We start from the raw sequence: 72,089 nt of genomic DNA on the forward strand, positions 1-72,089 counted from the left end.
TCGAAGAAATTCAGCTCGAGGAAACTGATCCCTCGAAGAATGTGAAGGTCGGAAAACACCTCCAAGACGAGGCAAAATAGCAATTAATTTGTTTTTTGAAGAAAAACCAGGATGTCTTCGCGTGGTCACACTCAGACATGGTAGGGATAAGCCCGAATGTAGCAAGCCATGCTCTAAACATAGACAAAAGCTTTCCCCCAAAGCAACAAAAGCGAAGACAGCTGGACGAAGACAGAAAGAAGGCGCTAAAGGAGGAGGTTGACAAGTTGAAGGCGAACCGATTCGTTAGGGATGCCTTTTACCCTGACTGGGTAGCCAATCCGGTGTTGGTCCCAAAGCCCAATGGGACGTGGAGAACCTGTATTGACTACTCAGATCTCAACAAAGCTTGCCCAAAAAACTGTTTTCCGTTACCAAGGATTGACCAGCTCGTGGATGCCACGGCGGGGCACGGCCTGATGTCATTCATGGATGCTTATTCTGGATATAACCAGATTCCCATGCATGCCCCCGACCAAGAACATACGAGCTTCATCACGGATAAAGGGCTATACTGCTATAAGTCATGCCATTCTGGCTCAAGAATGCTGGAGCCACATACCAGCGGCTCGTAAACATGATGTTTTCAGAACAAATAGGGAACAACATGGAGGTTTATGTTGATGACATGCTTGTAAAGTCCCAACTCAGCAAGAACCATGTTGATGACCTCGAAGAGTGCTTTGGTGTGCTCAGGAAATACAACATGAAGCTAAATCCTCAGAAGTGCACTTTCGGGGTATCTTCAGGAAAATTTCTGGGCTTTATTGTGAACTCTCGTGGAATCGAGGCTAACCCCAACAAGATCAAGGCCCTGATTGACATGCCCTCACCTCGAAGGCACAAAGATGTCCAAAGTCTGACTGGTAGGATGGCAGCCCTAAGCAGATTCATCTCGAAATCTACGGATCGTGGTCTTCCATTTTTCAACTTACTGAGAGGAGGTAAGAAGTTTGAATGGACGAAGGAATGCGAGTTGGCCTTTCAGGAGCTCAAAAAGCACCTAGCGGAACCACCCATCCTGTCAAAACCTGAAACGGGAGAAGTATTGTACCTATACCTTTCAACCACCGAACACGCAATAAGCGCAGTGCTCGTTCGAGAAGAAGAGAGGGTGCAAAGACCCGTTTACTACATTAGTAAAAGATTACTGGAGGCAGAGTCAAGATATCCATTGATGGAGAAACTCGCGCTCAGTCTAATTCATTCATCCCGTAAGCTCCGCCCCTACTTTCAGGCACATCCCATCTATGTGCTGACTGATCAACCACTTAGGCAAGTCCTGTCTAAACCAGAAGCTTCAGGTCGACTTCTTAAATGGGATGTTGAGCTCGGACAGTTCGAGATCACCTACCACCCGAGAACGACCATTAAGGCAAAGGCATTGGCGGACTTTACAGTGGAATGTACTGGTATAGCCGACGACGAGGTAATAACCACGACCCACGAGCTGTGGAAACTTTACGTCGACGGCTCGTCAAATGAAAATGGAGCAGGGGCAGGGGTCATTTTGGTTACCCCCGCAGGAAGCACATTTCATTCTGCCCTAAGATTTGGCTTTAAAGCGTCGAATAACGAGGCCGAATACGAGGCTTTACTCGCGGGACTTCGTATAGCAAAGGAGCTCAAAGCTAAAGCTATACACTGCTACAGTGACTCCCAGCTCGTGGTTAATCAAATCCTAGGAGAATACCAGGCTCGTGGCACTAGAATGGCAGCTTATCTGGAGAAGGCAAAATCTGCATTGGAGTATTTCGAGTTTTATGCAATCGAACAGGTTCCCCGAGAACGGAACTCAAATGCAGATGCCTTAGCTCGACTCGCCACATCCGCCGAAAATGAAGAGCTGAATGTTGTACCCATAGAACACCTATCATCACCTAGCATTAACGAGCCAGAAGAGGAAGATGTGTGTATGATCGAAACAGAGCCGACCTGGATGACCCCGATAGTTGATTATCTCGAAAATGGAACTCTTCCAAAAGATCGGAATCAGGCTCGAAAGTTGATGTATCAACTTCCCCGTTACACAATTTTAGATGGAAGGCTATACCGAAGGGGGTATTCCATGCCGTTACTTAGATGCGTAACACCTCCCGAAGCTAAGAAAATCATTGAAGAAATTCATGAAGGGTTCTGCGGAGATCATACCGGGGGGCATAGCCTGTCCAAGAAGATCATACGCCACGGATATTTCTGGCCAACCATTAAAACGGATTCTTTCGAGTATGTGAAGAAATGCGACAAATGCCAGAGATTCGCCACGATACCCTGAGCCCCACCATCCGAGCTGACCATGTTGACATCCCCATGGCCTTTCGCGGTATAGGGCATCGACCTCATAGGCTCTCTCCCAACTGGCAAAGGCGGAGTGAAATATGTTGTAGTCGTCGTGGATTACTTCACAAAATGGACAGAGGCTGAACCATTGGAAACCATAACCTCAAAGAAGATCCTTGATTTCGTTGTAAAGAGCATCGTGTGCCAATACGGAGTGCCGAGGAAGATCGTATCCGACAACGGAACCCAGTTCGATTGCGACTTGTTCACCAGCTTTTGTGAACAAGAAGAACGGTATAATAAAGAGTTTTTCATCAGTGGCTCACCCCCAAGCGAATGGCCAGGTCGAAGCTGTGAACAAAACTCTCAAAAGTTCTTTAAAGAAAAAGTTGGAGGAAGCAAAGGGACGGTGGCCTGAAGAATTGCCCCAAGTCCTTTGGGGATACAGGACCACAGCTCGAACCTCAACAGGACATACCCCGTTCTCTCTAGCATACGGCTGCGAGGCAATGTTGCCTATTGAGGTAGAAATCCCAACGATCCGAACTCAGATTTACGATCAAAGTTCAAACCACACTCAGCTCGAAGAAACCCTAGACTTGATTGAAGAAAAAAGAGAAGAGGCTCAGCTGAGAAATGCTGCCTACCAGCAACGAACTACCAGATATTTCAACAAGAGGGTTCGAGATCGAAAGTTCGGAATGGGAGACCTGGTGTTGAGACGCGTATTCTTGGCAACTCGAGATCCAGCAGCTGGAGTGCTCAGGCCGAACTGGGGAGGACCGTACCAGATAGAGTCAATCATCTGTCCTGGTGTGTACAAACTTGCGAGATTGGACGGGAGCCTAGTACCACGAGCATGGAATGGCGAACACTTTAGACCTTACTATCAGTAGTGTAGGAAAAGTGTTGCCTATAACCATGAGTTTCTATTTGTATTAGTTTGTTTGCCTTTTGATTACCATCAAATAAAGATTTATTTCATTCAGTATATTATCTCTTTTTATTTTTTATTTTTGCAATCTCTCTTAATTGAATAACCTATGGTCACACTCATAGGATATTAAGAGGGCATCATTGGTATATATACCATCAGCTTAAAAAATAAAAAATATGTGAAGCATTTGGATATAACCAGATGCGCGAGCTTAGATAGTTCGGACATAACCGAGATATAAAAACACATGAAGCATTTGGATATAACCAGATGCGCGAGCTTAGATAGTTCGGACATAACCGAGTTATCAAAAACATGAAGCATTTGGATATAACCAGATGCGCGAGCTTAGATAGTTCGGACATAACCGAGTTATCAAAAACATGAAGCATTTGGATATAACCAGATGCGCGAGCTTAGATAGTTCGGACATAACCGAATTATCAAAAACAGAAAACGTTTGGAATTAACCAAATGTGCAAACTCAATAGGTTTGGAACAAACCAGCCAAAAAACTAATCGACGATAAGTAGGAACCTAAACCTACTTCGGGATAAGTCGAGATCGAGGCTGGAATGTCTTAAAGAAAAATAGTTTCGAACTCTTAACCTTGGAATGAAAACCGAGGATGAGGAAAAGTGACTAAGCAAAAAAGATATAACCAAATCATTCACATTACATACCATATAAGTACTTTTGGGTTCATGATTAAAGTAATATCCGACTTTGAAAAAAAACGAGGTCGGAAGCGGATAATTTGAACAAACTGTGCATGAATGCATTGAGATTCGAACCTAAATCCACAATATGTTTGTATGAATAAATAAACATAAATGATTCATCCATAAAAAATGTGCAAAATATTTCGAGCCAAGAAATGTAAAGCATATATAAGTAATATTTAAAGAAATTGTATCAGCCCCGTGGGCATAAATTAAAATAATTACAAAAATAAGGGGACGCAGCCCCAATAGATGGTTTCCCCGAGATCAGATTTAAGGAAGAGGAGTCTCCTTGGCCTTCTTAGCATCAGCAGCACCGGATTCCTCAGGACGAATAGCATGGCTGTCCTCCTGGGCTCCCTCCGAAATGGCCTCCCGAGCAGCCTTTTCCTCTTCAAGCTTCTTGTTGGTCTCCAGGAGCTGGGTGATCTCCTTCTTATGCTCTTCGAGCTCAGTTTTCAGCTTCCCTAGCTCGGTGGCCATGTCCTCACGTTCCTTGGCTCCTGCCTCAAGCTTCGCATTCGCTGCCTTCAGATCATCGCTCGCTTTGAGGTGGAGATCCTTCGCCTCTTGAGCATGAGACTTGCTCGAATGAATCTCGTTGTTCAACTTATAATTGAGCTGGGTGGTAAAGGCAAGAGACTGAAAAAGAAAAAGTCATCATTAACACCAAGTCTGTGTGATTATAACCAAGAAGAAGGACTATAGAAGGATACTTACCGCGGCAGCAAGCTCGATACTCTTCTCATAGAGGACAGTGCAGTCTTGGGTATTGTTCAAGCATTGCCATTGGGGAGCTTCGAGACTGCCAAAGCTCTGGCTGATCCGGGACATAACATCCGAGACCAGCATAGATCCATGGGACCCAGCGGCATTGTCAACCACATATGCATCCATGTGGGTGGAAACTGATAGCTTCTGAGCTCGAGAAGTAGAAGGCCTTCTAGAAGGCGGACCTAAGGATGACTGAACCACCACAGGAGGTTGGGACTCAACCATAACGGAGGGACCGACCAGCGAAGTCGACGCCACTGTAGAGGCGACAACCTGCGAGGACGGCGCCGTTGTGGAAGCGCCGGCCTGGGAAGTCGCCGCAGCGATGGAGCTCGAAACCGGCGGAGCAGGAGGAGGGGTTTTCTTGGACCTCTTGAGGCCCTTGCCCAGCCGGTCGGTCTTCAGCGACCCCGCTCTGGGACGCTTGCTCCTCTTGGCACCACCACTTTCGATGATGTTGTCGAGGTCGGAGTCCATCTTGCCTGCACAAGTCACAACACAGAGTGAGTTAATAAAAGAGAAGCATACAAGTTGTTTCAGTATCACAGACATATAAAGTGATGATAGAAGAAACCTAACTGGAACTCTCCCCCGAGCTCGAGCTTGGGGACCATGAAATTCCCCCGTCTTCAGAGGAGGCGGGGGGAGTGCCTTCCCTATATGTGGGTGATAACCTCGAAAGGTCCCTATAATCGTTGGTCCCGTACTGAACAGCTATCCCGTTCCACACCTCATCCGTGGTATACATGGTGTCGTATTTCCCGAGCCCACTATCAAATCTATGGACACAGTCATCTACCCAACTCCATATGTAGAAGTGGTATCTATCCTGTGGGCATGAGACTAACCTATTGGGCTTATGTTTTAGTAAGGTGGGGGACCACATTCTCGAGGTAGGGAGGACTTTACCTTCATCTGAATTTGAGCTCGAGGCTTCATCATTAGCCTCATTCCCCGATAGCGGACTCCTCAGGCGAACTGGAAGTGGTGGCCTCGTTTCTCTCCTCAGAGGAAGGGCGCCTGTGGGCAGGGGCACCTGCTCCCAGTGTTCATATTTTTTATTGGACCAGTCAAAGGTGGACTGGCCCTCCCCCAAAAGTCCGCACTTTCGGAGCCTATCCTCATGTAAAAGGTATAAGAGAGACCTCCTGCCATGGGGGAGTTGGAGCAGGGTCTCTCTATGCTCCTTCATTGTCTCGTCAGGAGTGGGACGCTGAAAATTGGCTGAAAGACAAGACATATTTCTACTAAGTACGGATCTAAGAGCTAAAATCTCGAGCACAGAAATAAAGATAACGAGAATACTTACGAATCCGCCTGAACGAGTAGTGTCGAGACGGGGACAGACCGTCTGTCCAGAAGAAGGCCCTTTTGAAATCAAGGGGATGATTGGGAAGATCTTCAAAGACCTTCTTCTCCTTGGGATAGCTCGAGAGATAATAAAAGCCATCCCCTCCCCGAGCTCGGGAGGGGTTACTTTTCAGACAAAAGAGATACAAAATCTCTTGAGGCGAAGGTCCTTTCCACCCCATCTCGTGGTATAAGGACCTCAGGGCAGACAACACCCTGTAAGAATTGGTGTTGAGTTGGAACGGGGCCAGCCCAACGAAATCCGTGAAGTCCTTGAAAAAAGACTTCAAGGGAAACAGTGCTCCCGCCCTCATGTGTTCCTGGCTCCACGCCGCGTACTTTAACCTGGCATCATGGCCCCTAGGGGCGAAACAGCTTCGTTCATGGTCAGCCGGAGCTCGACACTTCAAGGAGCCTGACAGGCTGAGGCCGTGGAAAGCCAGAATTTCAGTTATCTGACTAGTTATGGTAACCGAGCTCCAATAGTGCTCGGCCTCAAACATTTCTCTCCTCGGCTGCGAGGAAGAAGGTTCCCCCATTAGTGAAAATTGGAGCTCTCCTGGATGGTATGCGACAGTGACCTTTAGTGCAGGGTCGAGGGGAATCGGCCTAGGTCCTGAATTGGATTCCAGATAAAGGGCCTCCTGAAGAACTCTCCTCTTCCCCTCTATGACCTCGTCTATCTGGCGGCGGTAATGAGCTCGAATATCCTCCTGCTCGCGCGCAAGCTCGTACTCCCTTATCCGACGTTGATTCCGGGCGAACAACGATTCTGGGCTCGGGGTTTTTGGCTCATAAGGGATTGCCAGCAACGACCCCCACCGTCTTTCTAGATTCTGTGACATCTAGCGAGAAAGAAAAAATGGTGAGGGCCATGCATGCAAGAGTTGCGAGCTCGAAGTTACGAGCTCGGGGTTTAGGAACAAAACAAGCTATATATTAAGGCCCTTATTAAAGAGTCAGGACGTGCGTTCCACGAGAAAGGAAGGAGAGTGGATATTTTTTTTTTTGAAAATCCCGAAAATCAAGGGAAAAAAAGAGTGGCGGTTAACCAGAAAAGGCAGCCTTGGGTTTCGTGCATTTGTCAAGGCCAATATTTTTTACCCGAAATCTTGGTGTACAAGAAACGTCTCTTAAAATTTTAAAACCCAGAAAACAGGAATCTTGCTCAAACATCAAAACTGGATATGAACCAGTGATGTAAATTCTGTGTTGGGAGTCTAAAAAAAGCCAAGAGCCTATCGGATAGAAACCTCCTATCGTATTATGCTAAGGATGTAAACTAGTACATACACATACACAGCAAGAACAGCATGAACAAAAACTAACAAAATGGAAAACAAAGATTGCATACTTACACAACAATGGCGATTGCAGAGAGATCGTTGACTGAAGGAGAGGTTGCAAATAAGAACTCACGGACTCGAACAAACCAGGGTTTCTTTGTTTCTTTGGCCGAGAAAACATGCACGGGATAGAAGCTTTATAGGAAGGTCTCTGGTTTCGTTTTATCTCTTTTCTTGCTCCTGGTGAACGAAAATAAAGAAGAAGATGATGAATGGGGTCTCACATATATAGGTGGAAAAAGGGGATTAATCCGCGGCGTTGAACGAAATCCTTGCTAGATCCAACGGATGGGGATCAATGACAAGATGGCACCAAAAAGGTGGCAGATGGATGATCGTGGGCATGTTTCCAAGGTACTCAAGTACCAAAAATGAGCAATATCTGGCTGATGCGTGTCCATTTTCAAAAAGCGTATGACGGTATGGTTCCCGAGGAAAGTATTTCAAAAGTTTCCTTCTCTTAGGATTCGAACAAATACTTTTGAGGGGGCAAGATGTTGTACCCAGTTTTCGAGCCATGTTAAATGTGACCTCGAAAGTTGGATTCACAAACAATTGGACTCGTGAGGTTTAGAGTATGCTCCAGGACTAAATATCGAGCCTGCAAGACATAGATGACCTCGAATATGGTGACCTCGAAGTGTCATGATCTCGAAAGGTAGCTCCAGAGACGCATCCATCCTCAGGGATGACCTCGGATCAGGGATCCCGAGCTCGACGCACAAACGATCTCGAAAGCCATGTGACCTCGGGAGATGTCTCTAGCTCGAAAGCTGACAAGAAACCTGGGAAGCTAAGGCCTTGGAGATATATGATAAAAACCTTGAATATCTATAAGTGTTGTCCATACGAGATGTAATCCTCATTTATTACTGTAAATCCCCTAGAATCGTGGGATATTATTTGGTCAGTTATACGTCCCCTGGTCTTCAGGGGACGTTTCCTTTTATATCTGATTATAGGCATTTAAAGCCATTTATTTTATTTACACAAAAAGAGTAACTACCCAAAATATGTGGGATAGTATTCTGCAGCCTTCTCTATAAATAGAGAGGTCATGCGCCATTGTAATGGACCGAAATTCTAAACCTTGAGAGAAAACTTTGAAGAATTCATGCTTAAGAATTTTCAGAGATAATCTTGAGTTTAATAACAGAGACTCGTGGACTAGGCAGATTTAACTGCTGAACCATGTAAAAATCGTGTGTTTGTGTTGTTATATTTTAATTGGTCATTATCAGTTATTGTTTACGTGCTCTCCTTTCACTATTGACGAAAAACGGCGTCAACAGTAGGTAATAATATTTTTTTCAAATATATGCTATTGACAAATATTCACCTACCAATAAATAATTGTGGGTAAAATATATATTTACCTATCAATAAATATATGTAGGTAAATATCAAACTTCTTGTAGTATTAGTTACATAAAATCACAAGTCTATGATTTTATGTGAATCACAAAATGGAACAAGGCTTGACATAAATGAAGATTTGTTGTCCAAAAATATCTATTCTTAGCCTCCTCCTTGAGACTGTTTGAAGCTACTACAATGGAATAAGATTGGGATTCTCAAGCCTTGAATCTTCATACAAGTCAAGCTTTCTTGATGAAAATCTTGGAGAAAACTAGTAATCTTAATAAAGTTCCTCCCAGAGGCGACACAACGTAGGCCTCTATAACTTGGTGACCCAAAACTTGTCTCAAAACATCCCCAAAGGCCTCCAAACTTTTTGGGTACTCTTATATACTCTGAATAAACACTTTGGACCTAAACTGATGATTTTTAGATGACTATACCACAAGTCAACTCTCACATGTTGACTTCAACGAAACTGTTATGGTTTTAGCATCTCTTCGTGCCTAATCAATTTCACTATTATTTAACCAATCATAAGAGGTAGTGCCACCACTCGACTGACAATGTGCATGGAAAAGTGGCAAGTCATTATGTTAGAGGTAGGTGGGCGCGCAAATTTGTCAAACATACTGCTCCTGGGTCCCACTTTCTGGGAAATGAACTAATGTGTCTCCTTGGGTGACTTCTCTAGCTTCTGAGAAGTTTGTATATGAGTAGGCTACCAATGAGGTGCTCGGGAGCCTCTTTGACATACATTGCGAATAGCTCCCAAAGACATGTTCTCGAGTCACAAGTAATTAAGGACTGACATCCTTTGTGACCTCCTTCTCAAGGGATAAGATTTTCGAAGTAGACCTTAGCCACGTGTAAGAGTTCGCTAACGTGGCATTACTCTCCGATAAAAACCTAAAATAATTTTTTTTTTTTTAGTTAAACCTAAAATAAAGTTAAAATACAATAATACATCACCATGTGATTGACATGGGAGGGCCATTAAAATTTTATTTCAATTTTTTGGCCAAAGTATTTATATACATATATATTTCCAAAACTATAGATCCGTATATTTGACTCATCGACTTTAAAATATTTTTTCGTCAAAGGACTTTATTGGGAATTGTCATTTATTGAACTAATTTTTGGATAGAAAAAGAGTGATTGTGTACGTTATTGTTAAAAATAAAAAGTTGCCGTTGGTGTCAAAAAAAAAGTTGTGGTTTAAAAAAAAAACTAAAACCACCCCTAAATCAGGGGATGGTCAAAAGAAAAAAAAGTTGGCGGAGGGGACCGGGTCCTTTATATTAATTTGATTTGATTTTCAAACTTTGACAAAGAAATAATAATATATAAATAAAGTAAAAATTTGAGTAGATTGTCCAGTAGGTGTACCTGTACATAACTTTAGTAATTTTTTTAGGGGAACTTTAGTAATTTTTTCAATTGTTTGAAAAAAAAATAGAAAAATAAGTTCTATTCAACTTGTCTGTGTTATTTCATTTCATATAATATAACATTATATTAAATAATGTGATAAAATATGATTTGTCACACAAATATAGTTTGTCATACTTTGTAACATATTATTAAGAGTCACAAAATTGGACACATGTGTGTGCCAAAATATGATATATTTTGGAGTTACAAATTTGTAACTCCCAAATATTACCTAATAATGTGTAGATTATATGTTACACATTTGAGATAGAATTTCACAAAGTCATTATGAAATATGGTTGTTGGAGACATGTTTTTAACTCTCATTAGGTATCTGGAGGTTACAAAATCATGTGGGAAAAGATTTGGGACGTTTTGGAAAAATGACAATTTCGAGCTGAAAATGACCTGTGGCCACAGCCAAGAGCATTGGTGGGCGCGGCCTGGGGGACAGCGAGCCACAACCGCGGCCAGGCATGCTAGTGGGTGCGGCCAGAGATGTGTTCAGCCAATTTTCAACCTTTTTTTTCCCTTTTAAACGGTTCTAACACCCCAAGTAACTCCACAAACTCTTTTTTAATTCTATAAACATCCAATTAATCATTGGAAACAACCATGGAGGTTAGTGTAATTTAAAATTCAAATGATGTCTCAAAACTTTATAAATATAAGTATAATGCTCACTTGTAAGAAAACTCTATTTTCTATCAACTAGAGCACTTTGTTAGAAATACACCAAATAACTATTTCTAATATTGAGAGAATCCCTAGTGCTTGAGATATGGGGAAATAAGCTTTTGGGCAAATGTTGTAAATCTTGTTCAAGTTGGTGATTCTCAATGCTCTTCACTTTGGTTGTGTGAGTGAGAGTGTTTTACTTTTTGTTCTTGTTATTTCTTCTACTATTGCTTTTATTTTCTATTCTTCTATTTTATCTTTACATATTTATTTGTATCTTTTATTTTAGAGTTGTAGTCCTTATCATTCTCTTCATCTATTTATTTTCTATATCTATTTGTATTTTGAGTAGTCTTATTTAATCAATCATTATGTCTTTGTATTATTTTGCATAAAATTGTAATAGTATTTCTTATTTTTCATTGAGACTATATAATATATTCTCTAACCGTTCGAGCTGTCATATAAAGCTTGTAAGAAACCAATCATTTAAAAAAAAAAATAATAATAAACCTATCATTCAATAAATAAATAATCTATGTTATATAGCTAGCCATCTCCAAATTAAATCCCGTTATTGTCTTGGTTTTGTATTATAATCATCATATTCATGTACAAAGCTAGTTAACATTAATATACATAACATGGATTTTTGACAACAAATTCAAATGCTACTATAACCAAATAAACACACCAAACCAAAAAAAATATAAGAAAATTATGCTACAGGCTTCACTTTAAGCCCTATCAGTGGGGCTCTCAGTGTTCTCGATCTGTGAAAATTTTTTGGCGCAATTTTTTTTATAACCGTGTATATTGTAGCTATTTAGAGTATCCTGTAAATTTTCAAAAAAATTCGAATAGTTTACAATACCGAAAACTAAGTTCAAACATGTCGCGTGACTAATTTTTTTTATGTGCGTGGAAAGTAACATATTTGAAATTTTCTGAAAATTTGCAGGATACTCTAAACAACTACAATATACACGGTCATAAAAAAATCGCACCAAAAAATGTTCACAGGTCTAGAACACTGAAAAGCCCCACCAGTAGGGCTTAAAGTGAAGCCCGTATATGAGAATTGTCCAAAAATATATATATAAACTACTAAGTATATAAAAAATGAGACAAAGAAATAATAAAAAAGAAAAGAAACATAAATATATATGAGTTGTGTTTGGTAAAAATTTTGTTTTTGAATTTTTTAAACACAAAAATGAAAATATTATTTTTATTTTTGTTTCTTTATTCTCAAAAAATAAAAATATGTTTGGTAATTATTTATTTATTTATTTTAAAATAAAAAAATAATAAATGTATTTGATAGCTTTTATTTTTATTTTTTGTTTAACAATATAAAATGAGATATTGATTTGAAAAATAAACGAAAAAGTCATAAACGGTTTAAAAAAATTTTGAAAGTTAAAAATTATTTTTTCAAAATTTAATGAATTTTAATTAAAAATTTTAAAAGTAATAAATAAAAATAGAGTTATTAATCACTGTTTTATGTTTAATTGTTAAATTATTAATTAATTAAATAAAAAACTATTTTTTTAAGTATTATCAAACAACACCGTAAAGTTAAAAAAGCATAAACAAAATAGTTAATAAAATAAGATTGAATAATAATAATAAAAAAAAAATTGCATTGAAATATTGAACAATCTATCTTTAACAATATAGAGCAACTAAATAAACAGAAACAAAAATTTTCATAACATGTATTTTTTTACAACAAATTCAAATACTATTCCAACCAAATTTAAAATAAAATAAACATCCTACAACTAAACACACCAAACCAAAAAAAAAAAACTACTAATTTTATAAAAAAATGAGACAAAAAAAACATGAACATATATGAAGATTATTTAAAAAAAAAACATAAACATATAAGATGATTAATACCAAATAATAGCACGTGTTAAGCCATGTGCGTAACTTAACCATATGTGAGCTTCAATCCGTAATCTCACTTAACAGCCAAGTCCATCCTGCCAAACTAAGGATGAGATCCCAAAGCTATCAAGGGTATGTTTGGCACTCGGCATAAGAATATCGTATTGTATTAAATAAGTGCAATACTATGTTTGGAATGAATTTTGTATTGTTTTAATTATTACCATCACAAATTTTAATATAATATCAAATGTATTATTCAATATATAAAAAATAGTATATATTAGCTAGTATTGTAATATTTTTAAAATTAGGTTGTATTGTGGTAAGGTCCGGGTTTAAGGTCAAGGATCAAGGTCGGTGTCGAGGTCAGGGCCAGGGGTCGGGACCAAGGTCGGGGTTCGGGGCCAGGTCGTGGTTTGGGGCTGGGATTGGGGTTCGGAGCCAGGTTCAGGGTTGGGGTCGAGGACGAGGGCTAGGGTCAGGTTGCGAGATCCAGGGTTCGGGCTCAGGGTTCGAGGTTCGAGGTTGGGGGTCGGGGCCGGGGTTCAGGGTCGAGGTTGGGATTCGGGATCGGCTTCGGGATTGGGGCTTGGGTCGGGGTCCAGGTTGGGTGTCAAGGTCAAGGTCTGGGGTCAGGGTTGGGGTCTAGGGTTCGAAGCCGGAGGTCGAGGCATATGTTGGGGGTTGAGGTTGGGGTTGGGGGTATGGGTCGGGTTTGGGGCCAGGTTCAGGGTCAGGTGAAAGTTTGAGGTATGGGGTTCGAGGTTGGGGTCGAGTGTTAAGGCCGGGGTTCGGGGTCGGGGCCGGGGCTAGGGTCGGGGTGTGCAAAATCATCCAATCCAATTATAATCGACCGATCAAAGTATAACTAACCACCAAATATTGGATATACAATTATGATCGAATCAGATCGGATTTTGAAGATGCAAATTGGATCGGATCGGTTGTTGGATGGTATATGAAAAAAAATCCAATAAAATCGAACCGATCCAATTGTATATATATATGTATTTAAAATATAGTTATGAATTAAAAATATATTTATTTTTTTAGGACTATGCTTATAATTTATGTTGTATTTGTATGGTGTTGTATCATTTTGAACAAATTAGTCTTTCTATTTATAATATTATGGATTATTTGAACACATTAAGCTAAATAAATGCTAAAAAAATATTGGATGGATCCAATTTGATCAAATACATATGCAAGGGACACATCCAATAGATAAAACTGATCCAATCCAATGGATATAACCGATCCAATCCAATAGGTAATTTGATCGGATTGGATCGGTTGAGACAAGTTAAATGAATTGGATGAGTTGTAAAATCCTACTTCCAATGGATAATTAGATCGGATAGGCCTAAAAACATTGGATGTGATCCAATGAATACCCATTGGGGTCAGGGTCGGGATCGGGGTTGGGGTTGGGGTCGGGAGCCGGGGATGCTGGGTGTTGGGGTTGAGGTCAGGGGTTGGGGTCGGGGGTTTAGGTTAGGGCCGAGGTCGAGGCCGGGGTTCATGGTCGGGGTTTGGGGTTGGGGCAGGGGCCAGAGCTGGGGTCCGGGCCAAGGTCGGGACCGAGTTCGAGGTCGGGACCGAGTTCAGGGTCGGGGTCGAGGTCAGGGCCCGGGGTCTAGGGTCATGGTCAGGGTCTGGGATAGGGTAGTATCACATATGATATCGTTTGGAAATATTTATTTTATTTTGTTTTAATTAATACGTTACAATATAATTGTGTACCAAACATAATATAATTTAATACAACATTTTAATACAAGTGAATACCAAATATAGTGTTGTATTAAACTAATACTATACAATACGACATACCAAACGTGACAAACGTGCCGAAAACTCTTGATAATCTAACTAGAATGCTCTCAAATATACATAAAATTACTTTTTTTTAGATCAAGAAAAGTATTTCAAAACACAAACTACATTCACAAGATGAGATCCCAGTATTTATTTTTCGGTAAAAGATGAAAAAACGAATGGATAGTAAAATGAGTGACTGTTATGTATCAAGGTAAATAAAACCAAATATTTCCCATTAACTATTTCGTATAAGTTACTCAAAATAATCTCCAATTTTAATAATTATATATTATTTTAATAAAAAAAACTAAGTAACCATATATAAGTTTTAAAAGGAAACCATTCTCATTAATTTTTTAAATGTTAAGATTTATATAATAAATGTAATTAAGTTTTTCAATATTAATACAGTAAAACAAAATAGTAGTGCAATGACAAATGTACGATTCCCAATTAAATCTCGTTATTGTCCCGGTAATGTATTATAATCATCATATGCATGTAGAAAGCTAGCTAACATTATGTCATTAACATTTTTTTTTGACAAATGATTTTTTGGCATTACTTTTAGTTATATTAATTTTTAATAAATTATTACAAACTAATAATGATGTTAAAAAAAAAAGAAAAAAATACATGATCTAGAATTGGATTTTCACACAAAATTATTTCCTAAATTAATACCACAAGTTATAATTATTAAATGAAAGACACAATTCATGTTCCATAGACACGGAAAGAATTAACACATCATCAAACAAATATAAGCCATAAAATCTGACAAAACAAAATAAAATAATATTTGCTTATTCATCAAAATCTTCAATTATTAATTTTGTTTTGTTGTTAAATAATGCTGCCCTATAAAATGTTGATATATGTAGTGGTAGTGGTATGGCTATGACGATAATGGTCTTAATTAAGATTCGAGTTCTCTTCAAAATAATAAATCAAACTTAAATAGCATTGACCAGTGAATATAGTTGACGAATTAAAGCATATGGTTTAGGACTCTTCTTATATCAAACCATAACACCTTAAAAATCACTTTTTCTTTTTTGAGAATCGAAATTATTTGTTTAATTTAATCTTCTCAAAATTGCTTAAGACTTTTTCTAAAAAATAAAAAAAAAATTGCTTTAAGACTTTTGCTGGTAACATTTCAGAAATAGTTCTATTTAATTTTTTAGCATATAAATATGTAATTAAAAAATAACATTTATAAACGTGCCAAGAGCATCGGTACGAGTCACAATTGTATTTATGTTTCTTCAATTATTTAACAAGACAATTAATTTAATATTTTATTATTTATGTTCTTAATGTGATTAGTGAAATCAACAATTTACTGAACAAACTCTAAATAGTTTTTTATCTTCCAATTTACTTTCTATTCATATTGTATTGCATCCATTATGATACTACCACCAAAATACTATTTTTAATAGGGATTTAAATTTGTTGTCCAGATCTGTATCCAGCCTATCACAATTTGATACTAGTAATACTACATTTAATCAAAATGAACACTAACTAATGTAAATGTATTATATTAACTTTATTCTCTTTGCTATATATACATTTATAAACTGATTTATCTCTTTTTATAAAAAAAAAAATTATGATGCTTTTATTATTTATGTTTTAACTTTGTTTTCTTAATTTTTTTTTCAAGATTACTTTTTTCTTTTTGTAAAAAAAAAAAAAAGCAGCCTGTATATTTTTTTCTCTCTTACAAAAATCCAAATTGTATAGAGTTATTTTTAAAAAGAAATTAAAAAATTATTCATGAAATATTGCTAACAATAACACAACAGTCTTTTAAAATTTAGAAAAAAAAATCTTTAAAAAATTAATAAAAGAATATAAATATTTAAATCTCTAAATTTGAGTCTTAATTTAGTGTGTAGTATATTACAATTTGATACTTGTATTTGGAATTTGAATATCTTTGTTATGTTATTTACTTACTTTTATTTTTCCTTGTAAATTTTAAAAGACCTCGGTCTGTGTTATTGTACAATGGTGTTAATGAAAAATAGAATAGTGATTTTCATTCCAAATGTGGAAAGCAGATTTTGAGTCTTGCACTGTCTCATTCTCACCACCACCAATCGGTGTGTGCAGCTGAATTTCTCGAGACACGTGTCTTCCAGTGTAGCACTGTCAACGACCAGACCACAATGATTCATGCAAGCGCGTGTCATTCTTTAAGCCACGTGTCGAGAACAGGCCATTCTGTCATTTGACTTGTCACTCACTCTAAATCACACGTGTAAATATTCTCTTGAACAACCTGTTCCTTTTACCTTCTTATAAAATCCGCATTTTGTAAAGAAAGGAAGTCGTCGTTTCACATTATAATCCTCGAGTAGTCAACGTCGTTTCACGTGAATTATGTGTGCGTGCGTAAAAGAGGGTTTTTTTTTTCTCAGTTCTTTACACTTACTTTCAAAAGTTAATTTTGTATCCCGAATTTTTTCAGTATCATTTAATTCTCTAAAAATTATTTTTATTTCCTTTTCTTTCAAAATACATAAAACCACTTAATTTATGCCAATACATTTAAAAAAAAATTAAATTAATTTTTCATTAAAAAAAATTCTTATCTATATTTTTTTAATATTAATAATTGAATTACAATACTATTAATATTTATCATGTACATATTTATTTTTATTTTGTAATTTTTTTTTATAATGCAACTTATAACTAATCATATATTCCTTCTATATAATAAATGTGTAGATAACGTAAATTCTTAATTTTAACATTTTTTATTTATTTTTTAGTTAACTTTAACAAAATATTTTTATATATAACAGAATATTATTGTATTTAACGGTAAATTGTAAACATAATTTAAATTTAAATCAAATTAAATAAATAAATTAATTAAAATATGATATTTTTGAGATATTTTACAATGCAAATATTTAAAAATAATAAAATCATGTGTTTTATAACTTAAATAAAATTTAATTAAACTTCGCGTATTATAATAATATCAACATATGACATAATATAATCTAGTATCAACTAGAAACAAACTTTTTTTTAAAAAAAAAACTAGTAACATACACATAAATTTACAATCTATGTATAATATTAATATTATATTAAACATATAATATATAATATCTTGTTGTCAGTGTCAAATTCAAAAACTTAAACTTAAAATAAAATAAATAATTAATTAATTAAACAAATTAAAATAGGAGATTTTTTAGATGTTTTACAATGCAATTATTTAAAAATAATAAAGTCATATGTTTTATAACTTAAATAAAATTTAATTAAACTTCACGTATTAGAATAATATCATATTGAACATATAACATAATATAATCTACTATCAACTAGAAACAAACTTCTTTTCAAACAAAAAAAAAACTAGCAACAAACGTCAATTTAATATTATATTAAATATTTAATATATAATCTCTTGTTATTACTACCAAATTCAAAAAACTAGAACAAACATAAACTTAAACAAAAATAAATAAATTATTGAATTAAGATATAATATTTTTAAGATATTTTGTGATAATTTAAATAATTAAATCATATTTATTTAATAATAATTTTTTTATCTTATAAAGTTGTGTGATAGTTTATTTTTTATCAAGTGATTGAAGTTCTTTTTCTATATTAAATTCACCAAAGGACATATGTATGCTTTTATTATTTTTAAATAAATATGATTTAATTATTTAAATTATCATAAAATATCTTTAAAATATCATATTTTAATTTATTTATTTATTTTTATTTAAGTTTATGTTTGTTCTAGTTTTTGAATTTGACAGTGATTATATATTATATGTTTAATATAATATTAAATTTAATTTTAATTAAATTTTATTTAAGTTATAAAATATATGGTTTTATTATTTTTAAATAATTATCATTGTAAAATATATCAAAAATATTGTATTTTAAATTGTTTCATTATTTATTTATTTAATTTTATTTAGGTTTAAATCATTTTACAATCTACAGTTAAATATAATAATATTATGTTAAATATAAGAATATTTCGTTAAAGTTAACGGAAAAAAATAAAAAATGGTTAAACCTAAGAATTTTCGTTATCTACACACCTTTTATATAAAAAAGATATGTACACTAGGTATAAGCAACGTGCAATGCACGTTTTCTTAGTTTAATTTATAAATGATTATATTGTTTAATTATCAATTAAATTTTAAATAAAAAACAATCTCATATATTATACAAGAATGACACAAACATATTTTAAAAAATTAAGCCAAAATATTGTCCATAATTTTAAAAGAAATAAATAATATCATAATTTTTATTTTAAAAAATCATTAAACTAAGAATATGTTTGATACAAACTTTTTACATATAAAAATATGATGCATTCTAGTTTCAAAGTAAATTATTTGATGTTGTTTATTAGTTTGAAATTTAGCGTTCATAAAAATTTAAATTTTTGTCTATTTTATGTTTTGATTTATATATTATATATGGTGATTTTAATTTTAAAATTAAATAATTTTTTCTAATATCCTTTTAGAAAAATATTCAATATAATAAAATATTAAGAATTTCTAAATTAAAAGTATGAATTTAAAAAATTTATTTGATCAAATTTTAATTATTTAATTAAAAAAAATTTAAGTGAACAAAACTTATATATAAATATATATTATTCAATTGATGGTTAGAGTAATTAAAATAAGTAAGTTCTCATTAAAAAAATTAAACAAAAAAATAAGAAATATGTATATTTATGTCTTATGTCACTATTACATATATGTTTGGATAAAAAAATATATATTAAGTGACAAAATAAATAATTAATAAAAGAAAATAATAAATTTAAACACATAAATATTTTTTTGTTATAGTTTTTAAAACATAATTTATAGAGGAATTTAAATACTTTAATATGAAATTTTCAAATATGTGATGAGAAATTATTATGGCTCATTTATAATTTTTTATAATTTTTATTTTCAATTTATTTACCTTATTTAGGTGACTTAAAATTAAAGGTGTTATACCCAGATTTCGGCCATGAGAATTGTGACCTCGAAAGCTGGATTCATAATGAATGAACTCGTAAAGTCTGGAATATGTGCGAAATCTAAACATCGAGCCTGCGAAACAGAGACGACTACGAAGATGGTAGCCTCGAAATCCTCACAAGCTCGAAAGGTAGACCCTGAGGTGCATCTGTTCTCGAGGATGACCTCGGATCAGGGGCTCCGAGCCTGACGCGCGTACGAGCTCGAAGTCATGTGGCCTCGGGATATGTTATAGCTCGAAAGTCAGTAAGAAACCTGGGAGAATATGGCCTTGGTGATATAGGATAATAACTTTGAATATCCTAATGAGTCATCTATAAGAGACGCGGTCTACATTTATTATTGTAAATCCCCTACAATCAAGGGATATTATTTGATTAGTTATACGTCCCCTGGTCTTCAGGGGACGTTTCCTTTTATATCGGATTGCAAGCATTTAATGCCATTTAATTTATTTGCAAATATAGAGTAACTACCCGAAATATGTGGGATAGTATTATGAAATCTTCTCTATAAATAGAGAGGTCATGCACCATTGAAAAGGACCGAATTTTTGTGATCTTGAGAGAAAACTCTGAAGAATTCATCCTTGAAGAATTTTTAGAGATCATCTTGAGTTTAATAACAAAGACTCGTGGACTAGGCAGATTTAACTGCTGAACCACGTAAAAAACCGTGTTTGTGTTATCATATTTTTATTGGCCATTACTGATTATTGTTTACGTGCTCTTCTTTCACTGTTGACGAAAAACGGCATCAACAGTTTGGTGCTTTCATTGAGAGCCTTAAGCATTCAGTCCCTGAGTAAGTTATGGCCACTAATAATCAGAACGCTCCTGAAGAGAATTACCCAAGACGTCCTGGGAAACAACCAATGGAGAACCCAAATGTCGAAGAAAGAAGTGGATCTTCCAATTCTCGAGGACCACCTGCTCCACCAAGGGATGGGGATATGTATTACAATCTTGAGCGGTATGTTCCCATTGTGGAACTTGAGAACCGACAACTGAAACAGCAGTTGGCAGAGGCCAACAAACGGAATGAGGAGTTGGCAAGGATAGCCGCAGAGGCGCAGGTGGCTCAGGCCCCGCCTCCGCATGAAAACCAAGTCCCTCCTCCAAGGGACGTACACGTTCCTCCCCGTAGACCCCATGGGCGCCCACGGAAAGATGCTGCCACAAGGAGGCCGGCTCAACCTTCGACACCAGCAGAGCCATCCGCTCCCCCTAGGCCCCAGAGAAATACTCGAGCTAGGGCCCCGGTGAATCCACCTGTGGAAGTACCTGCGGGAATTGAGAACAACCGAGCCCCTGCAGAGGCTCGGACTCAAATCCCTGGGAGCGCACCAAATACTACCAACCCATCTCGGGCAAACTCCGGACCGTCTAGGCCGCGAAATGGATGGCAACCACCGTCACCCATACGGTTCCCTCCATCACCTATAAGATATCCTTCACCCCCTCGTAGGAATGCTCAACCAGTTCGAGATCAGGGCGAGAGGCGTGCGGGAGAGAGACAAGGAAATGGGGAAGCTTTCCAGGAGCGGAGAGGCGCCCCATCAGAAAGAAGCCAAACATCTCGGTCTCGCACGGCGGAGACGAGGCGGCATGGAAGAAATCTATCTCGAAATAACTATGCGACGAGTTTTACCAGTGACGACTCTGGAGATACCAGGTTGGTCAGCAAGCATGACCGAGGTCGTAAGAATACTGGAAGCTGCAGAAATCGCCCTGACCTGCGAGAACACCTAAATCAGAGTCGGGGTAATGTTGACCCGATAAATCCGAACTTGAGGGATCGCTTGAATAGGCGTAGAGATCCTTTACGGAGGCGCGAGCCTGGAATTGTGATCGATGACAACCGATTCCAGACAGTACCTCTTGCGGACCTAGTCTAAGAAAGAATTGATCAGCTTGAAAAGGCCTTTAGGCTTTTGAAAAATGAGCAAGAGCACGATCGATATGAAGACTCTGACGAGGAGCTCGAGCCGTTTGCTCCCCATATTTTCAACACTCCATTTCCCCAAGGGTTTCGGATCCCCCACGTCCCAACGTTTGAAGGAAAGACCGACCCGTACAGTCATCTGAGTACATTCAACACCATAATGAGAGCCAGTAACGTGGGTTACGAGCTCAGATGCATGTTGTTTCCAGCATCATTGACAGGACCAGCCAAAAGCTGGTTCGAAAAATATAAGAGACACTCAATAACTTCTTGGGAGCAGCTGTCTAAAGACTTTAAGAAGCAGTTCAGAGCCATGATGGGGGTTAGACTAGAGGCATCAACCCTAACTAACGTTCGGCAATAACCGGGCGAAACGTTAAAAAGTTACCTAACAAGGTTTAATCTGGAAGTCGCCCGAGCTCGGAACGTAGATGACAGTGGACACCTAATGGCTGTCCAAGCCGGAGTAATGCCAGGGAGTGCCCTTTGGGACGATATGCAAAGAAAACTGGTGAGGTCCATAACCGAGTTTAACAAACGAGCGTAGAGGTTTGTCAATGTAGAGGAAGCGAGGTCGACACTTAATGTGACTTCCCAGCCTGAAACTACAACGATAAACGTCAACTCTGCCTCAACCTCGGCGGACCCAGCAGCTGCAAAGCCTGTTGCGGAAAACCCCTCCAAGAGGAAAAAGAATGAAGGGAGTAACCCCGAGGCCGAGGGAGGAAAGAAAAAGAAAGGGGAGAGATATTTCTCCGTGTACAGAGTGTACACCGAGCTCAACGAGTCTCGGGAGAACATATATCTGGCCAATGAAAACCAGGTCCCCTTTAGGCGTTCAGACCCGAAGAGAAATCAAAAGTCCAAGAGGGACTCCAGCAAGTATTGCCGATTTCACAGAGACACCGGGCATACAACCAATGCATGTCGACAACTGAAAGACGAGATTGAAGGATTGATCTCAAGAGGTTACTTCAGACAATATGTCAAAAACCAGAGTATTAGTCAGGCGGCCGCGAGCCAGAAAGTAGCCGCACCTCCACCCGTACAAAACAATAATTCTTGAGCTCGGGAAGAAGATCGGCCCCCGCCGATAGATGGAGAGGATGTAATAACCATCTCGGGAGGGCCTCATCCCGCGGGAATGGGCAGGAATGCCCAAAAGAGATACGTTAACGAGCTGAAGACTGGGGACAGGTCTCCCTATGAACCCGAACCTAGGGCTCCAAAAAGCCAAAGGATTGAATCCCAACCAATAACCTTCACTGAGGAAGACACGTCCCATGTCCAGTTTCCTCACCATGATCCGCTGGTCATCACTCTCCAGCTGGCCAATAAAAGGGTCCACCGAGTTCTCGTAGACAATGGGAGCTCAGTCAACATTCTCTATAAGGCAACCCTTGAGCAGATGGGACTCTCCCTTCGCGACCTGAAAGCATGTGCAACTACTTTATATGGCTTTTCAGGAGAAGGAACCGCCTGCATGGGATCCATCGAGCTCCCCGTAACCTTGGGAGACTACCCAGTCTCAGCAACCAATATAATGGAGTTCGTGGTAGCAGATCTACCTTCAGCCTACAATGTGCTGCTCGGGAGACCCGCCCTGGTTGGGCTGGGGGCAGTCTCATCGGTGAGGCATCTGGCCCTTAAGTTCCCGACCCCTAGCGGCGTCGGAACATTAAAGGGAGATCAATTAGAAGGGAGGGAATGCTACAGTATTTCCTTGAGAGGAAAGAAACAGACGAGCGCGCAAACACTCGTCATTGTTCAAAATAAATACGGGACAATCTTAGAAATTGACGAAGAGATAGATCCAAGGGTTGAGGAGAAAGCTGACCTCGAACCCTTAGAAGAGCTCGAAGAAATTCAGCTCGAGGAAGCCGATCCCTCAAAAAAGGTGAAGGTTGGAAAACACCTCCAAGATGAGACAAAATAGCAACTAATTTGCTTTTTGAAGAAGAACCAGGATATCTTCGCGTGGTCACACTCGGACATGGTGGGAATAAGTCCGAATATAGCAAGCCACGCACTGAATATAGACAAAAGCTTCCCTCTGAAGCAACAAAAGCGAAGATAGCTGGACGAGGACAGAAATAAGGCACTAAAGGAGGAGGTTGACAGGTTAAAGGCAAACCGATTCATTAGGGATGCCTTTTACCCTGACTGGGTAGCCAATCCGGTGTTGGTCCCAAAACCCAACGGGAGGTGGCGGACCTGTATTGACTATTCAGACCTCAACAAAGCTTGCTCGAAAGACTGTTTTCCGTTACCAAGGATTGACCAGCTCGTGGATGCCACAGCGGGGCATGGCCTGATGTCCTTCATGGATGCTTATTCTGGATATAACCAGATTCCCATGCATGCCCCCGACCAAGAACATACGAGCTTCATAACGGATAAGGGGCTATACTGTTACAATGTCATGCCATTCGGGCTCAAAAATGTTGGGGCCACATACCAGCAGCTCATGAACATGATGTTTTCAGAACAGATAGGCAACAACATGGAGGTTTATGTTGACGACATGCTTGTCAAGTCTCAACTTAACAATAACCATGTTGATGACCTCAAAGAGTGCTTTGGCGTGCTCCGAAAGTATAACATGAAACTGAATCCTCAGAAGTGCACTTTCGGGGTATCGTTAGGAAAATTCTTGGGCTTTATCGTGAATGCTCGTGGAATAGAAGCCAACCCCGACAAGATCAAGGCCCTGATTGACATGCCCTCACTTCGAAGACATAAGGATGTCCAAAGTTTGACCGGCAGGATGGCGTCCCTAAGTAGGTTTATTTCGAAATCTACGGACCGTTGTCTCCCGTTTTTCAACCTTTTAAGGGGAAGAAAGAAATTTGAATGGACAAAGGAGTGCGAGCTGGCATTCTAGGAACTTAAAAAGCACCTCGCTGAACCCCCTATCTTATCAAAACCTGAAACGGGAGAAATACTGTACCTATACCTTTCCACCACCGAACACGCAATAAGCGCAGTACTCGTTCGAGAAGAAGAAAAGGTACAAAGGCCCGTTTACTACATCAGTAAAAGATTACTGGGGGCAGAATCAAGATACCCCCTGATGGAGAAGCTGGCGCTTAGTCTAATTCATTCGTCTCGTAAACTCCGCCCCTACTTCCAAGCGCATCCCATCCATGTGTTGACTGATCAACCACTTAGGCAAGTCTTGTCTAAACCAGAAGCTTCAGGTCGACTTCTTAAATGGGCAGTTGAGCTTGGACAGTTCGAGATCACCTACCACCCGAGGACGACCATTAGGGTGCAGGAGTTAGCGGACTTTATAGTAGAATGTACTGGCATGACCAACGACGAAGTCATAACCCCGGCCCACAAGTTGTGGAAACTATACGTCGATGGCTCATCCAATGAAAATGGATCGGGGGCAGGAATCATTTTGATTACCCCCGCAGGAAGCAGATTTCATTCTGCCTTAAGATTTAACTTCAAGGCATCGAATAATGAAGCCGAATACGAGGCTTTACTGGCGGGGCTTCGTATAGCCAAGGAGCTCAAAGCTAAAGCAATACATTGCCACAGCGACTCCCAGCTCGTGGTTAACCAAATCTTAGGAGAATACCAGGCTCGTGGCACGAGAATGGCAGCTTATTTGGAGAAGGATAAATCCGCATTGGAGTGTTTCGAATTTTATACAATCGAACAGGTTCCCCGAGAGTGGAACTCAAATGCAGATGCCTTAGCTCGGCTCGCCACCTCCGCCGAAAATGAAGAACTGAACGTGGTGCCCATAGAACACCTATCGGCACCTAGCATTAACGAGCCAGAGGAGGAAGATGTGTGTATGATTGAAACAGAGCCTACCTGGATGACCCCAAATAGTTGAATATCTCGAGAACGGAGTCCTCCCAAAAGATAGGAACCAGGCTCGAAAGTTAATGTATCAACTTCCCCGTTACACCATTTTGGACGGAAAGCTATACAGAAGGGGATATTCCATGCCATTACTTTGGTGCGTAACTCCACCCGAAGCTAAGAAGATCATTGAAGAAATTCATGAAGGGTTCTGCGGAGATCACACCGGGGGCCATAGCCTATCCAAGAAGATCATACGCCAAGGATATTTCTGGCCTACCATTAAAACGGATTCCTTTGAGTACGTGAAGAAATGCGACAAATGCCAGAGATTCGCCACGATTCCCCGAGTCCCACCATCCGAGCTGACCATGTTGACTTCCCCATGGCCATTCGCGGTATGGGGAATCGACCTCATAGGCTCTCTCCCAACTGGCAAGGGCGGAGTAAAATATGTTGCAGTTGCCGTGGATTACTTCACGAAGTGGACGGAGGCTGAACCATTGGCAACAATAACTTCAAAAAAGATCCTTGATTTCGTAGTAAAAAACATCGTATGCCGATATGGGGTGCTGAGGAAGATTGTATCCGACAATGGAACCCAGTTCGATTGCAACTTGTTCACCCACTTTTGTGAAAAGAACGGCATAATAAAGAGTTTCTCGTCAGTAGCTCATCCTCAGGAAAATGGCCAGGTCGAGGCTGTGAACAAAACTCTCAAGAGTTCTCTAAAGAAAAAGTTGGAGGAGGCGAAGGGACGATGGCCCGAAGAATTGCCCCAAGTCCTGTGGGGATATAGAACCACTGCTCGAACCTCAACGGGGCATACCCCGTTCTCTCTAGCATACGGTTGCGAGGCAATGTTGCCTATTGAGGTCGAAATCCCAACAATCCGAACTCAGATTTACGACCAAAATTCAAACCACACTCAGCTCGAGGAAACCTTAGACTTGATTGAAGAAAAGAGAGAAGAGGCTCAACTGAGAAACGCTGCCTACCAGCAACGAGCTACTAGGTATTTCAACAAGAGGGTTCGAGATCGAAAGTTCGGAATGGGAGATCTGGTGTTGAGACGCGTATTTTTGGCAACACGAGATCCGGCAGCTGGTGTGTTCGGGCCGAATTGGGAAGGACCATACCAGATAGAGTCAGTCATCCGGCTCGGTGTTACAAGCTAGCAAGATTGGATGGAAGCCTGGTACCGCGAGCATGGAATGGCGAACACCTAAGACCTTACTACCAATAGTATAGGAAAAGTGTTGCCTGTAACCATGATTTTCTATCTGTATTAATTTGTCTGCTTTTGAATTTCATCAAATAAAGATCTATTTCGTTCAATATGTTATCTCTTTTTATTTTTGCAATCTCTCTTAATTTAATAACCTATGGTCACACTCATAGGATATTAAGGGGGCATCATGGGTATATATACCATTAGCTTAAAAAATAAAATAACATGCATGAAATACATAAAAGTATTTGGATGTAACCAGATACGTGAGCTTAGATAGTTTGGACATAACCGAATTATCGAAATACATAAAAGTATTTGGATGTAACCAGATACGCGAGCTTAGATAGTTTGGACATAACCGAATTATCAAAAACATAAAAGTATTTGGATGTAACCAGATACGCGAGCTTAGATAGTTTGGACAACCAAATTATCAAAAAGATAATAACGTTTGGATTTAATCAAATGTACGAACTTAACAGGTTTGGAGCAAACAAGCTAGAACTAATCGACGATAAGTTGGAACTTAAACCTACTTCAAGATACTTCGAGATCGAGGCTGGAATATCTTAAAGAAAAATAGTTTCGAACTCATAACCTCGGGGAAAAAACCGAGAACGAGGAAAAGTAACTAAGCAAAAAGATATAACTAAACCATTCACATTACATACCATATAAGTACTTTCGGGTTTGTGGTTAAAGTAATATCTGACCTTGATGAATAACGAGATCGGAAGCGGATAATTCGAACAAACAATGCGTGAATGCATCGAGTTTCGAGCCTAAATCCAAACTATGTTTGTATGAAGAAATAAACATAAACAACTCAATAATATAAAATATGCAAAATATTTCGAGCCAGGAAATGTAAAGCATATATAAGTTAATATAAAAAGAAATTGTATCAGCCCTACGGGCATAAATTAAATATTACAAAGAATAAAGGGACGCAGCCCCGAGGTGAGGATCAGGAAGGAGCAGTTCCCTTGGCTTTTCCAGCGGCAACGGCACTAGACCCCCCAGGACGAATAGCATGACTATCCTTCTGAGCAGCCTCTCGAGCAGCTTCACTCGCTTCAAGACGGGCATTCCACCGCTCTACATACTTGGCCTCGAGAGGACCCAGGAAGCTGGTATTGAGGTCGGCATTGTCAACCCAAATTTTGTACAAGGCCTGGTCGACCGCCTTCTCCTTCTGCTCTTTGAACTCGTCCAGGAGGCGGGCCTTCTCGCTTTCCATGATGTCGAAAGTAGCAGCTTTCTCCTCCTTGAGCTTAGCATTAGCCTTCTCCAGCTCAGCAAGAAGAGTCTTCGCCTGTTCAAGCTCGGCTTTCATCTTCTCCAGCTCCGCGAGACGGGTCTTCACATTCTCGAGTTCGGTCTTCGAGTCCTTGAGTTCATCAGCCATCTTAAGCTGGAGATCCCTCGACTCTTGGGCCAGAGACATACTTATGTGCACCTCGTTGGTCAGCTTATAATTAAGTTGTGCTGAAACGACAAGGGCCTGAAATACAAAGAATGAATTAGATCATGAGCTGGGACACAAACAATTAAAGGAGAGTTGCGAAGGTTACCGCGGCAGTAAGTTCAATACTCTTATCATAAAGAGTATTACAGTCTGAGGCCTTGTGCACAAGGTCCCAATGGTCGGCGCCGAAGCCTGAAAAACTCTGACCCACTCGAGAGAGGACGTCCGAGCTAAGTACAGCCCCTTGGGTCCCAACAGCACCGTCAAGCACGAACTCCTCAACATGAGGTCGGGCCATCGGCAGTAGGACCTTGGAGACGGAAGGCTTCTTCGGAGGCCGGCCGACTGTTATTTGAGTATCGGTTGGAGGAAGCAAGATGGGCGCGGTTGAACCAAATGCATCAACCTGGACGATCGGCTCCTCGGTTGTGCTCGCAGTAGCCTGAGCTGTTGGGGTTTTCTTGGAGCGTCTGGGGACCTTGGATGGTCGGTCGGACCTCCGCGAGGCTCTCGGGCGCTTACTCTTCTGAGCTCCAGCTCTCTCATCACTAAAAAACACAGCGTCAAGGTCGGGATCCATGGCACCTGCACAGTTCCAATCGAAGTTAGACATAATGCTAATAAACTTGGAAGAAAAAAAAAGAAAAAACCAAGTAAAGAAAGACCTAACTGGAACTCTCCCCCAAACTAGAGCTCGGGGACCACGAAATTCCCCCATCTTCAAAAGAGGCGGGGGGAGTGCCTTCCCTATAGGTGGACGTCAACCTCGAAAGTTCCCTATAGTCACTTGTCCCATATTGGACGGCTATCCCATCCCACACCTCGTTCAGGCTATACATGGTGTCATACTTCCTGAGCCAACTATCAAACCTATGAACTCGGTCATCTACCCAAGTCCAAATATAGAAGTGGTCCCTATCGTCTGGGCACAAGACTAACCTATCGGGTTTGTATGTTAATAAGGTGGGGGACCACATTCTCGAGCTAAGGATGACTTTACCTTGATCATCCGAGTCTGAACTCGAGGCTTCATCGTTAGCCTTGTTCCCCGATGGCGGGCTTCTTTGACGAGCTGGGGGTGGAGGCCTCGCCTCTCTCCTTGGAGGGAGGACGCCTGTGGGCAAAGGCACCTCCTCCCAATGATCATACTTTTTATTGGACCAGTCCGAGGTGGACTGGCCATCTCCCAAAAGCCCGCAATCTCGGAGCTTATTCTCATGTAAAAGGTACGAGAGAGACCTCTTGCCGTAAGGGAGTTGGAGCAGAGTCTCCCTATGCCCCTTCATTGCCTTGTCGGGAGTAGGACGGTGAAAATTGGCTGGAAAGCAAGACACATTTCAACTAAGTACGGATTTTACAAATAAAATCCTGAGCACAGAGATAAAGAAGGTTGGAATACTTACGAATCCGTTTGAATGAGTAGCATCGAGACGGAGACAAGCCATCTGTCCAGAAGAAGGCTTTTTTAAAATTAGGAGGATGATTAAGGAGATCCTCAAACACCTTCTTCTCTTTGGGATAGCTCGAAAGGTAGTAAAAGCCATATCCTCCCCGAGCTCGGGAGGGATTGCTTTTCAGACAGAAGAGGTATAAAATCTCATGCGGCGAAGGTCCCGTCCACTTCAGCTCGTGGTATAATGACCTCAGGGCAGACAGAACCCTGTAAGAATTGGTGTTGAGGTGGAACGGAGCCAACCCCACAAAATCCGTGAAGTCCTTGAAAAAAGACTTCAAAGGCAGTAGCGCTCCTGCCTTCATGTGTTCCTGACTCCATGCCGCGTACCTCAGCCTGTTGTCAGGGTTTCCAGTCCCTGGGGCATAGCAGCTTCGTTCGCTAGCGGTCGAAGCTCGACATCTCAAGGAGCTTGACAACCTGAGGCCATGGAAGGCCAGAATATCAGTTATCTGATTTGTTGAGGTAACCGAGCTCCAATAATGCTCGGCCTCAAATATTTCTCTCCTCGGTTGCGAGGTAGAAGGCTCCCCCATGAGTGAAAATTGGAGCTCTCCCGGACCGTACGCAACGGTCACTTTCAATTTAGGGTCGAGCGGGATCGGCCTGGGCCCTGAATTGGACTCTGGATAAATTGCCTCTCGAAGAGTTCTCCTTTTCTTCTCTATGACCTCGTCAATTTGGCGGCGATAATGAGCTCGAATCTCCTCTTGTTCGCGCGCGAGATTGTACTCGCGAATTCGATGTTGATTTCGAGCAAACAGTGACTCCGGGCTCGGGGTTTCGGGCGAGTAAGGGATTGCCAGCCACGACCCCCACCGTCTTTCCAGATTCTGTGACATCTAGCGAGAAATAAAAAATGGTGAGGGCCATGCATGCAAGAGTTCAAAGGTTACGAGCTTGACAAGACAAGCTCGGAGCTTAAGAACGAAGCGAGTTCGAAACTAAGACCCTTATTAAAGAGTCAGAACGTGTATTCCACGAGAAAAAGGGGGAGAGTGGACAAATTTTTTTTTGAAAATCCCGAAAATCATGGGAAAAAGGGTGGTGGTTATCCAGAAAAGGTAATCTTGGGTATCGTGAGTTCTTTAAAACCAAGGTTTTATACCCGATATCTTGGTGTGCAAGATATGTCCTTTAAAATTTTGAAGCCTAGAAAAAAGAAACCTTATTCTACACAAAAACTGGATTTGAAACCAGAGATTTAAGCCTAGTATGGGAACGTAAACGTAGAAGCCTATAGATCAAAAATTTCCTAGCATACAATACTAAGGAAATATATCAGCGCACTCCAAGAAATAACAAGAACAATATGGACAGAAACTGGCATAAGGGAAAATAAAGAATTGGACACTTACACAATAATGGCGATTGCAGAGAAATCGTTGATTGAAGGAGAGGCTGCAGGTATGAGCTTACGATCTCGAACAAACCGGTGGTCCTTTGCTTCTTCGGCTGAGAGAACATGCACAAGCAAGGAGTTTTCAGAGAGAGTTTCTGGTTTTGTTTTTGTTCCTTCTTCTGATGAGCGAAAAAATAAAAGGAAGATGATGAATGGGGTCTTATATATAGATAGAAAAAGGGGATTAATCTGGGACATTGAATAATACCCTTGCAAGATCCAACGGGTAGGGATTACTGATATGATGGTACCAAAAAGGTGGCAGACGAATGATCGTGGGCAGATTTCCAAGGTACTCGAGTACCCTGAATGGGCAATACCCAACTGACACGTGTCCATTCTCAAGTATGTGACGGTACAGTTCCCGAAGAAAGTAGTTCAAAAGTTTCCTTCTCATAGAATTCGAACGAATACTTTTGAGGGGGCAAGATGTTATACCCAGATTTCGAGCCATGAGAATTGTGATCTCGAAAGCTGGATTCATAATGAATGAACTCGTAAAGTCTGGAATATGTGCGAAATCTAAACATCGAGCCTGCGAAACAGAGACGACTTCGAAGATGGTAGCCTCGAAATCCTCACAAGCTCGAAAGGTAGACCCTGAGGTGCATCTGTTCTCGAGGATGACCTCGGATCAGGGGCTCCAAGCCTAACGCGCGTACGAGCTCAAAGTCATGTGGCCTCGGGATATGTTATAGCTCGAAAGTCAGTAAGAAACCTGGGAGAATATGGCCTTGGTGATATAGGATAATAACTTTGAATATCCTAATGAGTCATCTATAAGAGACGTGGTCTACATTTATTACTGTAAATCCCCTACAATCAAGGGATATTATTTGATTAGTTATACGCCCCCTGGTCTTCAGGGGACATTTCCTTTTATATCAGATTGCAGGCATTTAATACCATTTAATTTATTTGCAAATATAGAGTAACTACCCGAAATATGTGGGATAGTATTCTGAAATCTTCTCTATAAATAGAGAGGTCATGCACCATTGAAAAGGATCGAATTTTGTGATCTTGAGAGAAAACTCTGAAGAATTCATCCTTGAAGAATTTTCAGAGATCATCTTTAGTTTAATAACAAAGACTCGTGGACTAGGCAGATTTAACTGCTGAACCACGTAAAAAACCGTGTTTGTGTTATCATATTTTTATTGCCCATTACTGATTATTGTTTACGTGCTCTTCTTTCACTGTTGACGAAAAACGGCGTCAACAAAAGGTGTTAGAAAACAATAAAAAAAAAAGTGTTAAATCTAACGGAAACCAACAATTTCCGTTAAACTCACATTTATAATATATAAAGGTATAAATAATTTTATATACACTATTAAGTTTTAAAATAATGTATCATAATAAAAACTGATAATATCAAGATAATCGAGATAATATAGTTATTAATATTAATTATAAAACAACAATGCAAGTAAGAATATTTTTTTTAATGAAACATAAATTACTTTATAAAAATATTAAATATTTTTAAAAATGTCATGAATTTTTTTTTTTCTCATGTCATGTTTGTTATTGTCATAAATTAAACGTCCAAATATTTTAAGAATGATTCACCATTTATTTTGTATTTTTTTATGTATTTTAAAATAAAAAAATAAAAATAACATGTAAGGACCTAAATGATACGATTTGAAAATATTGTGGACCTAACTGATACAAAATCAACTTTTGAAACCTAAGAATTACAAAGTGTAAATAATGAGGACTGTAGTGAAAAAAACCCCTAAAATAGGAGTTAATCAATACTACCATTTAAAGAAGAGAGAAATGGCTTCGCATCTAAGTTGGGAGAGACTGTCGTTCCTGGTGGAAAAAGCCTCGAGGCCCAAGAACACCTTGCTGAAGGGTTATTGAGTATACTAATTCATTTTCCTTGCATATCGTGATCTTGTTTGACTAATATTTACTCAATTAATTATTTATATAATGTAAAATTTAAGGGAGGAAACAAGGAGGGCAGACGAGGAATGAGCAACTAGGGAAAGAAGGGTATCAAAAGATGGGTCGCATGTGAAGAAAGAGAACAAACGATTCTCATTAATTAAAGAATAGTGCTACAAAGTATTATATACAATAGATTAGTAAGCTTATTACAGTTGTACAATTAGTTAGCATAATAGAAATTAGTTACAAAAGCTAACATCTAAACTAATTAACTAATACTCTTAACATTCCCCCTCAAACTTAGGGTAGAGAGTGAATCTACACTAAGTTTGTCCCTCAAAAAAAGAAATCAATAGCTAGATAACGCTTTGGTAAAAGATATATGTGGTTTGCTCATGTGCTGAGGTGTGTTTAACAACCAATGTCTTAGCCAAGACCTTTTCAAGAACAAAGTACAAGTCAAGTTCTATGTGCTTGGTCCTGGCGTGTAAAACTAGGTTGGAAGCCATCAACACAGTACTATGATTGTCACACCAAACAGTAGGAGCCCTTTGAATAGGAACACAAATCTCATATAGAAGAGATTGTATCCAGGTGAGCTCAGCTGTGATACCAGCTAGACTTCTATATTCTGCTTCGGTACTAGACCGAGAGACAGTTTTTTGCTTCTTCAAAGACCAACTGACTAGATTTGGCCCAAGATAAACACAGAACCCAGAAGTTGATCTCATATCATTAGGGTTTGAAGCCCAATCGGCATCACAGAAACCAACCAATTCAAGAGAGGTTGACCCCCTGAGATGTAATCCAAAGTCAAGAGTACCATTCAAATATCGAAGAATATGTTTGACATTTCGCCAATGGGACTCTAAAGGCCTGTGCATGAACTGAAAAACATGATTGACAACATTGGATATCTCTGGCTTTGTGATTGTTGCATACTAAAGTGCCCCTACTAAGCTGCAGTACACCTTTGGGTCTTGGATAGGATCACTTCCAGTGGCTGATAAATTTTTTCCCCCAGTCATGGGAGTCTTCAACCCATTTGTAAACTTAAGTTTGGCCTTACACAAAAGGTTAGTGATATACTTGGTCTGGGAAAGGTGGATTCCTTCCTCTGTTGGTTGCACTTGAATGCCCAAAAAGTAATTGATCTCTATAAGATCTTTAAGTGCAAAAATGGAATTGAATTGAGACATAAGAGTATCTAACTCGGATAGGCAGTTGCCTGTAATGAGTATATCACGACATACACAAGAACAAAGATAGTGTGAGTCTTGGTAAATCGAATAAAGAGAGAGTGACCTGGCCTTGCATTGTGAAAACCAAGTTAAACCAATCCTTCTTTGAGTTTGTGAAACCAGGCCCTATGGGCTTGCTTAAGACCATACAAAGCTTTGTGCAATTTGCAAACCAAATGAGATGAATTTGGCTAAACAATACCCAGTGGTTGCTGCATAAACACCTCGGTGAGGAAGCCATTGAGGAAGGCATTATTAGTGTCAAGTTGCTTAACTATCCACTGCCGAGAAAGAGCAATGGTTAGAATAACTCTAATTGTTGTTTGCTTGACAATCGGGCTGAAAGTTTATGTGAAATCAAAGTCATATTGTTGATGAAACCCCTTGGCAACTAGTTGTGCCTTATGTTTGTCAATAGTTCCATTGGGGTTCTCTTTAATTTTGAATACCCATCTGCAACCTGTAGCTTTTCTGCCATCGGGCAGCTCCATAAGAGACCAAGTTTTATTATTCTTTAGAGCAAGCAACTCAGCAGCCATTGCATTATTCCATTCTAGTTTGGAAAAAGCTTATTCAACTGTTAAAGGCTCTTTATAGGTGATGTACACCTTTGGTTTATATACCCCAACCTTGGCTCTTGTAGTCATATGATGGGGATTAGTTGGTAAGGGAGTTGGTTGTGTTGGTTGAGGGTAGACAGTAGCATGGGTAGGACTAGTAGATGAAGGTGGTGATGGAGAGTGAGATGGTGATGGTTAATGTGATAAAGGTGACAGATTAGGCAAGTGTGAGAATGAGGATGAGGAGGATTGTTAGGATGATGATGGAGATTGGTGAGGAGAAGAATGTAGTGAGGAATGGGTAGAAGAGGAAAGGTCAAGTATTGTAGTGTGGAAAGTAGGAATGGAGGTAGATGGTAAACTTGTAAAATTTGACTTGGAAACATTGTTAGAGATAGTAGTAGACTTAGCAAAAGGAATCAAAAACTCATTAAAAATAACATCATGCGATATGTAAAGCCCAATAGGAGAGAGACATTTATACTCTTTATGTTTCAAGCTATACCCTAAGAAAGTGCACTCAATAGAGAAAAATTGAAGCTTGTGTTTGTTACATGATCTTGTGTTTGGAAAACAAGAACAACCAAAGACACGAAGTTGGTTATAATCAGGAGCTTGAGAATAAACGGTATAAATAGGTGTAGCTCCCGACAAAACAAATGAGGAAAGCCTATTAATAAGGATGGTTGCAGCACGGACAACCTCATCCCAGAATTTTAGTGGCATAGAGGCATGGGCAAGAAGAGTTAAGGTTGTCTCAACAAGGTGTCGATGCTTAGGGTTGAGCATAAAATCCGAAAAACCGAAAAAACCGTATACACCGACCTTCCGAACACCGAAAAAACCGAAATCGATTAAATCGAACACCGAAAAAACCGCTAACGGCGCAAACTGCCACTGTTCGGTCAGTTTGAAAATTTTGTCCGGACCGACCAGCGGAAACGAAACCGACCGACCAAACAATATAATATAAAATAATATAATATTATATAATTATTAATTATTAAAATTATTAAATAAAAATTAAAAAAAAATATTAAATTATGTTCTATATATTTATGTTTTAAAAATGCACAAAAATGGATTCCAACAATCCAAAAATTTTAGTTTTTTAACTAAAACTTTCAAAATTTTTTTTTTTAAATTTAAAAAAAATAATAAATTCGGTTTGGTCGGTTTAACAGACCAAACCGCGGTCCAAAACGGTCAGTTTTTTCTTTTAACTGGTTTGGTCGGTCGGTTTTTGGATTGCACCAATCCGGACCGAAAACCGAATTCTGGATTTTATGTTATGAAAAAACCGCCCAAACCGACCGATGCTCACCCCTATCGATGCTTACGTTCAACAACACTGTTTTGCTCATGAGTAATGGGACAAGAGACTCGATGTGTGATGCCATGAGTAACTAAGTACTAAGTAAAGGCTTAAAATTCCCCTCCCCAATCAGATTGGAAACTCTTAATAATGCAACTGAACTCATTCTCAACTTGTGTCTTAAAGTTGATGAATTTCTGCATAGTTTCAGGCTTATGCTTCAAAAAATACACCCAAGTAATCTAGAAAAAAAAAACATCAATGAAATGGATATAGTATCGATATCCATTGGAAGAGACCATAGGAGATGGACCCCATAGGTCGGAATGAACTAACTGCAATGGCTGAGAATACATAATATCAAATTTTGAAAATGGAAACTTATGTATTTTACCCAGACAACAAGCTGAACAAAAATTTGAGATACTTTTATTGCTATAAGAAACATTACGATTGGTCATTACAGGTTGAACTGTCTTGGCAGCAGGGTGCCCAAGATGACTATGCCGCAAATTGAACAAAGAATGGTCATTATTATTGGTGTTTACAACTTGAGAAGTATTACAAGACAAAGTAGACTCTTGTAACATGGACTGAGATGGAGCAGTGGAGTAGGGAGACACAAACAGAGGTGGGAAGGCATATAGACCATTGCTAAGTGTACCCTGCATCAGCACTTTCTTGGAAACCTTATCCTTAACAAGACAAAAGTTAGGGTGAAACTCAAAGAAAACACCATTATCATGAGCAAACTGAGACAAACTAATCAAGTTCTTGGTTATTTTAGGGACATGAAGTAATTGGTTAAGAACAAGAGGTCTAGAGTGATCAAAGGAAGGTAGGAAGGTCTTACCAACATTCTAAATGGTTAAGCCAGCTCCACTGCCCATACGAACTTGTTCAGATCCACAGAATTCACCCTTTTGAGTCAAATTTCCCTCATTAGCAGTGCAATGGTTGGTGGTTCCCGAATCTTGATACCAAGACTCATCACAGACAGTTTCAGCAGTAGCCACCATCGCAAAAGTAGCACTGGGAGATCGATCAATCGAAACAGCTCCAAAACCAGGAAATATTGGATTGAGTCATTGGTAACACTTTGATGAAAACTGACAAGATCTTTGACAAAGTTGACATATCGGACGAGCACTAGAGGAAGTAGTACCACATCCAGAAGTGAAACCAGGAGAGGGAGAAGAGTACACACCCCATCCATTAGAACTAGATTGAGAACCTAAGGTATTGGTACCAAAAGCACATTGATTGCTTGAAAAATTGCCATTCCGAGCACCAGTAGCAAACAGATTCCAATGTCCACGGCCAGAATTGGTAGACATACCACCACGAGTCCAACAATTCGCATTGGCCAAATTCACAGACACAGAGTCCAAATCTTTGTGTTGCCTCTCAATTCGATGTTCTTGAGCAAGAAGAAGTGCTTCAAAAGCAGTCACAATGAGAGGTTCAGATTTAGAATTGGCTCAGATGATGAAGGTATCATAATATGGAGAAGGCAATCCACAAAAAATTGCAGCAATATACTCCTTAGGAGACATATAATGGCCAATGGAGCTGAGTTGATTAATTAGAGACCAAACCTTGAGCAAATAGTTTAAGAGTGAGAGAGCATTTCTTGATGTTTTGCAATTAAGTTGATAATTGATCAAGCTTTGCTTTTGACTGAGAGGCAAAATAGGTCTCCAAAACTAACCACAGTTGGGCACATAACTGACTGTTGATCACACAAGTGAGGATAAGTGGAGTCATCGACGACAAGAGCCACAAGTAGAGAAGTTGATCCTGCTGGTACCAATCAACAAAGGCAGGATTCACCGTCCTTGTAATTTTATCAGTATCACTCAGAAAGCGAGGCGGTGGAGTATAGGTTGAAGAAATATAATCTTCAAGCTTGTGACCTCTAATGGTGGAAATGACTTGAGGTTTCCAAAGGAGGTAGGTGCTACCATCGAGTCTGGTTGCAAGCTTGTGAGCAAACGAGACTGGAGTGAAGACCGCCATAGATGAAGCAGAGGAGGTTGCGCGGAGCTGTTCCAAAAGAGAGACCTAGAGTGGTCACCATGGATAGCCATTAAACTTAGGGCAGAGAAGAAGAAAAATCAGATATGTCGAACCAGAGAAACAATGGAGATTGTAGAGAGAGAAACTCTGATACCATGTGAAGAAAGAGAATAAACGATTCTCATTAATTAAAGAATAGTGTTACAAAGTATTATATACAATAGATTAGCCAACACATTACAATTTTACAATTAGTTAGCATAACAAAAATTAGTTACAAAAGTTAACAACTAAACTAACTAACTAATACTCTTAACATCGCACTCACAAGGGGTGGGCTGAGCACCACAGATGAGTCTGGTGGGGAACATGCGACCCGAGAAGGTATAAAATTTGATGAATCTAAGTTAAAGACTAATAAAAGCTAGATCATGCAACCATTTATGCTTGGTTTAATTTGAACATAGCAATGTTCTAATGACACTTTTACTTGATGTGATTTTTCATTCATATTTTTACTAAACACAGGGAATAGGAAAAATTGGTGGGAGAAGAGGGAAAATAATGGGAATAATATTTTTCCCAATTATCTAAGAAATACTATTAATGGTATGTTTAATTGATGTGAATAAGAATTATTTATGTGATAATGATTCTTATTTATTTATGTGATAATAATTTTTATTCACATGTTTACTAAAATAAGAAATATGAAAATTTGGTGGGATAATTAAGGAGGAAGAGAATGAGAATGATTCTTCTCTCAATTATCTAAGAAATGTCATTAATGGATTTACTTATGGCATTAAGGAAAGAGAATGGAGAATGAGTTTCATTATCTTTATTTACTTCTCTAAGTTTTGTTAGGAATAGGAATAAAATAGGTAGACAACATAATTATTTGAGAAATTATAGTAAATGACCTAACAAAATGTCATGAAGAAGTTAATGTCCTCATTTTAATTTTTTAGAGAAATGAATATTTTACATTATTGATTACCTAAATTGCTCTTTTCTATCATTTATTTATTTATTTAGGAGCGTATGATTTTAATATAGTTATATATGTATATTAGTTTTGTTTAATTAATTTTTATTTTAAAGTTATATTGATTTTTTAAGCTTTTTATGGGTTGTTGGTTTATTATTTTCTAACTAGTGTATATGTTTTTTGTAGTATGATATATAATTTTTTTTTTATAATATTTAGTTTCTATCTTATTATACATAATGGTAGTATACAATTTTGTATCATGATATATACATTTTAATGGTAGTATATAATTTTGTTAGCATAGTATATACATTTTTTAGTAATAATTTTGTAAGTTTTATTGGTATTATTTTTCGACTCAGTATATATATTTTGTAGTATGGTATATCATTCAACAACCCATAAAAAAACGAAAAAAAATCAAAATAACTTTAAAATAAAAACTAATTAAACAAAAATAATATACATATACCATAATATTAAAAAATTTAGACTAAAATAGTAATTTGCTAAATGACATATTTGGTAATATGTAATATTAAAAATATGGTTAGACTATCTTACTACAAAATTAAAAACATGGACATTACTTACTTTCACACACCATTAAGGGTCATTTTGCACCAAATCCCTAATCATTTCACACAAATTTGAGATTGAGGAGTGAGATTTGCAATCTTATGAGATATTACTATTCTCATTCATTTTTAAAATAAAAAAATATCATTTTTGTTTTTATTTAATTAAAAAACTAAAATTAAATAATTTTTTAAAAAATAAAATATATACACATATATATTTTTTAAATATTTATAATATATATTTTAAGATAATATATTATTTTTAAATTTAATAAATTAATAATTTAAATATTTAATCATTTTTATTTTATTTAATAAAAATACTATAAATATATTAATTAAATATTTATCAATTTGATTCGTGTTTTATTCAAAATTACTAATTTATTTTATTTATAGTATATTTTTATTATATTTATATTTGTTGACGCTGTTTTTCGTCAATTTAATTATGTAGAGCAATTAAACAATTAATAAGGAAGAAAAGAAAATAAAGAGATTTTTTACGTGGTTCAGCAGTTAAAATCTGCCTACGTCCAAGAGGCAATTTTATTAGATTCAGCGTTAAAGTTTCAAGAAAAAACAATTTCCAATGTTTCTCAGTGCCCAATTATGCCTAAATACAAATGACTAAATCCATACTATTTGTAGACTTGGTTATAAGAATATATTCCCACAAATTTAGGGAAGGTACAACATAATATTCAAATTCAAATTCAAATGAATATCTGAATAATAAAAATTAAATGCATTATTTAATAGAAGATCCCTTAAAATAGGGTTAATTATACATGGTTTTAGCCAATCCCACATAAATAGGGGTTCCAAAACAACATCTCCATGTATCACTTTAACGCGTATTTGAGCCTGATCACTGCCTCAACGTGCTTTCGAGATCACTCAAAGCCTCGAGCTCACCATTCCAATTATCGCCCCTCTTTACTTGTTTAGTCATTCGAACTCATCTCTTAGAGGAGACTAACGCTTTTGAACCTGCAACTCATGCTTGAGTGCTAATGACGTAGCTAGGGAATCTCGTGACAATTTGCACAAGTATAATATTAACATTTGTTAATCCTGAGCTTACTCTTTATGAGCCTACATTTCGAGGCTGTTTATTTATTCTCGAAATTTGGGTGTAACAATAATAATTAATTAATATCTTAAGTTAAAAACATATTTAATTATAATATTATATTAAAAAGATTTAGCTTATAAAACTTTTACTTTAATCAAATGTATTTTTGTAACTTACAAATAATTTATCCCAATTCCAAAATAAAGTAAACACATCAATGAGAATACTAGTAATTTTGATTCTGATTCATGCAAATCAAGTAAACAGTTTATATAGACTTTGATTCAGTAAGCTAATTGAAGGCCAATCTGATTACTAATGATTCTGATTACGTGTAAGTAAACATATCATAAGGGTAATGGTTTTCATTTTTTGTTATTTTTTTATAAATAAAAAATTAAAAGACAATTTTTTCATTTGAAAATGTATCATACAAAATAACTACTTTATATTTCAAAAATGGCAATTTAGTCAATTTAATTAAGTATTCCAATTACATTTCCTGATGATGTAAACAATATAAAATGATTCTGATTCTCTATCTGGATAATTTTAGTGAACATTATAATACAAATAATAATTATAATTCTTTTATATTTTATAAACATGTCATAAAAGTCATGGCTTCTATTTTTGTTATTTTATTTTGAGTTTATATCTTTTTGGACTCTGTGTTTTTTTTCATTACTTGTTTGGACCCTATGTTTTGTAAAATAGTTAAAATAGAACCCTAAATTAAATTTTGATAAAGAAAAAATTGAATATAACAACACAGTTTTTAAGCAGAATGATTTTATTTTTATTCTGAATTGTTAGTTTAGTAAATTATTTGTGATTTTAGTTGAAAAAACATTGACCAAAATCGAGTTTAGGGTTCTATTTTAACTATTTTACAAAACATAGGGTCCAAAAAGTAATTTGTCAAAACACAGGGTCCAAACAAATAATGGGAAAAAATACAGGGTCCAAAAAAGTATATACTCTTTTACTTTTTATATTAAAAGATAATTTAGTTATTTGAAAATATATTTTATAAAATAACCACTTTGTATTTAAAAAAAAATTAGCCAGTTTAATCATTTTGATTGTGTTTCCTCATTGATATGAACAACATAAAATAATTTCAATTCTCTTTCATAATACAAATAATAATTATGATTCTTTCACATTTTATTCTTATTTATTTCTCAGTTAAATAAATTCTGATAATGTATACAATTTAGTGAATGTGCCATGACTTTTACGTATACGTATACGTGTACGTGCTATATAGTTTATACTTTATATTATAGCTTTCTAGGTAGTGTAGCAGGAGTGGTAGTCGTAGCAGCAGCTGCTGCTTTGTACGTTGAATAAAATATATAATAAGAAATTGGGTACTCTTACTGTTAAGTCAATTGAGTCGAACGCAATTCAGTGAATATAGTAGTGATTTTTGGCTTTCGAATCATTCGTGGTACCTATAACAAGTTGCCAAGTTGGAGGTCAACTATATTGAATGTCAAATATTATTGTAATATTGGGAAAAGTCGTACGTTATACTAAAACTTAACAGCTCCCGCTGAAAAAAGAGAGTTGTATATTATATATATTTTGGTCTTTGCAACATTTATTAATTTTTTTCTAATAATTTGACCGAGAATAAGCTTACAAAAAGAAAGGCATTATTATTATTATTATTATTATTATTATTATGGGGATCAATGGATCATATTGTTTCACCACCACATTCTTACAATTGTTTAATGTATTTGAATTTGGGGAAAATACTAGTTTAGTCTATATTTTTTTTTCTAAACACGCAGTTAGTCTATGTATTTTATTAAATGATAATTCAGATCTTATATTTTACAAAATATAACTCTACACCTTATTTTGGTCAAAATAGGTTCAAATATAATATGTCATTCTCAACTCATCAACTATATTCTTCGCTACTGTGAACTCATCTCATATTCAACGACTCAAGAATTGATCTTATAATTGAAAATATGTTAACAAAAATCAGGTTTATGATACTATTTTGATTCATTTTGTAAAACATAGGATCTAAATGTCATTTAACAAAACACATGGGTCGATTGCATATTTGAGAAAGAATAAATAACATTTTTGCCTCCTGAACTTTTGACATTACCAGATTGTGCCCCCTAAAATTTACGGTCTGTTAAAATTTCCCCTCAACTATTGATATTATCATATTGTGCCATTAGTTACGATTTGCAAAAAATAATTAGTATTTTTGCCCCCAAACTTTGACAACTACCAAATTGTGCCACATTTAATTATAAACATTTTTAAATCTATTTTTTATTAGTTATGAATAAATTTAAGAAAAATTATTAAAAAAATTCAATAAAATACTAAAATTATTTAAAATTCCTTTTAAATACATTTAAATTTTAAAATATTTTTTAAAAGAAAAACTAAATTTTTACAATTAAAAAAAATATTCCCTTCTTCTTTATTCTTTTTTATTAGTTTTTCTAATTATTTTCTATTCTCTCATTTTCCCCCGTAAAATCATTTTAAAAATTAAATATATATAAAATATTATAATTAAAATTTACTGATTTAAAAATAAATATATAAAACTTAATTAATTAAAAATATTTGACAAAAATGAAAGAATAGAAAATAATTAGAAAAATATTAAAAAATAATAAGGAAGAAGAAGAAGGGAATATTTTTTTTTCATTTGTAAAAAATTAGTTTTTCTTTTAAAAAAATATTTTCAAACTAAAATGTATTTAAAAGAAATTTTAAATAATTTTAGTCTTTCTTTGAATTTTTTTAATATTTTTTCTTTAATTTTTTAAGAATTAATAGAAAAATAGATTTTTAAATTTTTATAATTAAAATGGGCACAATTTGGTAGTTGTCAAAGTTCGGGGGGCAAAAATACTAATTATTTTATGCAAATCGTAATAGGGGGAGCGATCTAGTAGTATCAATAGTTCATGGGAAAATTTTAACTGACTGTATATTTTAAGAGGCACAATCTAGTAGTGTCAAAAGTTCAAGGGACAAAAATGTTATTTATTCTTCGAGAAAAACAAGGGGCCAAAATCGTAATTTTTCTATAATATATAATTGTAGCATCCCAAATTTGCTAATAAGGCTTAGGGCCTTGATTAGCGTGTCGGGAGGGCAATAATTGATTTAATTATGCTAATATGTGAATTTAATGATTATGTGATTAGAAATGCATGTTTATGTGAATTAAATATGCATGTGGGCCACATCTGGTTATTATGGGCATATTTGCAAGCCCACGCAACTGTCTCCCCAAGCTCTTGCCATCAGCACGCCTCCAGCTGCCTCAGCAGCATCCTGGCCCAATGCCAGCCACCAAAACCCACAACTTTCCCACTTTCTTGAGCCCAAAAATTGTCCCTTTGTCCCTTTGTCTAAAAATGCTACATTTTTACCCAAATTTTCTACATATTTTCACCACAAAATCATCATCACACCCTATAATTTACCCTTACTTGCCATATTATTATTGATTTAATTAATTTAATTAATTTAAATTGATTATTTTAATACTCTCATTTTGGCTATAAATAGGGAATTTTCAAGACTATTTGTGGGTGCTTATTTTAGGAGGGGTTACACTACAAAATTCTTACACTTGGAAGACCACTCCATTCTCTTCATCTTTTTCTTCTTTTTGGTCATTTTTTCTATGAATTTTTAGAGGAAAAATTTGGGGGTTCCTCCAAATTTTCCTATTTATGTTTGTAATTTATATGCTAGTTATGAGTTTCTAATCTTTTTAAGATTATTAAGGTGATGATGAAACAATATGTAACTAGATAGTATTTATGTTGTATGTTGATTTCCCATTTTGTGCAATAAAGTTTATGGATTTCAAATATTTTCTTTCATCTTAAATATCTTGTATTTTTTATTGTTAGAACATATTTACACTTTGTTCTTCATTAGTGCAAAAACATAATATTCTTTGTGTAAGATGTGTCATTAAATTATACACATCCAATGCTTAGAACAAAAATATTATGTTTTGCCTTATAAATAATGTTATTTGATTTTTTGTTGTTTGATTAGGTTGATTCACATTAAATACTTTGAAATTATACTTTTTGAAAAGTGAAGAGAAATCCTATCTTTTTAGAAGTAATTTGTACTTAAAATTATAAATCTATTTGGAAAATGATAGTTTGATTTATTTTAACTATCACTAAAACTTGGGAATCAATGTACTTATAAATATTATTGAACTTATATTTTGTGGATTCTAATTCCTTAATAATCTTATTTTACCATCTTGATTTCTACTATTAATTTATGTTTATATATTATCTTTAATTTCTTTATTATTGTCTCTTATTTGATTTTCTCGTCACAAATTCTCATCAATCTTTGGAGCTAGGTTAGAATTTATTAATTTTGGTTTATAATAGTTTTCTTTTTTATTTTAGACAACTCATTTGGGTTCGATCTCGTGCTTACACGAACACTATATTTCATATACGATTCGTGCGCTTGTGAGTTATAAATAGTTACAACATACCCATTTTGGGTCCATCAATTACAATATCTGATTGATTAAGTCATTGACTGCAGACAGATTTAGAAGTTATGCATCAGATGCAGTCAAGTGGAGCAGGCATTGTTAATGTTGGGGTTTTGAATAGTAGTCAGGGCCGGAATCCTCCATCTATCCCTTGGGATTGGCAGTAGGTGTTCGCTGACATGCAGGCTAGACTACAAAAGCAGGAGGAAGAGATTAGGTGGTTGAGACAGTGGGTTCCATCCGGGAACGTTGCTCCGCGTGTTTCTACGACATTGGCATCAGTTCTGGTTCAGCCTGAGGGTGGAAACAGGTGGGAATTGTTGTATGAAAGATTCCAGAGGAATTATCCTCCAGTGTTTGAAGGGGGCTTAGATTCGTTTAGAGTTGAACAGTGGATGGGCATGGTTAGCTCCATCCTCAACTATATGGGAGCAGAAGGCAATGATAGAGTGGCTTGTGCCACGTAGATGCTACGGGAGGATGCTTAAACATGGTGGGAAGTGGTATCCCAGACCCGGAATGTTGTTTTGATGGGTTGGGAGGAGTTCAAGCAATTATTCAACGAGAGGTACTATGGTGACGCAGTCCGAATTGCGAAGACCAATGAGTTTATGAATTTGGTTCAAGGCAGTAAGACGGTGACAAAATATGTCAACAAATTTGATGGGTTAACCAAGTTCACATTTGATTTGGTACCAACAGATGTAGCCCGAAAGGAACGATTCGTTCGAGGGCTGAACCCTGGAGTGGCCCATAGAGTTAGGGTTACTCCAGTTCATGAGATTTCCACCTATGCTTTGGCAGTAGGGAAGACCCTTGCCATAGAGGACGCAGAAGGTGCGATATTGTAAGGCCCTACTACCCAGGGACCGTTACACTGTGTATTTTAAATAGTGTTAAACTCGCTAAACGAGTCATTTGGACATTATCATGTAGCTAAATGTGATTAATGGTTTAGGGTTAAAAATTTTGGTCAATGATACAAACGTTTCACTAAAACATTTACTGTATACAATAGGATCCCAAAATACATTTAAAAGCTTAATTACAATAAAATATTTACAACCAGTCGACCTAAGCGGCAAAATAGGGTTTCACCCTAGTTCCTCTTTAAACCATCGACCGTGGTGGTTGAGCAGCCACATATGTACACATCGTCACCTAAGCTCTCCAACTCAAGGATGTTCTAGCTTTCTTTTACCTTTACCTGCACCACATAACACCCGTGAGTCGAGGCTCACCAAGAAAACTTAAACATGCTCATAAGCAGTTAATAACATGTCACCAAATCATAATAAGCATGCCTAGTAGTAATAACCCTACTCATGCATGCATGCAAGTATAAATAAATGATTATGAAGTCATTTTGGCTCAACGCCCTACGATATGGGATTAATAAGTCACCCTGGGGCATTGTGCCCTGTCCCCTGTGTAACCAGCTTTCGAGCTGATCTATCGTACTCAACGCTCGGTTGTCTTCGACCAATAGATCGGTCAAGTGTATGATGCGCTTCTGGTTAGGCTAGATCATATGGACCAGTGGTTAGCGCTCTATTTCCCTACTTGACTAATAAGTCAATGCCTTACGACCATCATTTAGTGTTATTGCCTTCCTTGACTAATAAGTGAGTGCCTTTGGACCAACACTCACCATGCTAATGTCGTCCTTGACTAATAAGTCAGTGACTTTCGACCAGTGCTCAATGCTATTGTCGATCTTGACTAATAAGTCAGTGCTAGGATATGTGACTATTAAGTCACCTCAGGTCTCTTAGCCATATCCTCTGTATAAGCGTACCTGGCACTGACCAGCACTCAACAATCTAAGGTCATTCTTGACTAATAAGCCAATGCTAGGATATGTGACTATTAAGTCACCTCAGGTCTCTTTGCCATATCCTCTGTATAAGCGTACCTGACGCTTCTGGTTAGCCTAACCAATACGACCAGCGCACATCGCTATTGCCGTTCTTGACTAATAAGTCAATGCTCTTTGACCATCACTCAGTACTATTACCGCTCATGATTGATAAGTCAGAGCTTTACGACCAACACTCAACACTATTGCCGCTCTTGACTGATAAGTCAATGCTCTTTGGCTAGCACTTGACACTATTGCCACTCATGATTGATAAGTCAGAGTTTTACGACCAGCGCTCAACATTATTGTTGTTTCTGACTAATAAGTCAGTGCTTCCTCTATGAGGTAATGCAAACAGGCATATATCATATGTCAAATATCCAGACATAAGGCATTCAACATGCTCAATCAATAATCACAAGCATAATCATAATCATGCACATTTACAGAAACTCAAGCTCTGATCAATTCCATATTAAACATTCATGTCATGCCATAATCACATGTATCACATGCATCACATACTGGGTGCAGTTTTCTTACCTTTGGTCCAAACACAGGTTACTAATAAATGACCCTCGAGCACAATCCTGATTCTAAACTCCTAGCGATAATATAGTCACAACCCTAATATAGAATCTCATCAAAAACGAGTAAATAAAGACTTCTGGACTGAGTCCTAGCCTCTGGGACGTCGAATCCTACTAAACCGGGTAGTAGGATCGATCCTGAGCCCTTAGGTTTAAGTTCCCACAACTAAAATCCCAACCTGGCCAAAAATGCACAGGCGGGCCGCGACTTAACCCTAGGGGTCGCGACGCGCCTCCTAGAGAGACAACCCTCTGCCTGGGCTTCATGGCGTGGGTCGCGACTTGCCCCATAGAGTCGCGGCGCACCCCCAGACAGAACCCCTCCTGGTTCTGGGCTTATAGTTGCTATATAGCAAACCCCAATAGTTATATGTTTTTGGGGCTTATAGTTGCTTAACTAGCAAACCTCATTATAGTTCGAGGCTTATATTTGCTTAGTTAGCAAACCCCAGTAGTCATCATGTACATGGGTTAGAATTGTGATATATGTGTTATAGTTTATGATATATGTTCATAGTTTATGTGTATGATTATGTTCATGCTTGTAGTAGATTTTCCTTGTTGGGCATTAGGCTCATTCCTTTATGTTTTATATGTGCAGGAAAATAGTTATGGCAGCGGGAAGGTTCTTGGCAGCTTGGGAATGTGTATTGAGGCAGAATGGAATCGGTGGACTGCGCGAACGATTCGAGGATGAAGTTGTTTAACTCTTTTAAATTATGATTACTATGTATACTTAATTTTGCAACCAATTTATTTAAGTTATGTTCTATTTTATTTTTGAAACAATGGGATCCCATATCCTAACTGAATTTTATGTATTTTAACCCTGGTTTTACAGTTTTTAATAAAGTTACGACTATTTTATATGTAAGTTTTCTTAAAGTTAGTATCTATGAATAGTAGTTATTAATGGTCCAAAGTCTAGAATAAGTTGGGTCGTTATAGTTGGTATCAGAGAAACGGTTCATTCACATGAAGTTCTCCTCGATACACACACTCAAAGCTCTGAATCTGACCGCCAAGTAAGTGTTTAAGTTATAGTTATTATGTTTATATGTATAGCTAACGATTTTAGCCTTTATGTTTCAGTTAAGAATGAACGGAGCATTAACTTATGAGGATATCCGAGCCATTAAGGCTTTAAAGAGAATTAGAGAACCGAGAAACACCATAGGAGTGCTAGAAAGAATCACTCGGAGGCTGGTTTTGTTCCACAGAGAAATAGGTCATCTCCAAGAATCTAAGCAGATCATGATGAGAGCAATGGAGCAATATATTTTAGCAATTAGACTATTTAGAGATTATCATACTATAACAACAGCCTTAGAGGAGATATGGGAAACAATGGATAATGAAGATGAATTGCCGGTAGCAATGAGATATTATTTTCTCTTGATTAGGTTCACTTCAAAAATAGAGTTTCAATTTACAAATGAGCAAAATCATAGAATTTTTAAGAACCTTCCTCGAGGGAATTTTGAGGCACATGATAATGAGGACTATGAGGAGTTAAATGATGATATGCTAGATGAAGGATCGGATATCGAAGATCTCGATTTTTAGAATAATTAGTTTCATTGTTTGTTTTAATTTCTTATTTGTTTTCTTTTATGGTTGTAAATAGTGAAAACTTTCTTTTCCAAATTAATATCATGGTTATTTTGTTATCATGTATGAGTTTGATTTTCTTTCGCAATCATAATAAATAATAAATAAAATAAATAATGACTAAGTTCGACGAGGGTGGATACAAATCAATGAACCAAGTTTCTATACTGAGAGTTAGGGAGCCATAGTAGTGGGAACGATTTTACTAATCCCAGTCCTCCCTCAATATGGTTAACTTTGGAACAAAGATGAGTTTTGAGCCTGAGAATTAAGTCATATAGGATGATTAGAAATAGACTTAGAAAATAAAGATGGCTTATTTTTCTAAGTATAGAGACCCACTCTAATAATAAAGAAGACTTATATAATTTTCATAAGAAGTCATAATTAATAGGCCCGAGTTATGTTTGTTTAGATTAAGTTTTGCCTTAGAGCCTATTAGGGTAAAGTTCTGACATGTTTCTCTCAACTGTTAGAACTCTGCAGCAATGTCACTCCGAAGATCTGCTCGCATCAACAGAAATGCCTCAAACACTGCTCCAATGAACAATGAAGCCCCTCCAGTTCGTAGAAGGGGAGTGCGTGCTACTGCCAGCTGCAACGCGCCACCGCCGCCAGCTGACAACACTGTGGAGATCGCCAGACTACGACAACAAGTCGAGGAACTATTGCAGCAACAACGACAACAGGCTCAGCCCCAGACTCAGCCTCCGCCGCAGCCACAACCACAGCAAATGGCCTCAGCACCCCAACAAGTTGGTCCATATGGGGGATGGCCAGTGGCAAACTATGCGCCGTATCCAGTACAACACTTGGAGCCAGTTTATGAGCAGTTCCGTAAGCAACACGCTCCGAAATTTGAAGGGACTATAGACCCCTTTGAGGCAGAAGAGTGGCTAAGAAACGTGGAGCCAATCCTGACGCACATGAACCTCAGCAACGCGGACCGCATATCCTGCGTTTCATCCTTGCTCAAGAAAGATGCCAGGATATGGTGGGACTTAGTCCAGCAGACGCATGATGTTTCCACCATGACTTGGACTCGATTTGTGGAGCTGTTCCACAAGAAGTACTTTAATTTGGCTGTACTCGCTTTAAAAGTTGAGGAGTTTGCTGGCCTGAAGTAAGGAAGTTTATCAGTGGCAGAATATGCTCGGCAGTTCAACTGTTTGGCTAAGTTCGCATCGGAAATGGTTCCAACCGACTATCTGAGGGTGTCTAAGTTCGTTAGAGGACTTCGACTGAAGATCGAGCTAGGGGTTAAGTTAGCAAACCCAGGAAATACTACTTATGTCGAAGTTCTAGAGACGGCAATAGAAGTAGAAAGGCTGCAGGCTAACGCTAGTAAAGAAGAAGCCAGTAAGTCTGAGCCTAGACAATAGGGTTAATCTCAGACAAGTCGGAACAACAACCACAACAGCCACAATCAGTCCAGCAACAACAACAACAATGGTCAGAAAAGAAGGCATCCTGACAATAAACAGTCCGACAGCGATAAAAGAGCACGGACAAATAATGGAGGTAGTAGGTCGGGTTATGTAGAATACCCGCCATGTGCTAAGTGCCAAAGGAAACATCCCGGGGAATGTCGGGCAAACACCAAAGGATGTTACAACTGTGGTCAAGAGGGACATCGAAAGAAAGAATGTCCACACCTCAAGACAGAGGGGAAAAAGGAAGATAAGATGGTTCCTGCCAGGGTTTTTGCCTCAACCCAAGGAGAGGCTGATGCTAGCATTAAGGTGGTCACAGGTCAGGTTTCTATCCTCAATAATATATGTTCTGTATTATTTAATTCGAGAGCCACTCATTCGTATATCTCGTTAGGAATGATAGAAAAACTAGACAAACCTTGTGAAAGATTTAGAACTAGGTTTGTAACCGAGTTGCCTTCGGGCAAAGTAGTTCTGTCATCACGGATAGTATGAGGCGTATCGATCAAGATTGGGGACGTAGAACTAGAACGAGACCTGATAGAACTGGAGATCAAAGAATTCGACGTGATACTAGGCATGGACTGGCTAGCACGGCATGGCGCAACCTTCGACTGCAAACGCAAGAAGGTGATGTTCGAGACTCCTGACGACCAGAAATTATGCTTCATGGGACAAGTTTCAGGACTACGTACAACGCTAATATCATCTCTCAAAGCCCAAAGAATGATAGAAAAAGGATGTCAAGCATTCTTAGCCAGCATCACAGATGTGGTAAAGGAAACGGCACTTAAGGTTGGAGACGTCCGTATTGTAAGAGAATTCCCAGAAGTATTTCCCGATGACTTGCCAGGGTTGCCGCCTGTAACGCCCCAACTCCAGGGACCATTACGGTGTGCCTTGCAAACAGTGCTAAACTCGCTAATCGAGTCATTTGGCCAAAATCGTGAACTAAGTATGATTAGTGGTTTAGGGATTAAAAACTTTTGTTAAGATGTAACGTTTCACTATAACGTTTAATATATACATTGGGATCCCGAAAATAAAGTTTCAGAGTCTATTACATAAAATATTTACAACAGGCCATTCTAAGCGGCAAAACAGGGTTCAACCCTAGTTCCACTTTAAACCTCGGCCGTGGAGGACGAGCAGCTGCATATGTACACGTCACCACCTAAGCTCTTCAACTCAAGGATGGTCTAGCTTCCTCTTGCCTTTACCTGCACCACGTAGCACCCGTGAGCCAAAGCCCAGCAAGAAAACACAATAAAGCATGATATAATATCAACAACGATCATAATAACTATTCAGGACTATCAGTCCAAGCAAATAGGTGACAATAGCCAAAAGTCACAATAATGAGCATCGCTCCCTCTAGCCATGTGACGATAGAGTCACCAGGGCTTAGCTGATAAGTGATTCTTTCATAAGCTTGTTTAGGACAGGTGCATGGCGATTGGTCACCAACATAACCTTCCTCACGACTCTAGAGTCGAAGCTATGGACAACGTCCCTTAGCCACGTGACAAACGGTCACCGGGGTCATATACCTTGGCTGTAGTCTTCTGGGCGTAGAACAGGCAAGCGTTTATAAGTTCTTCGACCTTAGGGTCGGTCCCGCATTAATGCCATAGAGCCACTCAATGCGTGATCATCGACTTTAGAGTCGGTCCCTGACTAGTCAGTGTCTTTAACAGGTAATCAGCATTCATTACCATTTAATATGCAATCCACGTTCACATATATCAACCAACATGCTTCAATATCAAACCACGCATGTCATATACCTGTACAAGGTGCAATTGTATCCATACACTGTTTTCTTACCTCAAGTTCGAGCGAGAAGTATGATAAAGACGACCCCTGAGAACGATCGATCTTTTAGTTCCTTAGCGGTTACCTAATCACAACCAATTATAACCTCCATTAATGAGAATCCACAATAATAGGGTCTTAACCTAAGCACCACCCTCGGGACCTCGAAACATGCCCACACGGTGAGTAGATTCGATCCCGGGCCTTAAGGATTGAAACCCCAAGTCAAAAACCCTTAAAAACACTCAAAACGGGGTTTGGAAGGAACAGGGTAGCGCTACAGCGCTCAACCCCTAGCGCCACAGCGCTCTACTCAGAGCCTCCCAAAAGCCAAAAAGCCTCCTGAGGAGCGCTACAGCGCCCTAGGGTGGGCGCTGTAGCGCTACCTCCAGGCCCAAACACCCCTGAACCGACCTTCTTCAACTTCTTCGATTCTAACTCAATTTCCAAGCTTCCAAAGCCTATTCTTGATGCCAAATGAACCCAAAAACCATCCCAACACACCCCAAACATCACAAGCATGGGAACCCTAGCCAAAACTCCCAACAAAACCATGAATTCACCCTAGTAAACTCAGCTGCTAAACAAAACCAAAACAGAGCAAACCAGAGAAAACCATGGTTAGAAACTTACCCAAAGCTCGGCTTATGATGGTCTTCAATGGTGGAACACACTCCTAACCTCCCAAGGCTTGCTTCCTAAGCTTGAATCCTCAAAATTGGTTCAGAAACCACAAAGAACAGTGAGGAGAAGAAGGTACGGGAGAACTCTAAAGTATACTCTGTTTTTCCATCATTTTCTTCAGCCATCAAGAGTTATATCTATCCTAGGGGTGAAATGTCCATTTTACCCCTAGGTCAATTAATACTTTCTAAAGGCTCCCAAGGGCATTTTTGGTACTTCCCTCCTATCTCGTTAATCATAATTAACGCTCTCCAATTCCCGCTATTCTCAATAATCTCAAACACCAATAATTCACATCCTATTACCCTTTATCCCCCGGTAACGCTCTAATCATCAAAATCACCCCGAGACTCAACCCAAGTCCCGACACTTAAACTTGTTGTGACTAAACCACTAATCAATATTCCACGATCGTCTCATGTCGATAAGCTCGAACAAACCCACATCATAATGTGGTCTCAACATATACCATTGACATGCATACAATTAACATTATATTATAATATAGTTCTCATAAACATGCATAAACACATTTAATGGCGTAATTAATCAATTATGACCCTCCCGGCCTACTAACCCGGCCGTTAACCATAATAGGGAATCCGGGGCATTACAGTACGGCCTAAGGGCGTCGACCCTAGATATTGAATGATATATTTACTGTTGTTAATCTGATGATTATGACATGTTAAATGCTTGGTTAAAAGACTATTGAATTGTCTATTATTATCGTTGATTATGAGAATGCTGTGGACTGCTGAGTATTTGATTATGCTTTGTGAGTTATTTGATTACTGTTATTGATTATGCTATGTTATATGATTTTCTTGCTGGGCCTAGGCTCACGGGTGCTTTGTGGCGCAGGTAAAGGCAAGGGTAAGATGAATCAACCATGGGTTGGAGAGCTCTGGGGGCGAGGTGTACATTGTCAGCTACTCGATCGCCACGGTCGAGGGATTGTGCAGGGACAGAAACCTAAAATGTGTATTTTGCCATTAGAGTGACTTGTTTTGTTTATGACACTTGGAAATTTTGTAAATACATCTTTTAAACCATGATTTGGGATCCCATGCACTAAACATTTATTTTAATGAAAATTATTTGTTTATGACCAAAATCTTTTAAACCTAACCTGTTGATGACTTTAGGTTCACATTTTTATTTAAATGACTTGGTTAGCAAGTCTTGCACTATTTTAAACACATAGTGTAACCGTTTTGGTTATCCAGGGCATTATAGATTTATTTGGGTAAGTCATATCTAACTCGATCAGGAATGATTTGGAATACTTCCAGTTAATAACAAAATATAAGCAATACTCGAATTGATATCATCGAGGCTGAGGAAGCGGGGATTACAGGTAAGACTCCAGAAGGAATAAGTTTTAATTTTTCCAGATGATATTTAAGGTTACCTAATGGGAAGTGATGAGATTGCGCATGAATCATCTAGGATTGAGACCACAAGGAAATTGTTAAAGGAACACTTTGGGGGATTAGAAACACAGTGAGACCGGTGGGGCACCTCGACTTCTGTCTAAAGCGTCTTCGGGGGTTGTTATACCCTTGATTAAAGTAATATAGAAATCTAAAGTTTGTTTGAATGGATATTGGTTTGCCAGATTCTCAAAGATGGAAATAAGGGCGTTGATATGCACGTCATGGTATGAGGGTGTGCACAGGAGGACAGTACGGTGGACACCGTCCTTGCTTAGAATATCGGATGTTAGTGCGGTGCATCAAGGATTAGGGTGCGTCTGTGTAGAGTCCAAGAACTTTACTTAGCTAGTTAGATAGTAGTATAATAGTAATAGTAGTAAAAATTTTATGAACTGTGGACTTTGAATCAGACCGGGATTTATTTGGACATTCATAGTAACACTTGTAGATTTTCTAAGTTTAACCTATAGTTTAAGAATATTAATTTTAACCTAAGGTCTGATTAATATGACTGATATTGGTGGTGATAAATATTATATTATAAGGTTTAGATAGACCCAATAAGAAAGTAACACTTGTCATGTGTATGTTTAATGATAATTAAGTATTTTTGAGGAATAAGTTTAATAGGAGCAACATTTGAATATCCTAGGGTCTATCAGCAACTTTGAAAACGTTAGGGGACTTAGTGAAGGTTGTTTACTCAATTCAAATTAAGCTAAAATTGTGTAATTTCGTGTTTAAATATTCAGCGTATGCCGATATATCGCATCTATAGGGGGCAATAAATCGCAGTACGGGGATACGAAAAACATGAAACTTCGCACAATTGCCTCGGGCATGTTGGCCCAGGCGATATATCGCCTACAGGGGACGATATATCGCCTCCTTCAGTGCATTTTGAAAGTTTTTGAAAATGTTCTCAATTCAAATCTTTAGTCTCTTGATAAGTCCAGCATCTTTTTGAACGAGTCTTCAGCCTCTGCTGAACGATAATTCAAATATTTTTCACTTAAAAAGCCATTACTTTTATTCAAGTTAAATGAAGATCTTTTCATCCTTAAACTCTATAAACAGGACCTAGTACCCAGCCATTTATTCATTCATCAAGCTAAGTTCAGAGGCTGCAAGTTGCTAGGTTATTGTGAGAGTGTAAACACTTGGGTTGGGAATTATAAGCTTAATCATTATAAGCTTACCAAACGCTTGGGAAGTAAGGTTTATAGCACATTTCGGTTCAAGGTTTAGATTGGCTATAGAATCATTCAAGGTATTCCACACTCTAGTTCATTTGGTATTATTTTTCTTTAAGTTCTTATAGTTTTCTACTCAGCATCCTAACCTTATTCTTTATTCTTGGATAGGAAATCTAAGTTCTTGAACATAAGGTTTTTGGTAAGTATATTCTTGATGGTATAGTTCTTTCATCACTTTCATCTCATTCTCTTTAGTATACTCACCCTTCCATTTATGGTTTTTAGGAGTGTTCCAAAGTCCCAAATCTGTTCTCATATCCCGATATTTTTGGTAAGGAAAATAGGATAGGATTTATGTGTTATATGATTTATATGTTATGATAAATGTTATCTTATGATTATGTGTTATGTAATATGCTATAATATGTATAATTGTAGACTTGAGCATATGACCCGTACAACTAACAAGCCCCAATAAATTATGGGCATATGACTTGCTTAGCTAGCAAGCCCCACTAATCTAATGGGCATATGACGTGTTTAGTTTATGGGACCCCAAGTAATAATGGCCATTATAGTATGTATGTGACATATGTGTTATGATATGTTTTATGTTACATTATGGAATTTATGTATATGGTTTATGTGTTAGATTTTCCTTGCTGGGCATTAGGCTCACTCCTTTTATGTTTATATGTGCAGGAAAATAGCTTTGATGGTGAGAAAGGTTCTTGGTAGTTTGGGCATGTGTATTGAGGTAGAATGGAATCGAAGGGCTGAGAGTTCGATTCGAGGATGAAGTTTCTTTACTTATGGTTTTATGTGTATTTTTCCGCACTTTATTATGTAATCCCTTTTAATTACAATTATGTTATGTTTTGATTTTAAAACAATGGGATCCCATATCCTACTTTAAATTTTAAGTAAGTTTAACATTTATTTTTACAAGTTTTTAATAAAGTTATGATCATTTCACTTGTAAGTTTTATTAAGGATTAGTGTCTATGGATAGTTTTCGTTAATGGTCCAAAGTCTAGAATAGTTGGGTCATTATAGTCTGTATACACACTAGAGGAGTGATCATTTGTACCTCATAACAGATGAAGGGATAAGGACTTAGGTGTTCTACATGGGATGTTAAGTTGACAAGTAGTGCTAGTTAGCCACAGTTAGGGTGGAGTAATGACCGGGATTTTCCCGAAACCTGTGATTGATGAGTAACGGATACACCTTTATGAATAAACAATGAAACACCGGAAGAAGATCTTGTAGGAATGGTTAAGAATTCCACCGCCTTAGCACAGATGAGTTAAGATATGTGAATCAGATGAGTGATCCGATGAGTGTTGACGTTGAGGGGAAGACACGGGACGAGCCTTGGGTTACCTCTTTACAATTATTGTATCCAGGAAGTTGAATACTGGGAGGTGTACGGCTTAATCCTTTGGTAAGTGAAAGATGATAGTTGGAAGCCAGAAGGGCTATTATGACTCTAAGATATCCTAAAGTTAGTATGAAGGAATATAGTTATGGACCGTAAAGGTGGATCACCTCAGTTTGCAGATGAGGTGAGTGGATGCGAAATTTGTGACCGGACCTATTGAATTAATACACCATGGTTGGTGTGAGTGAGATGTCAAAGAAGGAGTGTGTATGGAAGAAGACCATACGTCCCCACTGGAAACCAAAGTTGATAATGTTAAATTGAGACCCTTAGGTTCCCAGGTTCGGGAAGAGGGTCATAGAGGGCGATGAGTATGAGGTTGGAATCTAGAATTAATGGTTACAGTTAGAAATGGCTCACTTGAAAGAGTAAATCAATTCTTGAGTGTTTACTTTACTGAAGGGTATAGAGTTCGCAAATTTGAGTACGGGAACGCAGGATTCTAAGATAGGAGACTCTATGCTTCTCCAAATATTGTGGACTAAGTAGGGTAGAGGAGTTTGGGAAAGGAGGAAGAAATTTTGACCCTAGATTTGGATAGATCTGAAAGATCCTAATAAGGACTAGGCTTGGGGCCTACAGTTTAGCCTTACCTAGCATGGGTGGGTAGAGGCTCACGAGATATTACTGGTGCCAATATTAAGGGGAAAAGTGTGAGTGCTAACCTTGATCGGGTGAAGAGGTCTTGGAGGTTTAGGGGAACTTGTTGTATAAGGGAAAGCTAGCGCAACTCTGGACACAAGAGATAAAGATATACAAATTTAGACCATCCTTCTTGTGAAAGTGTTGCAAGTAGTGGCAAGGTAAAGGACATGATTCTAGGGTTATATCCAAGGTTACAGAATTAGTATCCTAAGATGTTTGAATAAATTTCAAGGATGAAATTTCTGTAAGGAGGGGATAGTTGTAGCATCCCAAATTTGCTAATAAGGCTTAGGGCCTTGATTAGCGTGCTGCAAGGGAAATAATTGATTTGATTATGCTAATATGTGAATTTAATGATTATGTGATTAGAAATGCATGTTTAGGTGAATTAAATATGCATGTGGGCCCCATCTGGTTATTAGGGGCATATTTGTAATTTTAGCCCGTTGAGGGCATAAATGTGATATATGTGTATATTGTGATTGATACCATGAGTGAGCGGTGGTATATTTGCGATGCACGATCTAAGACGGTCCTAGGAAGCAATTTAGCTAAATAGTCAAAACGAGGTTGAATACCCGGCTCGGGAGGAGCCTAGGGTTATTTTAGGAATATAATATGTGTTCGGGAATTACCGAGTAATGGGTAATAATGTAGCAATTATTTAGGCATGTTGGGAGTAAATGAAGATTTATAGGAATACTTGAGGAATTAGCGGGATGTGGCAAATGACAGGATTGCCCATGGTGACACTAGAGGATTTGGGATAGACTTAAGATTATTTTGGAATTTTTGGAAAAGGGATAGCGTAGGATTTAGGCTGCTGAGGCTCTAGAATTTATTAGGAGGAAACAGAAGGAAAGAAAAACACATTAGGAATGCACTCTCTGTCTCTGTCTGTCTGTCTGTCTCTCTCTTTTACTCGGTTATCTCTTCCTCTCTTGGGCACTTAGAAGCTGAATTTTTTTTTAGGATCAAAGCTAAGGTATTGAAGTCTAGTGGCTTGCAGAGCTTGGAGAATTAGCTCAAAGTTGAACACATCTCAGAGGTAAGATCCTAAATGTAACGTCCTGGAGAACCAAGACCGTTGCATTGTGTATTTTAAAATAGTGCAAGACTTGCTGATCAAGTCGTTTGAACATAAATGTGATCATAAAGTCAACTAATAGGTTAGGGTTAAAAGATTTTGATCATAAAAGATTAATTTTCATTAAAACAAATGTTTGATACATGGGATCCCAAAAACAGAGTATAAGATGTAAATACAACTCCCAAAAGTTGTTACAACAATAGCCAGTCTAAAGACAAAATACAATTTAGAGCTCTATTCCTGTAACTTTCCCTCAGCAGTGGCGGACGAGCAGCTGACGATGTACACTTCGCCCCTAGAGCTCTTAAACTCAGGTTGGTCTGGTTTCCATTTGCCTTTACCTGCACCATGTAGCACCCATGAGCCAAGGCCCAACAAGAAAACCATAAACAACAAACACATATAGCAATAGTAGCAGTTAATCAACTTTAACCCAACTAATTCAATTGTTCAGCAAAATACAGATATAAAGCTATACGGCAAAAAACATATATTTTGATTAATAACACAAACAATTAGGTGTCGGCGCCCTTAGGCCGAGCCCTTTGGTTATATAGCTGATCCCGACTCGCTTAGGCCGAGCCGCGTTCAGTACTCTTATCATCAGCCGCGACACCCTTAGGCCGTACTTTCATATTGCATACAACAACCATACAATCACACAATTCATATATTCAATTACAGGGAACCTTAGTCCCAAACACAACCACACAGGTGCAGTTTTCTTACCTCGAATCCCGAGCGATAAATAAAGAGCGATCACGAGCACGGTCCTCAGTCCTGAGCCTCAGTGATAATCCTAGTCATTATAACCATGGACAATTATCAATCTCTAGTCCAAATAAAAGTTTAGGAAACAAATACCAACCTCCGGGACCTCAAATTCTACTAAACCGGGTAGTAGAATTCATCCCAAACGCATAGGTTTGAATCCGCGAGCCTCCCCGAGCCTAAAACCTTGTTTTCCCTTAGTTTCCCATTTAGGATCGTGACTTTCCCATAAGGGTCACGACCCGCCCCTTAGCTAGAGGCCCAGCCCTCCCTGCTGGAGGGCACAAGCTGCGACTTGCACCCCTACAAGTCGCGGCACGCCTGGCGAACAGAGGCATCCATCCCCTTTAAGCACGCGGGCCGCTGCGCCTGAAGAACAGGGCCGCGACCCAAGGCCCCAAACCCAGAAATTCCCTCTTTTTCCAACGTTTCTCCTCAAGGCTAACCTCAAATTCATACCTCAAACTAGCAGTCAAACTTGGATTTAATCTTAGAATTCCCATCCTTTTATCCTAATTATTATATCTAGCCTATAAAGAATTCCTACTTCCCCTAAGCACCTAAAACCAGCTTAAGAAACCAAAACTCATACAAATTCAAACTTTTAAGAACAACACAGCAGAATTCAATCCTAATAAAGCTAAATTCCAACAGACATAATAGAATTCTTACCTCAAGTATAGCTTGATCCTTAGAGTTATTCTTTGACTAATTCTAGCTGTAACTCCCCCTGGTTTCCAGCCCAAATTCAACTCAATTTCCTGACCTTTCTCCTTGAAGCTTCTAAGTTATTCTTAGTTCTAGAGAGAGGAAGAGAAAATCGTGTATATGAGAGAGTGAGAGAGATTAAGTGAATTCCTTCTTACTCTGGTAATTTCCTAAAACTTCAGCTGGCCATACACCTTAGCCAAAAGACCAAAATACCCCCAAGACATCCCAACCCTCTAATTGCCTCTTGGGGTAAAATAGTCACTTCCCGATTCCCGCTAATTCCTCAAATGTTCCTACAATTTACCAATTAATCTCGTTGTGTCCAAATAATTACCAAATACTTCTTCATTATTCATTATTTCCCAAAATATTTCCTAAATTCCCAAAATACCCCTAGGCTCCCCCGAGCCGAGTATTAAACCATGCGGTACTATTTCGCTAATCCGCTCACTAAGACTGTCTCGAGCCATAAACTACAAATATATACCCACATAATAACGTGGTCTCAACCATTTATCACATATAATCACATTTATGCCCTTAGCGAGCCAAAATTATAAATATGCCGTTATAAACAGTAAAGGCCCACATGCATATCTAATGCTCATAAACATTAATATAATATAATCACATCATCATATAAATCATGCATGCCACATAACCACGCATTAATCATTTACACACACATATGTACAATTATGCACTCCCGGCATGCTAATCCAAGTACTAAACCCTATTAACATTTTTGGATCGTTACAGCTATCCCTTCCTACTAAGAATTTCGTCCTCGAAATTTTACCTGAATAAATCAGGGTATTGATCCCGCATAGCTGACTCAAGCTCCTAGGTCGCTTCCTAGACCTTGTTATTCCTCCCTAATACCTTGACTAGACGAATCGTCTTGTTCTGTAGAACCTTGTCTTTCCTATCTAGGACCTGTATTGATCGCTCCTCATACGATAAATTTGTCTGTAACTCCAGATCCTTATACTTCAACACATGAGTCATATCTAAGACGTACTTCTGAAGCATAGAGATGTGGAATACGTCTTGAACTCCTGATAACGATGGTGGCAGAGCCAATCTATAGGCTACCTGCCCGATCCTCTCCAGGATCTCAAAAGGTCCTATGAATCTAGGGCTCAGCTTGCCTTTTTTCCCAAACCTACTCACCCTTCGAAATGGTGAAACTCACAGAAACACGTGGTCCCCTACTTGGAACTCCACGTCCCTACGCTTAGGATCAGCGTAGCTTTTCTGTTTGCTCTGTAAAGAGAGCATTCGAGCTCGGATCTTCTCAATAGCTTCATTAGTCCTCTGAACCATCTCTGGTCCCAAATATTTCCTCTCACCCATCTCATCCCAATGAATGGGTGATCTACATCTCCTTCCATACAACATCTCGTATGGAGTTACTCCAATCGTTGATTGATAACTGTTGTTGTATGAAAACTCATTCAATGGGAGGTACTTACTCCAAGACCCCTCGAAGTCTAACACACACGCTCTAAGCATGTCTTCCAATACCTAAATTATCATCTCAGACTGTCCATCTTTCTGAGGATGAAAGGCTGCACTGAACTTCAACTGAGTCCCCATAGCTTTATGCAAACCACCCCAAAACTTAGAGGTAAATATGGGATCCTGATCTGACACTATAGATTTAGGAACCCCATGGAGACGTACAATCTCCCTCACATACAAATTCGTGTACTGATCCACAGTATAGGTCATCCTTACTGGTAGAAAGTGAGTTGACTTGGTGTATCTGTCTACTATCACCCACATTGAGTCATGTAGCCCCACTATCGTGGGTAAACTTCCCACAAAATCCATTGTAATGTCCTCCCACTTCCACTCAGAAATACCCAAAGGCTATAGCAACCCTGTCGATCGCTGATGCTCAACCTTCACCTGCTGACAGGTTAGACACTTGGCCACGTACTCAACCACGTCCTTCTTCATCCCAGGCCACCAATATAGAGTTCGTAGATTTTGGTACATCTTCGCGGTGCCTAAATGGAGTGAGTAAGGTGTATTATGAGATTCATCAAGTATCTCTCATCAAATACTCATATCCATCGGAACACAGATCTGACCCTTATACTGTAGTAAACCAGTCTTTGAAATGGAATAATCCTTAGCCACTCCAGCTAGGACATTTCCTCTAACCTTTTAATATAGTAGTGTTACACCCCAAATTTTGAGATATTTTTATCAGCCTTGAAATGTAGGCTCGCAAGAGTGGAGATCGAGTATATAACTGAAACAGTATGATGACTTATACTAGTAATCAGACACCAAATTGTCACGTCACAGGCATGGTGCGAGCATGAGATGTAATCTTGAAGAAGAGGGTTCGCTTCAAAATTTAGTCTCGAAGGCCTGATAGGTGAGGAAGTGAATACTCATGTAGCGGCGAGCTCGAACCATGTTGCAAGCTCGAAAGCACACCAGAATATTAAAGTAGACGGTTATAATTCCCCATAATTGTGGAATTGGTTATAACTGTATATTAACAACCCTATTCTTAAGGGATATTTGATATTTGATATATCTGATTGTATTTATTAATTTTTTTTTTACATTTTGAATTCAGATTAGATATTATGTAACTTTCCTAAAATTAAGGGAATATATATTTTGTAAACCATGTCTATAAATAGCCTGAGTTATGGTCATTTATTTTCACACACAAATTTTGTACTCAAGTTCTATGAAATTGCTTTCAAGCTTTAACATAGACTAGATTAATAAAAGTAACTCGTGGACTAGATAGATTTAACTACTGAAGCACGTAAAAAATTTGTTTCTTTTTTCTTTCTTTTTGATTATTTTTAAGTGCTTAATTGTTCTTATTTTTTGTTGATAAAAAACGTCGTCAACAAGTAATACTTAAGTCCCTAATATTTTTTAAGGCAAAAGTCTCTGATTTTTTAATATAGTAGTATTTAAGTCCCTAATTTTTTTTTAAGGCAAAAGCTTACGTTAATACATTGATGCACCTGTTCCCTAAGGACTCGTTAATTATTTAAAAAAATTATTTTAATTGATTTTAAAATTATAAAAGTCAAATAAAATTATATTTAATTAATAAAAAATGTAAACTAGTTTAAATAATGAATTAAAAATATATGTTACTTTTTTTAAAAGAATTTTTTTTTTACTTAAAATTAATAAAATAAAATTTTACATCAATTAACACATATTTACATATTTACTAAAATATTTTTTTTTACTTATTAATTAAACCAAAATTGTGTTATTATATTAGTTCTTACTCACATCAATCAAACAATTTTGATTTAAGAACTAATAAAATAACATAATTTTAATTTAATTAATAAGTAAAAAATATTTTAGTAAATATGTGTTAATTGATGTAAAATTTTATTTTAGTAATTTTATGTAATATATATTATTTTTCTTTAAAAAAAAGTAATATGTATTTTTTAATTTATTAGTTAAATTAATTTATATTTTTATTAATTAAATACAATTTTATTTGATTTTTACAATTTTAAAATCAATTAAAATAATTGATAAGTCTTTAGGGAATCATGTGCATCAATATGTTAATTTAAGAGACTTTTGCTTTCAACGAGAAATATTAGAGATTTAAATGCTATTATATCAAAAGATTAGAGACTTTTACTTTAAAAAAATTAGAAACTTAAATGCTACTATATTAAAAAGTTAGAAACTTTTACCCTAAAAAAAATTAGAGACTTAAATACTACTATTTTAAAAGATCATAGACTTATAACGCTAATAACTCAGTATAAAATGGTGAATTATGGATACTTGTTCTCTGTTTTTGAAAGTAATAATAATTTAAATTAATTTAGGGGTCTTAATTGGAGGGCAAAATTTGAGAAATATTAGTCAAACTTCTAGAAATATCAGTCAAAATTCTATAGGTTATGTCGTGACATCACTTGTGAGAACGGGCTTAGCAAGGAGAAGAGCTTTCGTCATTGATGATCTCCGTTAAGTGACATAAGAATTGAAACCCAATGGAGGCTACTCCTAGTTACGTAAGAGCTGATATAAGAATTGACGAGCTAAGGGACGCAGTCAGATAAAAAATATTAGGGGGCAAAGTATAAATAAAAATATTCTTGATTACTAATTTCTAAATGTAATACCATGTAATAAAATGTAATTGAAGGAATAAAATGTGGATTGTATTTCCTATCTAATACCAAATGAGTACAAGGAGAGTCATATATATGTGTACAGCATAAAGAAATAGACCCTAAAAGGGTAATAGACCAAATACAGAAAAAACTAACTTTAACATAATGCAATTAACTAAAACATGTAATTAACTAAGGCTTAACATCCCCTCGCAAACTCAGCGGCCTAGGAAAGACACTGAGTTTGGTGCGAAGAGATTGAAAACGTGCAGTAACCAATGCTTTTGTTAAACAATCATCAAGCTGAGATTCAGACGAAGCATAAGCAAGAGTTAACTGACCAACAACAACTCTCTCTCGAATAAAATGAAGATCGATCTCAACATGCTTAGAGCGACTGTGAAGCACCGGATTAGAGGCTAAACTCAAAGTACTGAGATTATCACAGTAAAGCACAAGAGGCATAGACAATGGAAGTTGTAACTCCAGTAAAAGCAATTGGATCCAGGATAATTCAGCAACTCCATTGGTGAGGGCATGGTACTCCAACTCAGTGCTAGAACGGGACACAACGTGCTGTTTGGAAGAGCACCAGGAGATCAAATTTTGACCAAGAAAAACGCAATAAACACTAGTGCTGTGTCTGTCATCGGGGCAAGACGCCTAATCGGCATCAGTATAACAAAACAGAGAATGCGGAGAATCATCATGAAGAAAGAGGCAGAGATAGGCAGTACCCTTCAAGTAGCGAAGAACACGTTTCACAGCAAGCATGTGGCAGTGAGTCGGAGCATGTATAAATTGGCAAAGACGATTGACATCATGAGCAATGTCGGGCTGCATTAAGGTACAGTACTGAAGAGCCCTGAGGATACTACGGTATTGAGAAGGATCAGACAATCGAGTACCGTCGTGAAGAGACAAAGAAGGTAAGGCTAAAGGAGTGGCCACGACCTTTGAATCAAGGAGACTAGTACGAGTTAAGATATCCCTGATATACTTGGTTTGACTTAAGTGCAAACCGGAAGAAGTAGAGTGAACTTCCACCCCTAAGAAGTAGTGCAAAGCCCCTAAATCCTTAACAACAAACTAGCCACTTAAGTATTGCAGAAGCAAATCAATTAAAGGAGAAGAAGAGCCTGTAACAATGATATCGTCCATGTAAATAAGCACAACAAACATATGGCCAGACCTCCTGAAAATGAACATAGAAGTATCAGCCTTAGATCCAGAAAATCCCCAAGACAGCAATGCAGAACTAAGCTTCATAAACGAGGCCCGAGGGGACTGTTTGAGACCATATAATGAGCGATTAAGCTTGCAAGCGCAATGGAGCATAGAATGATCTTGAAAGCCCCAAGGCTGAGCCATATGAACATCCTCATGAAGGTCACCATGCAAGAAGGTATTCTGAATGTCTAACTGCCGAATAGATCACTGCCGAGAGATAGCAACACTCAACACCAATCGAATGATAGTAGGCTTGATGACGGGACTAAAGGTTTCATGGTAATCCAAACCATGAGTTTGAGTAAAGCCCTGTGCAACAAGACAGGCTTTGTAGCGATCAACTGAGCCATCGGGGCACAACTTAATCCGATAAACCCATTTAGAGCCACTAATGTTGCAATGAGTTGGGCAAGGGACCAAGGTCCAAGTATTCTGGGACTTTAAGGCCTAAAATTCCAAAATCATAGTAGCAACCCATTTGGGATCTTTCACAGCAGTAGCAAAAGAAGAGGGCTCGATGGGTACTGTGGTAGCAATATGGAAAAACATCCTAGGCTTAAACACACTATCCTTTGAGCGGGTAACCATGGGGTGGCTATTAACAGGAGGAGGAGGAGGCGAGGAAGACACGGAAGAAGAAGGAAAAACGAAGGAAGAGGAAGACGAAACAGAGGAAGAAGGGGAAGGAGAACTAATAGACACACGAGGCAAAGACACGAGTTTGGAAGAGGAGGAAACATTAGGAAACGGTAAGGAAGAAAGGACTGGAAGAGGAGGTGGAGAGACAATAGGGGGAGTAATATGGGCAAAAAGGAAAGAGGACTCATTAAGAACTACATGCCGGGTAACGTACAAACGCCCAGAATGGACGTTGAGACACAAATATCCTTATGATGAGAGTTGTAACCCAGAAAGACATAGGATTGAGAACGAAATTCCAACTTGTGGTGATTAAAGGGACGCAAAAAAGGAAAACACTCACAACCAAAACTAAGAAAATGTTGGTAAGATGGGAGTTTCTTATACATCACCATGTAAGGGGAGGAATGGGACATAGTATGAGTAAGAAGACGATTAATTAAATACACAGCGGTAGCGAAGGCATAAGGACAATATGACAAAGGCATAGAGGAGTAGGCTAACAAGGCTAACCTGGTTTCAACAACATGACGATTTCTTCGTTCAACTCGGCCATTTTGCTGCGGGGTATGAGGACAGGAAACCTCGTGATGAATCCCTAAATTAGTGAAAAATCGATGGAGAGGGCGAAACTCGCCACCCCAATTAGATCAGATGCATTGAATAGAACAATTAAATTGAGTTTTAACCATGGTACGAAAAGTGATAAATGCATTGAAAGTTTGATCCTTAGAATGTAAAAGATAAAACCAACAAAACCGAGAGTAATCATCGACAAACAAAACAAAATATTTAGCACCAGTAATAGAGTTTACAGGGGAAGGTCCCCACAAATCCATATGAACCAATTCAAACATGGAAGAAGCACGAGAATTCGACAAAGAAAACGAAAATCTATGTGATTTTGCCAACTGACAAGCATTACAAAATTCAGAAGTAGAAGCTGAAATAGAAGACAAATTACATAAAGATAAAACATAAGTGACGGAGTCTTTGCTAGGGTGCCACAAACGAAAGTGTTAGAGATGAAAGGGAGAGCTGGAGGCAACATGAAGCTGAGGAGGAGACACAGAGCGGCTGGAGAAGGAAGACACGATACAGACCATTATCAAACCGTCCCCGCAGAAGAACCTGGTGGGTTACCTGGTTCTTTTTTTTTGAACAAGAGAAGAACTTTTATTCAAAAACCAAGCAAGATACAAAGCAAAGAAAGAAGCAACAGCTTCAACACAACCAAACCGCAGCCTGCAACAGCAGCAACTGTACTCAAAAAACAACTACCAACCCTCTACAACATTGAGCAAATACCTGTCCCTTTTGCTAAGTTTATGAGGACCCAGACCCAAAACTTTACATTTAACAACCTTCCTAATTTCCAAGCTAATACTTCTAGCCGTACTACAAACATATTCAAAGACACATTTGTTCCGATTTTTCCAAATAAAATACATAGTTGCAGATAATACAACATTTATAATTTGGTTCTTCTGATCACTAACAGCTTTCAAACACCATTGCTGAAGCTCCAAGAATGAATTCGGCCACTAAAAAAAGCCCAGCCAGCTGCTAATTTCCCTAAATATTTTCCTGGAGAAAATACATTTCATGAATAGGTGGCTGTGAGTTTCATTTTCAGTGTCACAAACAGGGCATAGAGTAGTTGGGATAGGCATGATACGGTTCAAATGATCTCTGGTGAGCAGATGAGAGTTAAAAACCTGCCAATAGATAAATCTATGCTTGGGCACTAGGAGTTTATTCCACACAGTTTCAGCATACACAACTTTTTGAGAAACAACAAGAGAGGTATAAAATTGTTTAACTCGAAATTTACCTCCCTTTTCAGCTTGCCTCAAAGAAGCTTCATCAGTAACTTGTCTAAGCCTCAGCAGCTTCTTAAAATACCAGCTCATTTCTTGCTTGATAGGAATACTCCAAATGTTTTGCTCCTTAAGATAGATGGAGTTGATCCATCTAACCCAAAGGCAGTCTTGTTTGCTAGAGATCGCCCATAAAAACTTCGCCATCAAAGCCATGTTCCATTTCTTGCCTTCGCGAAAGCCAATACCACCCAGCTTTTTTTGGGAGGCAAACCTTCTCCCAAGAAGGGAGATGAAGCTTACTCTTATTCCCTTTAGAACCCCAGAGGAAGTCACGACAGCTTATATCTATGGCAGCTGTAATTTTATAAGGAAGAATGAATATACTCATCCAGAAGTTTTTGATACCAAGCAAAACCGAGTGAATTAGTTGAGCACGACCAGCAAAAGACATATTCCTACTCGCCCAACAATTGAGATTCTTGTTCAGCTTGTCCAAGATCACCCCACAATCTGAAGCTTTCCATTTAGTAGGACGAAGATGAACCCCCAAGTATTTCAAAGGAAAAGAGCCTTTTTCCATTTGCATCAAGTCAAGAATCTTAACTTTAATGTCTTCTTTAACTCCTCCAAAGAAGATATGAGATTTCGTTTTGTTCGCAGAAAGACCTGTAGAATCACAGAACTTCTTGAAAGCTTCTTGAATACCTCTCACTGAACTGATGTTGCCTTTACAAAAGATTATCAAGTCATCTGCAAAGCGTAGGTTAGTTAACCTAAGTTGTTTACACACAGGATGAAATCCAAACCCTTTTTTACCAGAACATTGGGCCAATAATCTGGTTAGATACTCCATTATCAGCACAAACAGGAGGGGAGACATGGGGTCTCCTTGACGAAGACCTTTTTCCCCTTTGAAAGAACCCTGAATTCTTCCATTCATGAGGAGATTGTAGCTCGTTCCTTTCAAACAGACCAGAATCCAATCAATAAATCTCGAAGGGAAACAAAGATGCTTAAGCAGCTCCTCCACAAAGTGCCAATCAACTGTATCATAGGCTTTGCTAAGATTGATCTGCATTATACATCTCGCTGAAATATTCTTCCTAGTATACCCTTTGAGGAGATCCTGGAAGATCATAATATTATGAGCAAGAAGTCTATTCTTTATGAAAGCCCCTTGGTTGCTATGAACAAGAAAGGGAAGCACTTCCGAAAGCCTTGTATAGAGCATCTTCGAGATACACTTATAAAGTGTATTACAACAAGCTATAGGCCTGTAATCACTAGCTGTTTTCGGGTCTGCAACCTTAGGAATGAGGGAAATCACCGTTTCATTCGGCGACTTCGGCAAAAACCCATCCTGGAAAAACTCTAACACAGAATGAGAGATTTCATCTCCAATGTTTTCGCATAACCCGTTGAAAAAACCTGATCCGAAGCCATCCAACCCAGGACTTTTAGAAGAGTGAATGCTGAAAAGCGCCTTCTTCACATCACTCTTACTAAAAGGCCTTAATAAACTAACTTGCTGCTCCAAAGTCAGTCTATTACCCTGGTTCAAACAATCTAAGTCAATCTCCTTGGTAGCCGAACTTCTCCTCCCCATAAAGTTCTCAAAATGGGTGAGAAAGTGCTCAACTACTTTCGAATAATCATCTTCTATTTTGTCACCAATAGTGAAAGTTGTGATTCTGTTTTCCATTCTTCTTTTCCTCATAACAGCATGGAAGTACCTCGAGTTTTCATCACTGAAATTTACCCAATTAACTTTACTCTGCTGCTTGAGAAAGCTAGAGTACCGGTTCAGCATATCAGAAAACTTCTGCTGAACTTGAATAACAGTTTGATGCAGAGTAGAGTCAGAGGGAATAGAAGCCAAGGCCTCCTGAGCTTTGCTGAATTCCTCCTTTGCCAACTTGTAATCCAAGACTACATCACCAACCTCTTCCCTGTTAAATCTTTTCAGAACATGTTTAACTCTAAAGAGTTTCTACACAATCTTATTTAGGCCTCCTCCCGAACCTGAATTAGAGTTCCAGCTATTCAAAACAGTCTCTTTGTAACCTCGATAATGCAACCAGTGATTACAATATCTAAAGGGTTTGAATCCCACCTTGTTCAACTCCTGGCTTTTAATCACACAGTAGCTATGGTCTGAAACACAGTCCCATTTGAAGCAAGCTTCAGTTTTAGGGAAAGTGTCCAGCCAATTGTCATTAGTAAATACTCGATCTAGCTTGGAAAAAATCCGGTCTCCTACAGCATGCTTGTTGGACCAAGTAAAGTGCGCTCCAGAGCACTTGAATTCTTCCACTTGGCCTAAAGCCAGCCAGTCTTGAGCATCAACAATATCTTTTGCTAAGATTTGTCTCCCACCATTCCTGTCCTGGAAGCTAAACATTGCATTAAAATCCCCAAAAATAATCCAAGGATTATTCAGTTGACCAATACTAGCCAACTTGTCCCATAACTTTTTTCTCTCCCCCATAGAGTTACTACCATAAACCACCGTGGCAAAGAAAACCTCCTGCTGGCCACACACTTTTATCTTGCAGTGAACAAGTTGAGGATCCTCAAGCAAAATTTCGACCTTCACAAACTTAGCTTGCCAAATAACCAAAATCCTACCAGAGGTGATAGAACTAGAAAAGTATTCCCAATTAGGGAAATTATTCTCAAAGACATCTTGTATCTTCTCATGTTTCACCTTAGTCTCAAAAAGAGCTTCAAAACCAACCTTATTCTCCTTACAAACATCTAGAATAGCTTTTTGCTTTTCTTTTTTATTCATACCCCTCACATTCCACCCTACCATATTACAAACTTCCATCAATTAATTGGGTTAGAATTGGTGACCTAAAGCCCATCCCCAGTTTCTTGTAAAATCGCATATCCATTACTCGTACTAGCCTTGATTGGAGCTGCAACTGCCTTGTTAGGAGCTGCCATTGCCTGACTTGGCCCTCGCCTTTTGGGAGTAATCCAATTGCCAGAGTTTTCATCACTGCCTGTTTCATCTTGCTGAGAAGAGTTTGGAATACCCTGTTCTTCATTACTCTCCTTTGAATCAAAGCCCCTATCTGAGCTCTTTTTCCTCTCATCTGCAACAACACTTGTAGAATTATTCACTCTTTGTTCTGGTATAGCAGTCCCAGATGGCTGCTGTTGTTCAATCTCTGTACCATTTTGCTTCTTTCAGGTTTCTCTCCTTTCTCAACAGTGGTCTTCTTCTTCCAAACCACTCCTTTTTCCTTGTTACAATTAGCCACTATATGACCTAATTGAGCACACGCAGCACACTTAGAGGGGAGCCATTCATACTCAACCAATTGTTCGACTAATTGTTCCCATTCATTGATGTAAGCAATAGTTTTTGGAGGGTGGTCCGAAATCTCCATATCCACCAAAACCCTTGCATATTTCACCATCGATCTACTCTGAGTCACCTTGTCCACCATTATCGGCTTACCAATAGTACTCACCAGAGCACTGAGACTATTTTTTCCCCAATATTGCAATCCCAAACCATTCAACCTAATCCACACCAGAACAGACTTTACCATTCTCACAGAATCCATGTCTGTTGTCCAAGGACGAAGGACAACTGGTTTTTTGTCAAAATGAATGACTCCCGTTTCCAATATCAGGTCCTGAGTAGTTTCATCCCTGAAATTAACTAATGTGAAACCTGAGTGCATTCTCAC

The 72,089-nt window shown here is 38.0% G+C and overlaps 2 protein-coding genes and 1 long non-coding RNA gene across 3 annotated transcripts; 1 reads left to right on the forward strand and 2 right to left on the reverse strand.

Annotated features, from left to right (window-relative positions):
* Positions 1 to 27,550: 27,550 nt before the first annotated feature.
* Positions 27,551 to 32,303, reverse strand: LOC133798255 (uncharacterized). Its single transcript, XM_062236492.1, has 3 exons — positions 28,847 to 32,303; positions 28,283 to 28,761; positions 27,551 to 28,212 (listed from the first exon to the last, which is right to left on the reverse strand). Exons 1-3 carry the CDS (start codon positions 29,460 to 29,462, stop codon positions 27,676 to 27,678), a joined length of 1,632 nt encoding a protein of 543 aa, XP_062092476.1. The 5' UTR covers positions 29,463 to 32,303; the 3' UTR covers positions 27,551 to 27,675.
* On the forward strand, positions 31,039 to 38,499 carry LOC133795891 (em protein H5-like). Its single transcript, XM_062233354.1, has 4 exons — positions 31,039 to 31,129; positions 32,811 to 32,906; positions 32,993 to 33,062; positions 38,403 to 38,499. The coding sequence occupies exons 1-4, from the start codon at positions 31,039 to 31,041 to the stop codon at positions 38,497 to 38,499; spliced, it is 354 nt and encodes a 117-aa protein (XP_062089338.1).
* Positions 36,460 to 38,240, reverse strand: LOC133798256 (uncharacterized). The gene is made up of 2 exons (XR_009875807.1): positions 36,906 to 38,240; positions 36,460 to 36,747 (listed from the first exon to the last, which is right to left on the reverse strand). It is a non-coding gene; the product is annotated as an uncharacterized LOC133798256 (long non-coding RNA).
* Positions 38,500 to 72,089: the final 33,590 nt, after the last annotated feature.

The sequence above is a fragment of the Humulus lupulus genome, chromosome 8, assembly GCF_963169125.1.
Source record: "Humulus lupulus chromosome 8, drHumLupu1.1, whole genome shotgun sequence".
Lineage (NCBI taxonomy): Eukaryota > Viridiplantae > Streptophyta > Magnoliopsida > Rosales > Cannabaceae > Humulus > Humulus lupulus.

Bases quoted from the DNA above. Each gene is read 5' to 3' on its own strand.
- LOC133795891 (XM_062233354.1), top strand. From the start codon at position 31,039: ATGAGCTTACGATCTCGAACAAACCGGTGGTCCTTTGCTTCTTCGGCT. The intron at 31,130-32,810 runs GTTTTGTTTTTG...TACCATTTAAAG, and splicing joins GTTTTCAGAGAGAGTTTCTG to AAGAGAGAAATGGCTTCGCA. The intron at 32,907-32,992 runs GTATACTAATTC...GTAAAATTTAAG, and splicing joins CCTTGCTGAAGGGTTATTGA to GGAGGAAACAAGGAGGGCAG.
- LOC133798255 (XM_062236492.1), bottom strand. From the start codon at position 29,462: ATGAAGGGGCATAGGGAGACTCTGCTCCAACTCCCTTACGGCAAGAGG. The intron at 28,762-28,846 runs GTTAGGTCTTTC...GGAACTGTGCAG, and splicing joins TAGTTTGGGGGAGAGTTCCA to GTGCCATGGATCCCGACCTT. The intron at 28,213-28,282 runs GTAACCTTCGCA...TTTGTATTTCAG, and splicing joins GTATTGAACTTACTGCCGCG to GCCCTTGTCGTTTCAGCACA.